The following is a 72,089-nucleotide window of genomic DNA, read 5'->3' on the forward strand; positions in this document are numbered from 1 at the left end:
GGTACAAGACTTAAACTTTCCAGCTTAGTACAGCTCTATAGCAATCTCTGTTATGCCTTTACCCTAGGACTGGATATGCAATTCTTGCCATTTGCTCTTGTTTTACTAGCTTTAGATTTTGTGGGTGTATGATCGTATTTTTCCTTTTCCTAGCACATACTTGATTTTTGCCATCCTTGTATATAGTTTTGTATCAAGTCTGAATCTTTTCTTTAGACTAAAAGGGGAATTGTAGGTAGAGATCTTACTAGGTACCTGTGGCACTGAACATGCCCTTTTGGGTGTGACTACAGGTGCAAAGAGGGCATGTGGGATATAGACCTGAGGAGAGGCAGGCACGGGCTCTCTCGGGATTGAGGTCGGGTCTTGGAGAACAGCAGAGATTGGATGCTTGGGACACTGATGTGGGTTATCATTTTCTCATGTAAGTGATTTCTCCCCAACAAAAATAATCAGCCACATCCCTATCCCATGTATGGTAATCTCCATCTTATATACCATTCATTGCTATTGCATCTCTTTTGGCACTCTCTATTTCCTTTCTCCCAGGTCAGGGATTTGAATAATTAGCTTGGTTCACTGTGGGTTGTATCTCTCAAAAGAAGAACCACCTCAGGTTTTGCAGCTAATGGTGTAAAGTTTCTGGGACTATTTTATTTACATTTGTAACACATTCTGTTTTGTAGAAACTAGTAGACCTAGTGCCCGTTTTACTGAGTAAAAGGCCACTATGGGGCTGGAGAGAAGGCTTAGAGGTTAAGAGTACTGGCTGCTCTTCCAGAGGTTCTGAGTTCAATTCCCAGCAACCACATGATGGCTCACAACCATCTGTAATAAGATCTAGTACCCTCTTCTGCTCTGCAGGGATACATGCAGACAGAACACTGCATACACAATAAAAAAATGACCACTATGAGCTTTCAGGTTTGCAGTTAGAGACTAACTGAATTAAATTTGTGATAACCTTTTTTTTCATGGAAATCATTGTTTTCCATCACTTATATGCTGTTGACTTTTAACTTTACCTATTAGCACTGACATTTATATTTTGAAAAACTCATCATGAGACTGAAACCTCTATGAGAGAATGCAATGGTCCCAGTCTGCTTCACTTTGCTTTCTCAAATTATCACACAGTTGCTGTCATATAAGGATTCGATGATAGTTGCTAGAATTGCATTCTCTCTATGTCTATCTGTCTGTCTTTCTCTGTCTCTCTCTCTCTCTCTGTCTCTCTCTCTCTCTCTCTCTCTCTCTCTCGTGTGTGTGTGTGTGTGTGTGTGTGTGTGTGTGTGTGTGTGTATGTGTGTACTCCTGTGTGTTGACTATCTTCCTCTATTGTATTTTACCTGATTTTTTTTGAGACAGGCTTTCTCATTTGCAGATTCAGCTATTTTGGCTAATCGTGATCCCTAGGACCTGCCTGTTTCCAGAACTGGTATAACACATATGCACTGCTGTACATACATAGCATTTTGGTGCTGGTGTTTTTAACTTGGGCCCCACGCTTGTGTAGCAACTACTTTACTCATTCATCTATGTCTTTATCCCCTCATACATTTGACTTGTAAAATGAAACCTTTTGAAGACATTCTCATCAGCTTTGAGAGTTCTTTTGGTCATCTCCATTCATTGGGTTATCATGATAATCAGGAATAGACAAGAACAAGAAAAATACAATATACTATGGAAGTTCAAGGTATAATATGAGCCTCATGTGGTAGTGCAAATGCATTGGATTTCCCCTTTCTCCTGATACTCTGATTATTACAGCCATGCAAGCTGAAATCCAGTGAAATATCCTCCCCCGCCCACAGCATTTCCCAGGGTTCTCCCCAACCCAGCATTTCCCGGGTTCTCACCCACCCCCGGCATTTACTGGTTCTCAGTTTCCTTACCTGTGTTTGACTTACATATTTCTGAACTATTTTAATATTTAAACCTCTGATTTAGAGACATGGTTTCTTGATTTCTATGAGAGACTGAAGTGCATATTGAGTTATATATTTAGATGTTATTAAATCTATTGTTATGCCTAAAACACAAGAAGATATATTCAAAGTAAAAAAACAAGAAGCAGAACATATCGTTTCATTTGTAGGCATCTTCTTTCTGCGTCTGTGAGTCTGTTGTTTTCCATACTTATGGCCCAGGCATTCTTTTCAAGGGACTAATATTCCACAAACAAGGTCAGGTACAGTAGTGTGATAGGGGAGATCCACTTGTCTGAAGCCACTTCTGGGGCAGATAGATTGAATCATTGTCAAGATGGGCAAGATTTGCTTATTTTTTTCTTCCCCATATCAAGTGATTCGTTCTACAAGCAGTCTATGATGGTAGAAGTGAACATAGCTTCCCTTTTGTGCATCCTCTTGACTCCTACAATAATATCTCTCATTCCTCATCCAGTGGTTAACTGCAGCAATTGGTCTTGATGTCTACTTCACTCCACTTTTTTTTTTTGGATCAATAGAAGATTCTGTCACACGGCAACACAAAATAATGTATAATGGTTCAATTAATGAAGGAAACAAAATGAATAACGTTGTTCTTTTGTTAGAATTTCAGGACGTGATCGTGATGGAACACTAACCATGAGATACATTAACCATGGAGTTTATTAAAGGGGGAGAGCAAGCTTGTGGGGGGCGAAGAACGAGAGAGCAAGAGAGCAAGAGCAGAGAGAGACGGTGTAAGTGGGCAACCAGTCTGTCTTTTAAAGCAGTCCTTTACACCTGAATGCAGCCTTAGTACTCATGGAACCCAGGGCTGACCAGAGTACTGCCTGAGTGCATTCTACAGGTAACAGGGGCAGGCCAGCATAATGCCTGAATCCTTACAAATAATCCAGAAGAAGGTACAGAGTACGTGAAAATGATCACATTAGCTTGCTGAAGATATACTTGTGAAGGCAAAACAAAACCCCAAGTGCAAGTGTGGGAGAAGCCAAATTGAAGACAAGGGATCAAAACAGTTAAAGTGGTGAAGTTAATCCAAAGAATGGATCAAAGTCAACCAGGAGTTTTGGTACAATATGATATATGTTAAAGTATACATCTGTCCTGGGGGACCACAACACATGTAACTTTAACATAAGCATCATGGGTGCAAATAGTGCAATTGAGGTAGCTTCCAAAGACCTTTGTCTTGTTGGTTCAACCCTAAGCATCATGGATGCGGCCTATAACAGATCATCTTCTGAGTGAAATACTAGTTAAACATGATGTGTTTAACTCCCTCCGATATTTTGACAATTTTACATTGTGGCTAAAGATAATGATGACTATCCTGAAATGTTGCAAAGATTTAAGACAACTATGGAAAGCAGTTAGTATCAATGGTACTGGTCCAGAGATCCTCATGTAGCTGATTTTCACGCATTGAGAAAATTGAAAACTTCAAGAATAGGAGCATAGTAGTCCTGCTGTAAGCCCTGTGGCATCTGCTTGTAGGGAAACATGAATCATGAAAAGTTGCCAGCCTTTCAGTCTCTATTCAAAGCATAGTCACTGTTCAAGTGGGACAGACATAAGGGTATGAGTATGAGACCCTGTGTCCAATTTGGGGTCTTATATTTTAGTGAAGAAAGATTTTATATATCAAGACACATATTTTACAAAAAAAATATATGTGATCAACTGAAATACAGAGGGGGGGAAAGGAACCATGGGAATGAACAGAGAAACAGATTGAAGCACTAGACTTTGGTTCATTTTCTAGCTGTGGACAGGTCATTTCAGGCCCTTGAATCCCCCTCAATTAAGTGATGAGGTTGGGTTGCAAGTTTTCAAGTGTTATGCTGGCCCAGGTTTTGTCTCCTACTGTTCTTTTTTGTTTTGTTTTGGTTTGGTTTTTGGCTTTTCAAGCCAGGGTTTCTCTGTGTAGTTTTGGATCCTATCCTGGCACTCTCTCTGTAGCCCAGGCTGGCCTTGAACTGACAGAGATCTACCTGCCTCTGCCTCCCAAGTGATGGGATTAAAGGTATGTGCCACCAACTCCACGCTTCTCCTACTGTTCTTATCATCAGAATGATGCTGGATGGCTGAGCAGCTGAGAAACAAATGTGGAAAGAGAGTCCATGTATACCTGATCTTGATGGACAGTCTCTTGGCAGTTTTGATAGGTTGGCAATGTGACAATGGAAGTGGTAACAATCAACTTACAACGGACCAAAGTAAGGAACTAGGTATGAAAGAGGACATTTATTGGGTGTTTGTGGAACCCAGGAGAAGCATTCATGAAAGAAGTTAAGGTCTGGTTGAGGCAGGATGGGTTTAGTCATACCTCCTGCTCCTTTATGAAGAAACAGACATGTACAGGAAGTAGCTAAGACAAGTGGGTGATTCTGGGAGAAGAATAAAGCACTGCAGAGGAACATACACTTATGCAGCTTAGCTCACCAACCGGCTATAGAGCCTTCCCAGTTGGTCTCCTTAACTACAGATCAATGCCACAGTTGACTCAGAGGTGCAGCTACCATTAAAATAGAGTGGGTTTCAAGTTTAAATACTGAGGGAAAAAATCTGTGAAACCAACCTAAGTGTGATGACCACTTGGTGGGAATAACTGTGAAGGAGAAACTATGTGACTTGTCTTGAGTCTCTCTGTTTGAAGGGTCTCTCTTTTGCAGTTGCTTGTCTGCCAATACGCTGGTTATACAGTTGCCCACATGACCACAAGTGGACCCTTGTTTCTTCAGAATTCCACAAATGATACCTCAAATGTGAAACTGAGAAAGCTGGATGGATAACAAGTGCCTAATGCTCAAGATGTGTTTACATGGGCAGTTTGAGGCATTCAAATGCTCAGGAAGGAAAACATGACACATATCAGTGAGTAATCTTTCATTTTTTAAAAAATCTATCCAATACAAAGATAAATGGAGAGGATCAAATAATTTCTAAACATGCCTGTTAACTTCAGATAGTGTCTGTGTGAACACAACGTCTGGCAAGTGTTGATAATATTGAAAAGATCAGTCTAGATTTAGCTCAATTTGATGACACAGTCGTTCAAATGTCAGTCTTGATAAAAGAAGAAGCCCTGAAAAGGGTGAAAAAGTGACTTGTGTTTTCTTGGTTATTAAGATTTTTACTTATAAGTGGCTTCTGTAAGACAGATTAGGATGGAGACAAGCAATCCTCAACATGCTAAAATATCTGTGATGTAAGAGTCCAGTATGTCTAGTTGGCCACCCTCTTTAAAAATAAACAGAGCTGGAGTCATGTTTCCTGTGACACAGATTCCTGTTGTTCCCTGTGTTTCTAGAAAGTCTAGAAGACTTCTAGAAACCCATAGTAACATGGACAATTACATTTAGCATTACTGAAGTTATGAAACAAACACATGACTTTTCTAAATATTGAGAAATTATATTAACCATAGTTTTTACTATATGATGATTCTCAAGTTGGGAGTTGTCGAGTGTTATTTTCTAATGTATTTCTTGAGGTGCTCCTCCCCCCTTCTTCCCTCCTTCACTTCCTATTCTGTTCCTTCCTGTCTAAGAAATACTGCATTTTTTTTTCTGTCTGTGAACCCTTTGACATAAGGACAGAGTGACTGTCTTAAGACAGAATTTTGGCAACCAGCAGGATTGTCATCACTGAAAAGACTGAAGCTGGTATGTGCATCTATCATTTTCCTTGCTTCATAGCTGGGAAGCAATGTGTTGATAGTAGATCAGGGTTGTGGACATGGGCTCCCCTCTGGCTGGGATGATAGACCCTCAGCTATCTAGGTGGGCTGACTCTGAAACTCCTCAACTTTTACCTGGTTAGAACTTGAGATAAAAACAAAAATTACAACATCAAATTTTTTGCCCAAGTTATGTCAAGTAAACTAGAAGATTAGCATGCTTATCTACTGACTTCTTCCCTTTAGAACATATCTTGCTTCCTTTCAAATGAACGCTGGAGAGTTGTCTAATCCTTGCACCAATTGTCTCATTTGTATTTGCTTTTTCTTTACAAGGAAAAAAACAAATATAGCCAGCCTCAAGTAATTTTTTTTTTTTTACTGGAGTAAGCAATACAAAAATATCCAATGTGATCACGGCAGCACGCTTGAGGAAATGGACTCCCACAGGATGAATTAGTCCTGTCTTATGTTTATCTTCTTCCCTGGAATTCTGCACCAGGTGCTTTCTTTCTTGTTTTCACCCATTGCTCCTGTTCACATTTTTCCATTCTGCAAAATAACCAGGGCTTGGCTGTGCTATTTTGTGTGGCTCGACCCCTCTGCTTGAGCAAGTGAGTCCCGAGGGTAGAAAAACAGCTTCTGAAAGTTTTGAAGAAGAAAAATTTAATCAACAGAGTAATCATTTCTGCTGTGATGGAGGAAAAAAGGAGGCCAGGGTGAATGACAAAACAGCTGTGGACCACCAAAAAAGTCAACTGGAAGGGAAAGAGGTAGATCTTTAAGGGGGGAAAAATCTCTCCCGAAGCTGAGCTTTAAAGGGAAAATGAATCAGAAAAGAGTTCTGAAGTGGTAGAATTCACTGCCTAATAACTTTAAATAGTCCATTGAGTCTTCCGGAATTTTTTTTGTTCTACTTCAAGAATAATCTGCTTACATCGTTAAGACCTCAGCTAAGCTCAGTAACACAAATTACCAGATGTTGTATCCCCTAGTTTTTCCATCAAAAGACCAACCACCAAGCTTGTTGAAAGAGAAAGGTCATTGTCCCTCCCTGACTATAAAACTATTTTTGCGACTCCTAACAAACGAAATGGGAATACCTTTCAGCTGTAGAAGGGACCTGTCTCCCTCCTTCCAAGTTCTCCTGTTTGGCTTTGTTATTTTCTAATAACGCACTCATGTGTAAGCTAATAATGTGAACAGAGGGAAAATGAAGAGACTTAAAAAAAATAAGAGGGAAAAAAGCAGAAGGAATTAGGGCAATTGAGGTCGCTCTGCTTCATTTTTGCTGTGAGGATTTTAGCCCTAGTTTTTACCTTATCGCTTATTACACAATTTATGATAAAATGAGATGTGATTCCATTCTTATTGTTGGGCTATATTCTATTGAGCATGCATATGTAGAATTCATTTCAGATTTAAACACTATCTTAATTATAAACTGAATAAAATTGACAACCTATCGGGTTCTCTAAATTGCATTCTAACAAATAGTTTCAATTTTATCACATTTCTACTGATGACATATTGAGTATAATAACATTTGTGGAATTTTTCCTTTTTATGCAGTGTCTTAATTGTGCTGAAGTATTTCCCAGGAGATAACTGACGGTTTGTTCTGACTTGCAAGTCTAAGAATTTTAACTACACTCTATAGCTCACAGTTACATCCTGTTGTACCTAAATAATATTTCAGGAAATCCCTGAGTCACCTACAAATGATAGGCACTCGGTATAACAAAAATAAAAGTATCATGTATAGAGCTTTTCTCTTTACAAACCCAACTGACTGAGTTTAGCGTTCTTGCAAACACACATTTTAAGAAAAGCCACATAACCGGTTCAAAATATTAAAAGAAATTCTGGAGTTGTGATAAGAATGAAATGAACACTTGAAAATATAAAGCATAATTACAAAGATAATGCATGTCTTTAGGAATTTAGAAGGTTATGTTTCCAGTTTATACCTGCTCTGTAAACTATGCAACTTGCTTTGAAGGAAAGTCATTCACTTAACTAGTTTTATAATAGTCCTAAATACATTATAATTTAATGTAATCTTGCAAAGTAAATGTGAGTTAATGACATAGGTATAAAAGCCCAGGATGTAACTTTGTGTATCCTTTTAAAACATAGCTGTATATTAATACTTTATTTTCGAATGTAAAAAGAATAATAACATTGAGAAAATATTTATATGAAATTATAGATACTCAACTGGTTTTGCATATTTTAATATGTTATCATTTGTTGAAGAATTCTAAATTAAAGTCACTTAAATGTCACCATATAAGTCAAATAAATAGCTTAAAGGGACAACAAGGAAAAAACTAAATAATTAGGACTGTAAGGTCAGCTGTTTGTTAATCTGTTAGATGAACAAACTGTTTACCTCCTTGACTAAGTGGGTCCTGCTGCAGTCTCCTGTGCTCTCTATTGCGAACAGCATTTTCCTATGTGAGTACACATATAATTCAGAAATATCTCCTTTGTCATTATTATGAAGTTCTCATTGCCACACCTACAATGTAAATGTGTCCATATAGTGTTAGAATAAAGCCTGCTGTTTTCCTATTTTTTGTTGTAACTAACCCACCCAATAAAGCATTTTCTTGTTGGACCAGGGGCCGCTGCTGTCCACCGTCGTCATCTCACAAATTCAGTGTGTTTCTCATTCTTTTACTTTAAGCAGAGGATTCTACAACACACATATTCACACACACACACACACGCACACACACACGAATGCATACACACATACACACAAATACAATTTTTAGTCATTTTTTTCAATTTAAATGATTTGCTATCACAGTTACTCCATCTTTTATCTCTAAAATAGTTTCAACCCTGTTAATGTGTGCATGTACTTTTTTCTTATCAGCCTCTCAGCAGCATTTGTGATTCATAGCAGCCATCAAAGTGATAATAAACTCATTCACAATACTAACAAACACGGGGCTCCCAGTTATTTACGAGGCAAATTCACTGCAAGGCTGGGCTGTGGAACAGGGGAGAATCAAGATGGTGTTGATTGATAAATTGACAGGTTAATTTACAAGTGGATAATAGGAGTTAGACCCAGAGGGAAAGAAGGACGGTCTGGATTCTAGCTTGGTTGCACTGCCATCTGTCTTATGCCCAGAAATCTGCAGGACACTGCCTGGCAAGATCAACTACATCCACAGTCTTCATAACTTAAAGACAAAGACCTCAATTTCCTGCTGTTTGATGGGTCTGTTGCCTTGGTTTTTCACACGGTTGACCTTCAGTATGTCACCAACAATTTCCCGTCTCAATACTTTTTAGAACTGCCACTTAGAACACTGTTTAGAGTAAGTTACGTTGTCAGTTCCACAAACTAGACAATGAATAAAATTCTCTTCGAGACTATTTCTCTCTCTCTCTCTCTCTCTCTCTCTCTCTCTCTCACACACACACACACACACACACACACAAATACCATTGCCATTTGATTGTTGACAGTTGAGATGTACTCTTTTAAGTTCCTGAGGTCTGTGGTACTTTTTAGTTTTAGGGTATTAGTTCACTTCACCCCTAAGACAGCCTCTTTCTTTTGAGATTTCTAGAATTCCTCTGCTAGCAGCCCCACTGTGCCCAAGGCAGCACAGAACAAATGATTCAGCTCTGTATTACAAGCTTGCATTAGTTGCCCTCTCGTATTTTATCTTTAAAAATGTGAATATATAACAAAATAGAGAAAATAAGTTGACAAAATACTTTTAAAAATAGAGAAGTCCATTGGCTTGTTCTTTTCTTCAGTGTCACATTTAAAATTTGCAGGTCAACTGTTTATGCTACTAGTGTAATAGGAAAGCTATCTTAATGTCATATATATATATACATATATATGCCATATATGCATATATTTTAAATCTTACCGGTCTGATGCAATATTGCAGGGTGGGTTGTTAGATAATGCCTCACCCTCACACTGATGACACCATGAGGTAGGAAAACCGTAGCTATTGCTGTTTCAGAAAGAGCTAGTCTTTGGTCTTGTAAAATTAGCTTCTTGGACACTGTTAAAAACACTGGTCCTGCTGGGTGTTTCCTGGTCACAGGCTGTGCTTCTCCCACGCCAGCCCCTCTAATAACAGGGACTGAAATCCTGGGGTCACAACAACCTTCTTGCCTTTAGGTACCAGATACATTGTAGGAGAATCTTCTCCTGTGATTCAAAAGTTCATTTAATACTCAGCTAGTGTTCAAACTTGGTAGATCTGAACAAACTAGGGAGTTTTGTGTATTTTCAAAAGAATTTGAAAAAGGCACAAAAGCGAGCATATCTGCTTGGCTTTCTGTAACTTGTTACTGAACACCAACACTAATACTATTTTCAAACAGATTGTCTCTCATGAATCAGGTATTAAACTGTTAAAACTACATGTAGTTGAATAACATGAAAAGTTCATGGGAAAAAAGTTGATTAAAAAATGAATGCCAGCAAAGTAAAAACAAATAACTTTGCATGCATGGAATTTTATGGTGTCACAAGGTTAAAAATGTCCCCTTAAAGGGTAAATATCCTTTGAAAAGAAAATTCATTTATGTGTGAATGGAAGGCTGAATGGCTTTTACTGCTTTGTTTAAACACAGACAATTACCTTTGTAAAATTTTTTGGCACGTTATATGTTTTTGAGAAAAAGTATAAAAGATCACAATATGTTTAAAATTGCTAATTTTTCTTGATGTGATGTTTTATTAAAAGGGTGCCTTTTATTAAGAAAAATGAACCAGTGGTTTTTCAACTTTATAATCTACAGAGTCAACTTGAATTCTTTCTTTAGTTTGTAAAAGAGCACATTTCCATGTCTGGGTGTGGGGGGGTTAAACTTTTATTTATATATTATCTTTCTAGTTAAAGGCTTAGTGGCTAGCAAAAGGTTATATAAAATAGAAAAATAATTGGCAGGTAGTTTATAGATATGTATGCTTTTATGGCATAATTCTATAGGGGATCTAATTGAGCAAGCATGTGTTGAAAATTCACTAGAATATTAATCTTTCCTCTACAAATTCCAATGGTAAAAATATTAGCATTACAGAAGCATAATTTATAATGCATTATACTTTCTTACCTTAAAATACGTAAGCTAAATTCTTAGAGATTAATCTCTCTCTGCCATTTTTCAAAGCCTTCGATTTCCCGGGAATACAGCAGGACTTATTTTAATCAGAAACACATTGATAAAAAAGGCAATAAAGGCCCAATACAATGATGGGCAGGGACAGACCATTTTACAGTTTATAATTTTAAATTCATTTTTTATTAAACCATTTTCATCTTCTATGCAAGCTAAGAGGAGGCTCTCTGTCTTTTCTTTGTGGTTACTAAGAGTAATTCTGAAGCAAAAAAAAAAAAAAAAGAAAGAAAGAAAGAAAAGAAAAAAAGAAAAAGCAACAAAAAAGGTATCAGATCTAATATCCCACCCAATTTCTGAGTTAGGCCAGTGGCAGGTATGTTTCGAAGCAGGACTATTTAGACACATTGATTTTTGTTGTCACTTTCTTCTTATTTCATATGTCACATCAAGGCTTGGAAATTAGATGAATGTGAGAAGGGGCTGCTGATGGCTGTTCCTCAGGAGGAATTTTCAAAGTCAGCCTAGCTTTGGTTGATAAAAGTGGCCCTGTTCACAGCTCTGCTCAGCCCACAGGGAAGTTAAGGCAAGCTTAACTTCACCACTTTCTTGGGATTTTGGGTTGTCAAGGAGGCAGCTGCAACCTGAAGTCTGGGGAATCTCAAAAGTAAAGAATTAAGAATTAAGGGGGAAAAAAATCCGAAACAAAAAAACACCCAAAACCCAAGCTCAAATCACTCCCCACCCCATCCCAACCCCATCCCACACACTTCAAAGTCCGTTTAAATGAACATCAAGTTTAATTTGGTAAACAGATTTTTACAGAGGAAGTGATGCAAGCATGTTCTCTTCAATCATATGCTTCCAGGATAATATGTCTGTGTCCAATCTTAGTGCCTCAAAGACTTGTAATAGTAAATAGAAATCAATACTCAGGACGGAGGAGAGTGTCAATTATATTTCTTTTGTCTCAATGATTCTTTCTGCGTTGTGTCTATCTGGCCTTGTGGATTTTTTTTCACAGTATAAAGTTGTCTATGATTTAATTGGTGACATGGATTTTGAATGATGGTGGAGTCTAAATTATATTTGACAGAAATAAAGCTGACTTTATCTCATGTCAAATAGAAAATATCACCATGCCCCTTAAGTTTGAATAGGGAGACATTGTGTCTGAGTCACCGTACAATGGAATTTTAGAACAGATATAGAGAACTTTAAAAAAAATAAAAGAAAGAAAAATTACTGTCTAGGTATTTTGTCTATAAAAGGTAAAAAAATAAGGATAAGAATAGGTAGAAATAATCCACATGGCAGATATGCAGTAAGGCGACTCAAACTGAAAATCCTCATGAAAAAAGAGTGGTTTAGTTTTGTAGATAGGAGGTTGTAGTGGAGTGAGAGGAGGAAACGGATTGGGACTCAGAGTTTGGGCACTCTTCCTGATTCTGAAGCAGCCTGGGGGTCAAGGCTCAACTGCAGTCCTGCGGCAGGCTTGGAGGTTACCCTCTTTTAAGAAACCTTGCAGGGACTCAGGATGAACAGGCAAGGCGTGGTGTCCATGCCCTTGTGACAGAGAGATTTCCTCTCTAGAGCAGATACAATTCCTTCCCTGCCTGGGGATCATCCCGAGCCTTCAGGAAATTTTATTTGAGCCCACGGGGAGAGAGCGCTTGCTAAGCTGTAATTTCCTATGATTTGAAATATGGCATCTGCAGGCCTCCCGGGTGGGATCACTCAGGAAAAACAACAACAAAGGGGTTTATCTTTTAAACTTGGCTGAATACCCAGTGATTTTTAACTCAAATTCCCCTCCACAGTCTATTTTTTTTCTATAAAAATATGTCTAGGTAATTGTGGGGACAGTTTTGGGTAGTGGTGTATTGCACTATGTTAATTGTTTATTCACATGCTTTTTAGCCTAAATTTAATACTTCTCTCTTAGTTATGTTATTTGAAATATGGATTTAAATGAATTAAAAGAGAAGACTGTTAAGCATTATTAAAAATGAACACTTAGGAGAACCAAGATTAAGGTTGAAAACCCTACATTGGAAAGTAAATTTTAGAAAAATGAAGCTGCAAAGAATAGTCTACCATTTCTGTACCGAGGTTCTCAGCCTGTGTAATCTCACAGCTCCCCCTCCCCCACTTGCCCCACAGGCCAAGGTCTGAGCTCTGTGGGCTTCAGACTGACTTAGGTGGCACACCCAAAACACTGAGGACAGTTCTTAGGGTTGGACAACTGCAAGGGGTTATTGAAAACACAGAAAGTCAAGTAGCCACCAAGCCTCAGTTTCTGTGTCACAAAAATGGGGTCAATTGCTCTATCCTCTCCATCTAGGCACTGACAGCATTTCGAATTTTAGCTGAACACCAATCTAAGGGGAAAAACAAAAGGGGGACACTAGCACTTCAGTGTTTATGACAACTGTCCATTCTGTGACTTGTCAATACAGAATACAACTGGGAATACCAGCTGGTCATGGCAGTGACTGCTTTGGGACATATCTGTGCAAAGGTAGTTTAAATTGGTAATTATGATACATGGTGTGTGGTGACTACACAACACACAAATGAACACAAATCATTTTCCCATAGGAAACTTTCAGATATACAATTATTTTCAATTTTGTCAGGTAGGAATGTAGTTTGGGAACAGAAGTTTTAATCTCTCAGAAGAAAATTTAAATCTGTATTATCCTTCTGACCTATTAATTCCAGTGACAATGGGTTGTGTGGCTCTTTGCATCTGCAGAGAGGGGAGGGAGGAAGGAAGGGAGGGGGAGGGAAAGAGAGCATGCTAGGGTGGTAATTGGGCAGAAAAGAGAAGAAAAACAGCAAGAGGAGATGTAAAACATAACTTTCTAAAAATCCTGATGAATTGACCTATTGACGTGGTGTTGTTCTTATACAGCATGGTCAAAATATCTGGGAAATTTTAGCTCAGTCACATCTGGAAGACAGAATCATCTGTGCCTGCCTAGGCTACGGTGTCAGGAACAGGGAGGCTAGTGGTATAAGAAAGAAAGGAATTTCACTACAGTCTCTGCAAATTTTAGTCATTGCTCATTGATCATATTTACGGTGTGTCTCTGTAGCTATACTTGGTGATGCTTAAGAAATTGATGATGATATTGATGGTGATGATTAAGGAGATAGCATTTGTGCAGCAGTTGTTGCTTGGTCCTAAAAAATTTTGGCACTTCACAGATAAGAAGAAAGAACTAGTGAATCAGATGAGATTCCCACAGTCAAAACACTGTTGTTGGATGCACCCCAGGGTGGCTGGGCTAGGGAAAGTTGAGTGATCAGAATACAGTTCATAGTTCATTCTCTCTTTCTGTCTCTCTGTCTCTCTGTCTCTCTGTCTCTCTCTCTCTCTCTCTCTCTCTCTCTCTCTCTCTCTCTCTGTCTCTCGGTGAGAAGCATTGCTTGAATAGTTATGGTGAAAGATCATTAAAGAAAATGATGTCTTTAGTAGACTGCCTGGAACTCCCTGTTCTGAATTGGCACATGCTCAGTTAAGATAGATGACTCACCTGACACCCTCTTCGCTTCCTGTGCCCACATCTGCTCAACCCCATTGATTTATAGTTTCTTACAGTGCTTCCCTCATCCCTGATTCACAAAAAAGTCAGAACAAGAAATGATGCCTTGTGTGCTTCTTGTACAGTAAGAGTTCAAAAATGCAGTGTATTACTTTAGAGTGTGATCAGAAATTCACTATGATGTTCTGTGCCCATTTGGTGTATATATTCTTTTCGTCAAAGAGCACTTGATAAGTTATACTGTTTGTTTGGGAGGACTATCATGTTTTCATGAGTGTTTTATTTTCTGTCTCTATCTGTGGAAATAAGTGATATGGAAAAAGAAATATTTAAATAGGTAAACCTCAAATTATTCATAAAAAATCAGTGAAGAAGCCAGTTACAAAACTGACTTATATTTTTGGCCATTTGTTTCTAAAGATATTTAGAGGGATAAATCTCTAAGATATAAATGCTAAATTATATCTTGTAGTTACAACAAAAATGCCCATGATAAAGTTTTCACCACATAAAGATAAGCGTCGTTCACATTCACATGGGTTTTCTTTTATTAATTGATATCAAAAAAGGATTTCCAACTACATATTTGTAAGTGAATATGTATGTGTACACACATGGATGTGTGTGTGTGTGTGTATAGTCTTCATTTAGGCAAAGTTAACTTAGACACTACTGTTTTACTATGCTTTTATCACATATCATAATTTCAATTGCTGCCCATGTCATCATATGTTCTCTTAAGTGTTTTCAAAGAACTTCACAGGGGTCTCACTTCCCTTCTGTATGCTGGTTTCCTATAAGTAAGAGTTCATACTGTGCATTTAAATGTTTATTTACATGTAGCACCATAATCCCTGAAATCCTCATATGTAATTAAGTTTATGGACCATTATTGTAGAGACTATTTTCTTTCTCAGCAAATCTGAGAGTATCTTGAATATGGAGCATGCATTATTTTAAGGAAATACTAGTAGCAATTTCAAACTTGATCTGCAAAATTCCTCCTCAGCTGGTTCCTGCCACTTTGGAGTCAAGAGCCATGGTTTTGATTTCCCCCCTCTCCAATTTCATGGAACTCAAGAAGACAAAGAATGGTAGAGATGGAAAATCATTTGCTTAGGTGACTTTGGCCTCTCCCCTGTTCCTTGCAGTCAGTTCAGAAGTCCTATTTCCGATGTCTTCAATTCTCAGTCTCAGCCGAAAGGTACCTGCTAACACAGTGGCAGTTGATTGGTTCCATCCCACTGAAGTTATGCAAGTCTATTAGGATCAATATCTTTCTTTGGGTCTTCAGTTTTTTTGTGCCACACTTTACAGTTAAGTGGTTTTGTTTTGAAGAACAGTACTGGGCTTTGATCCCTTGAACCATGTGTATGTGTCTATTGGGACATACACAACACTGGGTATACAAACATCCTGATGATACTTGCACAAAACCATTTAAGTCCTCCGATATCACTGAATTCAGAGGGACAAATGCATGGTTTTACACTAGGCTTTTTAAAAACAGGTTCTGAGCATTGAATGCAGGTCTATTTGATATTTGGGAGGGGGGCTGATGAAGAGAAACTTGTTTGTTCAATGCTCTTTCTATTTTTGAAAAGTCTTCTGAGTACCAAAGACTTCTGGAGTTGCCCTACTGAGCCATCTGTGTCTTTGCAGTGTGACAGTTAATAACGGCAAACAGTAGAAGGGGGGTGGCAGGCTGACTCCTGTCCCTGGCTGCTTGAGATGGCTGTGGGAGGTAGAAATTGGTGGACCATTTTTTGATCGTTCTATTCAAAGCTAGTTGTAATTTTCTCAGGTTTCATATGGGCAGGAAAAAACATGTCAGAGAGAGAGAAAGACATACACAATCGAAATATTGAATCAGGAAAATATTGCACGTGGGCTAGCTCTGGGGCAACAAATTTGAGATTGCAAGGGAAAATTGATGAGTGGAGGGAGAATGGAGGGCAACTGCCTGACTGTAGCGTGTGCTTTTTCTTGAGCTGGAGCACAAGGGGAGGGTTAGCAACTGTTTGCTGTGGCAGAAAATCATCTCTGATTATTTGCGGGCAGGGGATTGGAGTCAGGCAGATACAGCCAATCTCAGAGGAGAATCCTGACCCGAGTCCGGCAATGCTGTGTTTGCCTGATGAACCTATTATAAATCCATCCACCTCCACTGCCAGTTAAGAGTTTTCTAAATCAAGAAAAGAAAAGTAAAAAGAAGAACTAACTTCTGGCAAGTTTGAGGGCACTTGGGCTCTGTAGACTTTACAGGATCTGTCTTTTATTAAAAAGAAACTTTTACAGCTATTGCTCTAGGTACCTAATTTAATCCTTTCTCATTTTTTTGTGTCCCAGTACAATTTGTGAGACTGTAACTGGTTGTGCAAAGGTATCAAATTAAAGGGACTGTGGAACTTGGTAGGAAACTCTGTATGTGACCTTCAGTCCAATTGACCTCATGACCTATATCCTCTCTCCTGCTACCGGATGTGTGACCTCAAGCATATTCTCTGTGCTTTCAGAGTTCCTTTCTGAGTATAGATAGTTCATGGAACTTGTAGGACTCTAAGCAGGCATTAACTGGCATTATGTATGTGTGCATCTGAATCTTTCAGAAAGGGTGGCCATGGTTGTAATATTGTTTGTCCCCTAGTTTGTCTCCTTTGTCATGGTGTTCTGATGATAGCTGTTATTTCTAACTTACTCTATATTTTGACATTTGCAATCACTGTTTTTCTTTAGATATCATGTTTGTTTTCGCCAGAGGAGCTGAGAAAAGACAAGTGAGTGTATCTTGAATGAAACACACATTCTTGTCACACATCTCTTCTGTTGGTTCTTAAATTCTATGTAAAGACACATCCTGGAAAGCAACTGGTTAGAGCCTTCTGCAAGCTCACTTACTGCTGGCATTCCAAGGTGTTCTATAGACTACTGCAGACCTCATGGAACAGAAAACTGACAAACTTCTAAGGCCCTTAATCCTAGGCAAAGGATCACTTTACACCAAGAAAACACAACTGCTATCTATTTAACTCTAAGATCATCTATACAGAATCGACTTTTCTTCTAAAGCCATTTCTACCTCTATTTCTGACCTCAGGAAGTACACTTTTTTTCATTTTGTATACTAATACATCATGCTAACAAATTAGTTCTGCCTAAACTTCCTTCAAAATGCGTCTTGGTTCTAGCAGTATTCTTTCTCCAGTATTATCGGTGATGTCCCTGTGGACTAACAGAGTTACCTCCCTCCCTGGACTTTGCATCCTTGCACTTGCCTGTCTCCAGGCTTACCCTCCTCGGGGCTGAAGAGAGATGTGCACAGTGGAAGCCACATTTTGGTGCACGCAGACAGAAAGGCTTTGAACAATTCCTCATTGCTTTTAATGAGGTCTGAGTCGCCTACCGTGTCCGTAGTTTTGTTTCAGCATCCGTTCTGCTGATCATCATCTCTAACTTCTCCTGCGCAGATGCTCTTCTCTGGCTGTGCTGATGCTCAGATGTCTCAATAGACCAGCTGTTTGCCTTCAGAACCTTGCTTGGGGGTTTCCTCTGTCTGGAAGAGATCTCGTTAAAGGTCACATCTGGAGGGCTGTCTCTAAATTGCCTTGTCTGATTGAGCACTCCACAACAGGCTTTGCTTTATATCTCTGGTTTGTCCCATTTTCAATTGTATGTAAATATATAAAACGTTGAGGAAACCGTTCCCCATTGAAGAAACATGTTGGTAACCAAAGCTTCCAGTTTGAAGTTATTTTATAGATGCCACTCATGAAATGATCAAGCTGTGGAGAATCTTTTGCCTACATAAACTTCTGAGGAGATTGAAGTGGAGAAGATACAATAATTATTTTATGAGTCAGGATAAAATAAATCAGGCAGAATATAAAAAATTATAAGCAATTGCATGTTTGAGTATAAAGGTGAGCATTCTAAATGCATTCTAGTACGAGGATATTAGCTTTGTTGTATGCAAATACATGTGTCTAACAAATCACCAACTCATCTGTCTCCCTACTGACTGCTAGTTGCTTTGTCTTGCTAATTTTAGAAGTCAAACTTTATGTTAGAGTATATTAATATTTTATAAGATGGGAATACTTAAACAAAATGGAAGCAATAAATATAACCCTGTGTGACAAAATATAAAAACAATGACTTTTAAGCAATATTACACAACAGAGTTAAGAAGCCCAATCTGTGGTTCCAGAAAACACCCATATGATTATTAATACTAGGAGTTTGTTATTAGTACTCACAGTGGTCAGAAAACTCAGGCAGCCACATAAACACTTCGACAGACAATTTCAACACAGAATCCACATGACACGTTACATAAATAGCTATTAGATTTCAGATATGTTTAAGCTTACTAATCAGCAAAAACATACAAGAAAGAATCATTAAATAAATGTCTTACTCACTAGAGCTGGAAAAATTGATAAGAAGTAGAAGAAATGAGCTTATGGATTTCTGGTGAATCTGTAAATTGGCCTTGCCACTTTAAGAATAAATTGATCATAGCTATTAAATTTAGAAATTCGCATAAACCTTGGTTCAAGCTTCAATTATACCAAACACTTGTATTTTTGTCCAAAAACCTGTATTTAGGAATTCTGGACAGTAAATAAAATGTTCATCAAAGGCCAGTGGACAAATGTACTCTGTCTATAGAAGGAATGATAAGCAGCAACCATAGGTAATGCTTTTGAATATGCACATCACAATTACCTGTTGATAAGTACAGATGTATAAGACTCAACTTTGGACCATAAAATACACTCAAAGAAATATTTCCTGCATGCCACACTTGTTGAGCTTCTTAAACCCATGACAGTAAAAGAAGTATCATGAATACTCCTTTAAAATATTTAACAGCCTGGGCAGTATAAATAAGTGAAATCTAATGTAATCACCCTGTACAATTGCTCTCAATCTACATTAATTTACACTTCATACAATTTATTTATTTTAAGCTTATTTAGATACAATGATACCCTGTTATCTCCAGCTTCACTTTCTAGGGTTCCAGTAATCCTTTGATAAGCTACAATCTGAAGATATTTTAAAACACTCTAAACAATACAATTCATGTTTTAAATAGAATGTTTTCCTCACCAGAATAAAATTTTGTGCTGTTACCTTTGGTACCACCTAAGGGATCAGGGCATATACTACCCCCCCCATCTGTCAATTAGAGGTTGTCTCAAATGTCAGTGTTGTAATTTTTAAAATGCCGCAAAGAGAAGTCACACCATACAACAGGACTCATACAGGAGGTTTATTGGAAGAGGAGAGAGAAGCAGCAGAGACCAGTCCCTGGGGACAGGAGCAGTTGAAGAGAAATAGAAAGAGGGAGAGAGGAGACAGTGAGAAAGGATAAGGGGGATTGAGAAAGAGAAAGATGGGAGGTGGGCAAGTCTCTTTTAACAGGGAACATAGTGAATGTGTACAGGAGGTGCTCTTAGTGACTGCAGCTGAGGGCATATCCTGTCAGAACCCCAAGGGCAGGTCAGTACAGATGCTTGAATACTAATAGTCAGCTTGAGTTACCTCCTCCCCTGCGTGTGTGTGGGTGCGTATGCAAATGTGTGTGTGTGTTTAAACAAGCCATGATTTTCTTATCAGTTGGCCCAATGGACAAGAGGAATAATGCTGGGAACTCAGATATGACACAGAGGATATAAGTGTTTCTTTTTAGTGAATATTTTTATTTTAAATAAATAAAAGAATCATGTATTAAAGTAACTGAGTTATGCAATGAGAATGAATAGAAAGTAGCACAGTGCATATAGAATTCAGTAGAGAACTCAAAACCTATCTCGTGTAGATAAGAGGAGAACACATGCACACAATGACACACATGCACACTTAAAAATACATGTGCTCAGTTAAATTTGAATTTCAGATGCTCAATTAAATCTACAAAAATTCAAATATGGGACTTGGGGTAATGTTTCAATCAATAAAGCTCTTCACTCCCAAGCATGAAGATCACAGTCGGATCCCCAGGACCCATGCTAAACAAAACAACAAGCCAGGGACCTAACCAACAAACAAATACTAAGCATAGTGATATATACCAGTATATCTGGGAAAGCAGAGATTCTAGACTGTCAAAGTCAGCGGGCTCCAGCTTTAGTTAGAGAGAGTCTGCAAAGGTAATATGAAAAGTGGCAAATGAATGAGGTAGACACCTCTGGATCCCACACACATATACACACACATGTATGTACAGCCACCTACATACACACATGGACACACAAAAGTATCTGCAGTCTGCTTATAACAATTATTTGCTGAAAATTCACAATTTAGACATTAGGGTACATGCTATAGTATGTCTGTCGATCTTTTCAAGGTAAACCAGTGTTAAGTGACCTTGGATGTCTTGCCTGTATCAGAGACTTTATCCATGCTTATGAACTAGACCGTAGGGCAATGGGCCTTACATGGTTATAATTGAGGAATTAAAACTGACTCTTTAATATAAAGCCCAATTGTCCTTAAGTAGTGTCCTTATAGGAGTATAGAGGCAGTCATCCAGAAAGACTCAACAAGAAAACCTTCAGGCCATCTTCTATACTTATTCCTTTTCTCGTTCATCAGCTTGACCTTGTAAACATGTAACACAAGGTTCCATCTTTCTCTTTTAACAAACTCTAAAAACCCTCCCTAGACTCTCTCTTTAATGTGTCAAGTTTTGGGGTTCAGCTCACAGCATGATTCTCTCTCTCTCTCTCTCTCTCTCTCTCTCTGTGTGTGTGTGTGTGTGTAAAATTTGTTCTACCCAAAATAAGATGATTACTGGTGAAGGCAGAAAAAAATGAGGGAATCTCCTGAGTTATGCCCGAGTCTCCAATCACTTAGCACTGTTGTTTCATCAGTGGGAGATAATTTTCCTGAAAATCAGAGACAAAAGTTATAAGGTTCTTTAAAGGAAGACCCAACATCACATTACATCATACCACATATTATGACTTGACAACGCATCAGACCCAATTGATTAACAAACTTCTGATCTAGTTATCCAGGCCACCATCACACGGAATCTGCTGGCATTTCCATTACCCAACTCATAGTCAACAGGGTTACAAATGCCCCCTTCCTTTAGAAAATTTTGGGAGCAATAAGGAAAACTGTAGAGCAGTGTGACAGAGTGGGATTGTGTTGTCATTTTTCTTACCCTCATTGTGTTTTGGCTGTAGAGAATTGCACCTTGAGTAGGTAATAAAGATAGCTCAGTGGTATAATTGCACTATCCAGACAAAACATCTTCTATAAACATGCTGCCACATTTCATTCATGAGATTATTGGTGGGAAAGCAAATATGCATTGCTACAGGGACATATAATATCTTAGGAGCTGAGAATCCCTCAACTTTCATTCTGTTCCAGTATTGTATAGCTCTATGATCTGTCTCTAATATAAATTTTTCCCCAGGAAAATACTTTAGTACCTTAAACTGCCCCAAACCCATTTGATGTCTAGACATTCTTTTTCAATCATCAAGTAACGAGTCTCTGGGGGAAAGGCTTCCCCTACTGATGTGTGCTGCAGGATGCTCTTCCCCAGTGCTGCACCAGCAATGCTCTTGATCTCACCTGCACTTTAAAAGACTTCTCAAAGTCACATTTAATTAACTCTGCCTTTGTATATCAAAAGGCTTTGTTATGACTGCTTATGCTCCATGCAGGTAATTTTATAAAAAGATCTTTCAAATCTACTAAACTCATTGTAAAAACAACAAAGCCTAATATCTAAAATATGCATATTCCCTGTACCCCTGCCTTGTATCTTTGGGTATTTCTCACCACAACCTTGTAGTTTGTGCTCTTTGAAACCAGCTTTCCCTGTTCCAAAATCAAATATTTTTGCATTGTGAATTTTCATCATAGGGAAGCATATTTTAAGACTACCAATATCCAATTTTAAGGGACCAGATTATATCATTTGTTTAATAGCTCTCTCAGAGTTCCCATAGAAATGTTGTATTTATGTATGTGAAGATACCATCATGGTTTTTGACAAAACCTCAGTAGTCGCTTGACTTTGAATAAGTACCTGAGCAAAAGTAAAACTTTGGAAAATGAAATGACAAATATATTTTAGAATCTTCTCATGATGATTTCAACTCTATTCTATCACATGAATAAAAGTGGGTTCTGTAAGTATTTGCTATTGTCATATTAAGCAGATCATCACTGCTGCCATTAATGTGATTACCCTAGTTAGCTACCCGGAACCTATATGAGGTGATCTTTCTTTCCTCCCTCACATCTGCTTGTAGAATCACATTGAAAGGTTAAAAAAAATGACATTCAAAATGTTTGTGACCTACTTCCAGAGTTTTGGGTGCTTTAGTTATGTACTTATAATTTGCCTTCTCTGAATGATAAACATATTCATATCTGTGAGAGTTCTAAACTTCCACAAGAAAATGTTGCTGAGCATGGAACCTTCTAGATTCTGCAATCATAATAAACTCTTCATTCTGCTTCTGCTGCAGGGCGCTTGGCTTCCTTTGACACAGATTGTTCAAAAATTTTATTTTACTACTTTGTGGTTTCCTCATTGCAAAGTAAATGTTCTGAGGAAAAGTAATTTCAATAGCAACGTTGTATTCGCTGCCATGGCTGGAACAATGATTTTCATAGAACAAGCCCTCAATTCATGTCTGTTGAGTATAACTTAAAAAATAGGACTCTTTACTCACAGTAGATTTTAAGAATCAATATAGTTATTGATACTTTGTATTTTTCTTATTTATGTGGAAGAGTTACAGATTTTATGCAGAATTATAGAGATATTAGTTAAACTGTGTGACTATTTTGGCACCCAATAGAAAGTGGGATTACATTCATGAGTGTTTTGACCACCAGGAGAGAATAAATATTGGATAACTGTAGTAACTTCACAGCTTACTGTGACCCCGAGATATGAGAAGGTGTACTTGTCCTTTGAAACCAAAGGGCTGGCTGCTGAATCTTATCGTCACAATTCATAGTTATTACTTTTTGTTGTTGTTTTCATTACGATAAGTTGCAGTGTTACTTCCCAGGGTGAATGATGTGTTCACTGTATTACAGTCACATCCCACTGTAGAAGTCAGTGGTCCCATTACAGCCCAACAAAAAGAGAGTAGACCATGAGTGAGACTGAGGGTAAGAGTTCCCTTTTTTTGATGAGGAGTCACCTCTGTTTAGAAAAGGAACCGGATGCTGAATGGCACAGACCCTTGGGATCACTAAGTCTCCCCTGGCACTAGTGATGGTAGACAAACTCAGTGGTAACTGTGTACTGGTTAAGATACAGAACAACCATCACTGAGACTACATCTAATGATGCATCAGAGAATAGTTTCCTGGACTTGAGTGAAATTGTTTCCCTTCTATACAAATCAATGGCTTTTGTAATTAAAACTGAGATAGCAATGTGTTGGTTGTAAATTTTAAATTAACTTGTAACATGAGGGCTAGTGGCAAGTTCCAATCTCTGACTCCTAGACAGGCTTTATTTGTGCAAGATATCATCACATTAACTCATGTGATTAGTTTTGGCAAGTAGAATGCCTGGTACCAAAGAAACTCCAGGTGACTCCAAATAACACAGAATCCTTTTCTTTTTCCAATTTAATTATTTTTATAATCGATTCTTTGTAGATTTCATATCATGCATCTTGATCCCACTCATCTCCCAGTCCCTTTACGTGTACTTTCTTCCTTTGCAACCTCCTTGACAGGATAAAACAAAATAAAATTTCAAAGAAAATAAAAGAGAGAGAGGAAAAAGAAAAGAAAAAAAACCTCACCATGGAAGCTGTAGTGTGATACAGTGAGTCACACTGCATACCCTTTGGTACAAATATCATTACTCACAAGTGTTTGTTGCAATGACTTGTTGGTCTGCTTTAAAGGCCTCTGGTTTTTGCTACACCATAGATACTGAGTTCTCACTGAAGTTCCTCTTGGACATCCTGTTGTCCTGTGGCATGAAGATCCTTCAACTTTGGGTCCTAGGGGGCAGTCTTGCCCACACCTATCCCACCAGGGCCAGCTCTACTGTGCTGCTCAGGTGAGGTGTAGGAACCACTCTGCTGAGTGTTGCCGCTGGTAATAGGCAGGACTATCTCTCTCTCATGACTTCAGGGACAGGTATCCCACCTGCCACAGGTCATGAGGTTTTGCTGCGAGCCTTCTTTCCCTTGCTCCTGCCGCCATATGGGTGATGAGGAGAGGAGATAGCTAACCTGTGCCTTGTCAACAGGGTCAGCTTAATTGCATTGCCCAGGTGAGGTGCAGGTTCTGTGTGCTTCAGTTGGTGAGGAGTAGGGCCAGCTCTTCCACTCACATATCTTTGGTGGTAACAGGTGTCAAGGACATCAATAGAAACCATGGCAGGGCCATGGGTGCGGACATAGCTCTTGGCAGCAGCTCAGGCCCTAATAACACCATCGCTCCAGGTGGCAAGCAGACCACTGATCTCAACCCATTCCACATTGCCTTCAGCTGTTCAGATCTGCTTCTTTCCACAGGACATAAGCTATTCTGTCTCTCTCTTTCAAACCTCCATACATTTGCCTGTCATCTGGGCACCTTGTGGCACCAGGTGGGCCTATATTTTCTCCACTGGGCCCCAGGCTAAGCCATATTGGTGTGTAGATCTTTGTCACCCATTCAGTCTTTTGACTCTGGGGAAGAAATCTCCAAACAAACATGTAGAACTTTGTGGTAGTTTGAAAGTATTAGGCCCTCATAAAGTCATAGGGAGTGGCACTATTAAGAAGTGTGGTCTTGTTGGAGGAAGGTGGATGACAAATACCTTTAATCCAGACATTGAGGCTGGAAGGCTCACTTTTAATCTGGGCCACACCTTCTGTAAGAAGAGTGTGACTTGTGGGGGTGGGCTTTAAAGGTTTTTTTTCTCAAGCTTCACTCAGTGTGACAGTGGGCTTCCTGTTGCCTCTGGAACAAGATATAGGACACTCAGCTCCAGCACCATGCCCACCTGTGCATTGCCATGCTCTCCATCATGGGGGACTGAACCTCTGAAGTGTAAGTGAGCCCCCTCAATTACCTGTTTTCATAAGAGTTACTATGGTCATGGTATCTCCTCACAGCAATAGAAACCAAACTAAGAGAGTTACCTACTCAGTCTTATAGGCCAACACAGCATTAATTAATGCAAAAATTCCATCAATACTATATCCCCAAGAGACCACAAATGAACAACAGAATGTGCTTTAGGTTATTTATATCTTTCACACTTTACTGAAATTAACTAGTATTAATTATACTCTTCTGTTTTATAGCATTAAGAAAGCCACTATCATGAAAGAAGTCCACATGTCTAGGTTACATTGCAAGACCCACAAACAACATGAAAGGGCAAGACAGCATGTTCCCACCCTACCCTGCTAGGCAAGTAGAGATGCTCTCCAAGGACAATTCCCTACATGAACAACAGGATACTGAATTTAAAAGAACAATAATAAACCTTAACAAAAAAGTCAAGGAGCATAAAGAAAACACAAAATCTCAAGCAACTCAAGGAGGATAGCAATAAATCCCAAAGTGACAATCCAGAAAACACAAATACCTGACTGAATGAAATGAGGACGGCAGTTTGAGACTTGAAAACTGAATCCAGTAAAGAGATTGAAATGCTGAAGAAAACTAATTCTTAACTGAAGATGAACTTGAAAACCTCAATAACCTAATTAGAATTTTTGGGGGGGGCAGGTTATGAGTTGAATGGATCAAGTAAAATATAGAATATTAGGACTTGAAGACAAAGTAGAGGAATTGGACCACTTAAACAATGTGAAAACAAAAACAACATCCACTCCCCCCCCACAAAAATAAACCACAAGAAAGGAATATAAAGAGACTATGAGATACCAGGAAAAGATCAAATCTTCAAATCATAGATTAGAAGAAATCCAGGCCATTGTAGTTGTGTTTTAAAATGATATTGTCTTTCATTTATTAGCATAAACCATGGTATTTTTGATATGTGAACAATTTACATCATTGTGTTGGTTATCTTTTAAATTTCTGCTATTTTAAACTTTTATAGTTCTTTTAGAATGAAAACATTAAAAATTTAAAGTATAATGAATATTTTCCTTTGGTTACTTGTTCCTTAGGGGCCTTAAAAAAACCTGAATAACAAGTATTACCTAACCCAGTGGTTCTCAGTCTTCCTAATACTGTGACTCTTTTAGTTCATCATGTTATGGTAACTCCTGCCCTACTACCACAAAACTATCTCATTGCTATCTAACTGTTTTTGGCTACTGTTATGAGTCATAATATAAATATCTGATATTCAGGATATCTGATATGAAACCCCCACAGGTTTAGAAACACTAATCTAATCAAAGGTTAAGAAGAATATTCTTGTCTGTATTTAGTTCTAAGAATTTCCCAATGTTACTTTGGTTTTCAAATCATTTTGAGTTAATTTTTTCATATGGTATAAGTCAAGAGACCAATGTGTGTATATGTAGTATAAAAAATGTTTTCTTGAAAAAGTCTATTGTTTTCAGTAGAACAGACTTGTGACAATGGAAATACATGTTCACTCCTTCATTCATCCTATTCCACTGATCAGTGTGTTCATTCATAAGACAAATGCCATACTCTGGTCATCATGGTGTGGGATTGTTTTGAAAATAGGATATAAGGTACTGCCCAGTTCTCTTATTGGAGACTATTTCTCAATGATGACAATTGAACCCAGGGTGTCACATAGGTTAAACAGGTAGAGTATCACTGAGCTGTGCCACCCAGCCATAAGATTTCTTCAAAATTAGTTTGGGGTCTTTGGAAAGGCCACATGAAGTTTGGTTTACCGTGTCCATTCTTGAAAGTATGAAACTTGATAGACATTGTATTGAATCTAGAGATCACACTGGGGGGGGTGTTGTCAACTTATTAACAATGTGCCTCTCAGTAAATGAAAAATGCCATTTCTTTTATTTATGTCATAATTTCTTTTAGAAATGCCTGTGGTTCACCACCAGAGAAACTAGGAAACAAGGAGGACCCCAAGAGAAAAACACATGGCTGCCCGAAGGAGAAAGGGAAAAGAAAACCCTCCCCCAGCAAACTGGGAGCATAGAAGGGAGGAATAGTACTGAAAATCTGATGGGGGATGAACTTCTGTATGTTGTGAATATGTATTTCTCTTATTGGATGATGAATAAAGCTGTTGTGGCCAATGGACAGACAGGATGTAGCTAGGCAGAAAGTAAAGATGGGACTGCCAGACTAGGATAAGGCTGATAAGGAAACCCAGAAAATCTTGGAGAGATACCGGGACAATAGGTTGGCTGGGCATTCTCTGGTAGCCACCAGTGGAGATACACAGATTGATAGAAATAGGTTAAAATCAAGAGAGAGCTAGCCAATAAGAAGCCTGAACCATAGGCCAAACACTTTATAAGTAATATAAATCTCTGTGTGTTTATTTGGGACTGAACGGCTGTGGGACCAGGCAGGACACAAACCTCTGTGAATATCGTATTTAAGTCAATTTTTTGGTATTGAAAATCTAACAATTCTTTAGACTCAGAGATGTATTTATCTTTGGGTTATGTTTAAGCAATGCAATGCTTGTTGAAAATGGGTTTGGGGGAGCTAAACACAAATCAGGACACCTTTGTTAAAGATTCCTAGATCAGCTGATTGATGTTAATAAAAATAGATTTGTATGGTGTAAATTTAACAATTTAACTATAAAAAGGTGGTGAATAAATTAATAAGTGTTCCAGGTCACAAAAACAAAAGAAGGGGCTAGGAGATGGTTGAGTAGGCAAGAGTGCTTGGTCTGTAAACATGAAGATCTGAGTGTGAATTTCCAGCACCCATATAAGAAGTTCAGTGTGGTTGTCTGTGCCTACAAACACAGAAATGGAAGAGGGAGACATGTGCTCTCAAGAACTCACCGTGAGCTTCCATTGAGGGAGACCTTGTCTTAAAGTAATAGATAGTAATATATGAGGATATAAGATATCCTACTCAGAGCTCTGTATGCCATTAATACACACACACACACACACACACACACACACACACACACAGAGTTTTGTTACTAACAGTAGGCAAACAGAGGGCTATTTAGCAATGGAATCTGTGTTCTCCTTTGATTGACAATTCCACTATAATTATGACCGAACAAATATATTTAAAAAGCTCTTCTCTTAGACTCTAGAGATCCAACTTGTAGACTTTTTCTGTGTCTTTACTGGAACTGAGGAAAAACTGTGAAATTGGCTTGAGCTTTGCATTATATGGAGGTGTGGAAGGCAGAATTGCAAGTGTCCTTCAGGATTCATATTCATTGATTCTTCAATCAAACACACTCTGTCTTTACTATAGTGAAGGATTATAGAGAAAGCACTAAGGGTGCTAATCACCTGGACCTAAAGGATGGAAATCATTCTGCTCTATCTGAACAGGTTTGTGGTAATCACCCATGTCCTTAAAGCCAGACTGTAGAAGAGCCTCTCAAATATATGAGGTGGCAAAGGAGGGCAGTGAGACACGCAGAGAAGGGGGGTAAGCAATACAACTGTGAGAAGGAAACCGCTGATGATGAGAATGGGGGCATCTAACTGCTTTGAGATAAGGTTTGATATTTGGAGTCTGGTCACCCGTGAAGTGTACCATAAAGCCCTGGTGATTGTCTGTACTCACTTTGAGGGAAAGGCTTCTGCAGGCAATTTTGAATGGTGGTTTGGCACGAATAACAGAAGATACAGTTGAAGTGATTCCCGAAAGGGAATGACGAAATAACATTTTGAAAATGTCATTCAAACCATCAAGTGAAATCCAGACTCTTCCTTTACCGGAATCACTTTCTTCCATAGCAAGGAAACAGTCAAAGCCCAGATTAACACGAGAATCAAGTGGTGGCCTTTAATCCCAGCACTCAGAGGGCAGAGGCAGGTGGATCTCTGTCAGTCCAACAGCCTCCAAAACAATACAGAGAAACCCTGTCTCATAAAACCAAAAGAAAAACAGAACAAAAAAACAAACAAAATAAGAATCAAACTATAACAACTACTGATGACTCTGCACAATGTTTTGTGCAATCTAGACAAACAATGCCAAATATAAAGCTCACAGAATAAATGAAATCTTGATAGAGTTTCAGAAATCTTAACATTTTGGAGGTTGGAAGAGCCCAAGTCTTTATTTGATACTGTTCTAACAATGGAGATGGTTTCATTATTGTCTACATTTGGTATTTAATGTGTGGGACACGAAACAATAAAAGCAATTACGTCAAAGCTTTACCAGGTCTTAGATTAATAGGGCAATAAGGAAGAAAGTACTGAATTAAATGACACTGTGTGGGAGGCATTCAGAGGTCTTGTAATGCCCTTGCAAGCTGGACTGGCTCAGCTCCTCTTGTTGGTGAGATTCCTCAACATTTTTATAAAAGTTTATTTGATAATCTTCTGAAGAATTTGCCTTAAAACTGATATTTCTTCTTTTCATATACTGTGAGTTTTTCTAAAAGCACATTATCACCCCAAGGAATGTTACTAGCAGTATACTGCAGGATAGACCTGAAACAATTAAAGGAATGATTTCATAATTAAAAATATATGGAATTAGTGTGTGTTACTAATTATGTTCACCAAAGTCTGAGAAATTTCTGTCTGAATATATCTCAACTTGCTTGCAAAATGGGGTATGATCATCACTTCTGATTTGGCTGACTTAATTGATATGGTTTCCGTATGCTGGCTAGATTCCCTGGAAGTGCTTGTAATTGTTTGTTTGGATGGATGCCTAAAATATGAAACCTGGAACTCAAAGGTGGCCTGCACTTAAAAGGAAGAAAATTTTAGAATTGCCAGAAAATTCTCAGTGTAATATGATGGAGGAAGCCACAAAAACTTTGGGGTGAGGAGGTTGGGTGCACTTACCACGAGCTGCTTCAGATCACTTCCCAACTATCCCCTCCTGAGCAACACCAGCAGACACGCTCCACCAAGATTCATAAGAGCATGCGTGTTGCTAGTACCAGTATTTGTGAAGCATGCCTGCTGGGAATCTGCACAGTCTTCCAACAGCTCCGGAGGGAAGGCTGGAAATCAGTTCCTAGTTGTGATGGGTACTTGCAGAGAAAGAACACGAAACAGGTTCAGTATCCCCAAACAGAAACTGAAAAGGGCATTTAGACCTTCAAGTCCGTGGTACCTGCCTGAGTAAAGATTACAAAGCTCAAACTGTGTGGCTACTGGTTCCCTAAATGGTGTGTGTGGTTGCATGTATGTGTTAGGCATGCTGCTGGAAGGGCAGCAGTGTGTTTCGTGAACTTCAGCCAGATAGAAGATCCTGATGTCACTTACTATCCTGATTAAATCCCAATGCCTAAGTCAGTTCTTACATTCAGTGCTCTCCAGAGGAATCGGAAAGAAACGACACTGAGATGGATCTTGTGGCAAAAGTAAAAGTATGGATTAGGGTGTTATTCGAGTTTATTTTGAAAGGATATAGAGCAATTTGGTTCGGGTAAAAGGGAAATATATTGTTTATGGACTAAAGGATGCCAACTCAACGTTTTCCTATTGTCACAAAACCCAGGATATTACTGTGTTACCTTTGGTTTCGTGAAGACTTTGGGTTTCAGACAACCTAATATTTATGCCAACGTACCAAACACTCTGTTTTACTTTTTTAATTATATAGTGCTGAGTTTGATCTTAAAACTCTGTGTTTAATGGGGCTGTGGAGACAACTCACTGCTTAAAAGCACTCGTTCTTACCCAGGAGACCTGGGTTCAGATCCCAGTACCCACGTGGTAGCTTATCACCCTCCTTCCAAGGGATCTGACATACTCTTTTGACTTCAGTGGGCACCTGAAATACACACACTCCCCAAAAGAACTCAGACACTTAAAAATAGTATAATTTTTAATTATATATTAGAAATATACACACACATGAGAGAGACAGAAACAGAGAGAGACAGAGAGAGGGGAGAGATACACATAATACCACAGACACTGATGAAATTCCTACAAGCTCAGGGTTCGTGAAACATCTAAAATTTATCATAGTGCCAATATGCTCCCTGGTGCTTCTCTTCATGAGTGAAATGGTAAATTAAAAGCAATACCCTTTATACAGGGAACACCTTTCCTCTGGAGAGAGATTAGTGTTCCTATCAAAGACATGATGAGTGGCGATTCCTAATACAATTGCACTCTCCCTATGCCAGCACCAGTACAGAATAAAGAACCTCAAGGAATGACAGTGAATTGCCTTGGAAAGAATAGATTTGGTTCCAATTGTAACTGCTGCTCCCAGTGTGGTTTCCCTGATGGAGAAACTCTGCTTGCTCAGGGGCACCTGAGAGTCATCTGTAGACTTGGATTCCTCCCTTCTTTCTCTCTCTCAATAAAGAAGAACACTAACAAAAGCTTATAAGAACAAAAAAGAGCTGTAGTGTAACCTGTTTCATGTTACCTCATGATTTCAACTGTCATTAATTAGTTTCTCAGGTCCCTGACTCTCTAATAATGTCAAAGGATATTTTACTAGTCGGCTACATGGATAATATCACATAGATAGCTCCTGGAGAGAAATAACAGACATCTTAAATACCCTTGTAAAACACAAGCAGATTATAATTTTGTAGACAAATTACATAAAAATACGAAGACTTACATACTTAGGGTATGTTCTAGTGATTAATCTGGAAAATTTAAAGGTGTCATTTTAAAAGGATAATATTTTTTAAAAATGATTTTTTTGTTTACAAACACAGAAGAGAGACTTTTTAAAAGTTGAGGCAAAATATAAGAGAATATGCTACTCTTTCTTATTTACATACATTTTCAAATATGAGTGGATTTGCAAAGGAGTCCATCTTCTTTGATGATCTATGTTTCAGGACAAATATTTAAGGGTCTTACCCTTTATATTTTTGTAGATGCTGCAAAATATATTTTGCATCCAATGGTGCTGGGTGCATTTGTGCCTACTAAAGATGGAGTTTAGAGTTCAGGGAGCAACGCCATGTCCCTTAAAAAGACAAACTTGTTACTACTAAGAAATGACTTTTTGGTGAACTGTTGTTTTCCCATGGTGATTGATTTTCTGATCATGTGCCCATGTCACTTGAGTCAAACTACCCATCATGCAAGAGGTCTGTATGATTGCTTCTACACACTGGAATGAGCATGCTATCTATCACAAAGTAGAAGTGATTCAAGCACAACTGGAATCAAGCAGAACCTACAGGTATAACATGTATAAATAGAATTTATCATTTTTGCTGTGGCTTTGATCTTGGAAAATGTTTGTAAGCGCTCTCTGCATCAGTTTTCTGTGCCTCTACATAAAACTTTGGCTTCAGTCAAATAGTTCTTCAAAGAAGATGGAGAAGAAGCTAAGATCTATATCTCCTTCTCCTTGCTGGAAAAGTAAAACTATGCAAACAGTGACATACAATCAGGAATTGCAGTGTATGTACAATTTAGTTAGCAATGACTGGTGGTTTATGTATGTGGTCATGAGCTTGGAGGGACAAAATAGTAAACTATGTGCCTTTCTCAAAGCATAGTTAAGGTGATTTGGAATGCTTTGGTGAGATCATCCCACTCCATATCAGAGAAGGTTCTTGCCAGTTGGTAGTGGTTTTCTAGAAGTGTCTTATCATTGTAATAATGGTAAAAATGGCCTCAGGACAAAAAAACTTAAATTTAAATATTCAAGATAGGCTTGGAATCTAATCAGGCTACACATACTGATTAATATTCAGCTTTTCACCTATAAGTAACACTAAAATTAAGATATACCTTGCATCAGGGGTTACCGACAAGGTTTCCACTAGCAAATAATAACAACAAAAGTCTTCAAAGATAGAGGCTACAACTTCTTTCCAACTACACTATGTACGTAATAAGGATTTAACTTGGGGTCCTTGGCCTTTTGAACACCTGAAGAAAATTAGAGGAAATGTGTTATTGCAACATTATCATAGACTTCCACATAAAGCTGATACAAATGAAAGATGAACAAAAGCAAGCAGAGGATTAATGTGTTGTCATCTGTCATTATGAAATTTTGGGAATGACCTATGGAAGCCTCAGGTGTGTGTGTGTGTGTGTGTGTGTGTGTGTGTGTGTGTGATACACATGGGTGTTCATGTATTTTGTGTGAATGCAGAAGCCATAATCATCACAGGTATCTTACCCTATCATCTCCACTGGCTGAATGCAAATCTCACCATTTTCCAGTTAGATTATCTTCTCTTCAGGCTCCTAGGACATGCCCTTGACTGCTTTCCCTGGTACTGAAGTTATGTATGAGAGCTTACATTCTCAAATTTTGTGCAAGTCTTGAGGAACCGAGCTCAGGTCTTCATGCTTTCATAGCAAAATTTCTTAGCCACTGAGCCATTTCCCCAGTTCCCTCAACTACCCCTGAAAGTCTACTTTTGAATTCTTTTGCAACTTATTTCTACTAATAGGGGGGTCTGCTTGCTTACAAGTATAAGTACACATGAGGAACATTTACACCATGGCCCATGAGAATGTTTTCAGTGAATTGTAAGGTATTTTCGGGTTCTTGTGACTCTAGGAAAAAGTAACCTCTGAGGATTTCTGTATCAGCTAGAGTGATGAGTACTAATCATTACAGAGAAATGAGTGATTACAATAGAGAAACAATCTATGGATAGAGTCTCTTCAGTCCCTTGGGGCTCATTTTTAATTTTACCATTCAACAATAAAGTTGATGAATGAGAATTACAAAATGAAAAGACTACCAAAACCTTGAATCCAATAACAATAAAAGTTCTGTTAACTCATTAGCATAAATAACATCTACCTTATCTAGGGGTTTCTGGCTGAAGACAGTCTATGCAGAGAAGACAAGAAGGCAAGATTCTCATAAAAAGGTGATTTTCACTTTTATACAGAGCTTTGATGAGGGTAGTGATTTTCTACTATCTGTTGCTGTTTGATGAATATATTCATGTACATGACTTTGCAATGTATGCTAATATTTGCTTAGTAAAGTAGAATTTGGATCTAGGAAGGTGACTGCCCAGGAGCCATGAGAACATTTAGTCATTGTAGCTTAGAGCTATATAAAATCATTGATGAGTTACTGAATTGTCATCCACTGGAGAAAGAATAGCTATGTTTACTATATTATACTAAATGATATTTCTATGTCTAGAAATCCAACTTTTATAATGGATTAAATGGGAATATTGGGAAAAGAAGGGTTAAATTGAGATGGAAAGATGGAGGGAAGGGCAGAAGAGGCACTACAAGGAGAGATAACTAACAATAAATACCTTTAAAAAGTCATACATTGTCTTCTTTATGGTCAAAGATTCCATTTGTGTAATATATATATACATATATATTATGTACAAATGTCTATACATCATATATCTGTGTGTCAATATATTATTTAAATGAAGTTAACCAAGCCATACAGAAAGTTTTGCAGGGAAAACCCCAACCCAAGGGATTTAACTACAACCAGAGAAACATAGGAAATAGATAGTCCCACCTTACCAACAGCCAAAAGAAAAGAGGTGGAAATCCACATATAATTCCACCACCATCAACTATTCCAAAACAAACAAGAATGAGCAATCAATGGTCATTAATATCCCTCAATATTAATGGTCTTAACTCGCCCATAAAGAGACACAGGCTAACAGAATGGATTTGAAGACAGAACCCATCCTTCTGCTGCATACAAGAAACACACCTCAGCCTCAAAGACAGACATTACCTAAGAGTTAAGGGTTGGGAAAAGATTTTCCAATTAAATGGACTGAAGAAACCTGGGGTAGCAATCCTAATATCTAACAAATTAGATTTCAAAATAAAATCAATCAAAAGGGATGAAGGAGGGCACTTCATACTCATCACATACTCAAACCAAGATGAAGTTTCAATTTTGAACATCTATGCCCCAAATACAAAGGCACCCACATTCATAAAAGAAACTTTACTAAAACTCAAATCACATATAAAGCCCCACACACTTATAGTGGGAGACTTCAACACCCCACTCTCACCTCTAGACAGGACTACCAGACAGAAACTTATCAAAGAGGCAAAGGAATGAATAGCTGTTATGAGCCAATTGGGATTAACAGACATCTATAAAATATTCCACCCAAATAAAAAAGAATATACCTTCTTCTCAGCACCACATGGAACCTTGTCAAAAATCGACCACATACATGGCAACATATCAAATCTCAACAGGTACAAAAACATTGGAATAACTCCATGCACCTAATTAGACCACCATGTGTTAGAATTCGACAACAACGCAAATTGCAGAAACGCTACAAAATCATGGAAGTTGAATAATTCACAATTGCACCAATTCCTGGGTCAATGAAGAAATAAAAAAGAAATTAAAGACTTCCTAGAATTCAATGAGAATGACAACACAACATACCCAAACTTTTGGGACACTTTGAAAGCAGTGCTACCAGGGAAGTTGATAGCACTAAGTGCCCACATGAAGAAATTGGATGATAGTTATACTAGAGAATTAACAGCACAACTGAAAGCTCTGGAACACAAAGAAGCAAATTCACCCAGGAGGAGTAGATGCCAGGAGATAATCAAATTGAGGGCTGAAATCAATAAAGCAGAGACTAGGAAAACAATACAAAATATCAATGTAACATAGATTTGGTTCTTTGAGAAAATCAACAACATAGACAAACCTTTATCCAAATTTATCAAATGACAGAGTGTGAACCTGCAAATTAACAAAATCAGAAACAAAAAGGGGGACACAACAACTGACACTGAGGAAATCCAGAGAATCATCAGGTCATACTTTGAAAACCTGTACTCCACACAATTTGAAAATCTTAATAAAATGGACAAATTTCTGGATAGATATCACTTGCCAAAATTAAAGCAAGAAGAGATAAGCAATTTACATAGACCTCTAACCCCTATGGAAATAGAAGCAGTCATCAAAAGTCTCCCAACCAAAGAGAGCCCACGTCCAGATGTCCTCAGTACAGAATTCTACCAGACATTCAAAGAACAGCTTATACCAATTCTTCTCAAAGTATTCTACGCAATAGAAGCAGAAGGGTCTTTGCCAAACTCTTTCTACGAGGCTTCAATAACTTTGATCCCCAAGCCACACAAAGACACAACTAAGAAAGAGAACTTCAGACCAATAGCCCTCATGAACATTGATGCAAAAATACTCAATAAAATACTGGAAAATCAGATCCAAGAACACATCAAAACAATCATTCACCATGATCAAGTAGGTTTCATCCCAGGGTTGCAGGGATGGTTCAACATACAAAAATCCATCAGTTGATCCACCATATAAACAAGCTGAGAAACAAAAATCACATGATCATCTCACTGGATGCTGAAAAACTTTTGACAAAATCCAACACCTTCATGATAAAGGCCTTGGAGAGATCTGGGATAGCAAGAACTTACCTCAACATAATAAAAGCTATATACAGCAAATCACCAGCCAACATCAAACTAAATGGACAGAAACTCAACGCGATTCTGCTAAAATCAGGAACAAAACAAGGCTGTCCACTCTTTCCATACCTCTTCAATATTGTACTTGAAGTTCTAGCTAGAGCAATATGAAAACAAAAGGAGATCAAGCGAATACAAATTGGAAAGGAAGAGGTCAAACTTTTATTATTTGCAGATGATATGTTATTTTACATAAGTGACCCAAAAAACTCCACCAGGGAACACCTACAGCTGTAAAATATTTCAGCAAAGTGGCAGGATACAAGATCAGCTTAAGAAAATCAGTAGCCCTACTATATACAGACGATAAAAGAGCTGAGAAAGAAGTCAGAGAAACATTGCCCTTTACAATAGCCACAAAAAACATAAAATACCTTGGGGTAATGCTAACCAAACAAGGGAAAGACCTGTATAGCAAGAACTTTGAGTCTTTAAAGACAGAAATTAAAGAAGACACCAGAACCTGGAAAGATCTCCCATACTCTTGGATAGGTAGGATCAACATAGTAAAAATGTCAATCTTACCAAAAGCAATATACGGATTTAATGCAATCCCCATTAAAATCCTAGCACAATTCTTCACAGACCTTGAAAGAGCAATAATCAACTTTGTATGGAAACCAAAAGATCCAGGATAGCCGAAATAACTGTATTCAACAAAGCAACATCTGGAGGCATCGCCATCCCTGACTTCAATCTCTATTATAGAACTGTAGTACTGAAAACAGCTTGGTATTGGCACAAAAATAGACAGGTACACCAATGAAATCAAATTGAACACCCTGATATTAACCCATTTATGTATGAACAACTGATTTTCGACAACGAAGCTAAGAATATACAATGGAAAAAAGAAAGCATCTTCAACAAATGGTGCTGGCATAATTGGATGCTGGCATGTAGAAAAATGTGGATAGATCCATGTTTATCACCATGCATAAAACTTAAGTACAAATGGATCAAAGACCTCAGCATAAATCCAGCCACACTGAACCTGTTAGAAGAGAAAGTGGGAGGCACCCTTGAACAAATTGGTACAGGAGAGTGCTTCCTAAACAAAACTCCAGTAGCACAGACACTAAGATTGCTAATTAATAAATGGGATCTCCTGAAACTAAGAAGCTTCTGTAAGGCAAAGGACACAGTCAGCATGACAAAAAGGCAACCCACTGATTGGGAAAAGATATTCACTAACCCTACATCTGACAGAGGTCTGATCTCCAAAATTTACAATGAATTCAAGAAGCAAGTCTCGAAACAGCAAAGGATCCAATCAAAAATTGGGGTAGAAAACCAAATAGAGAATTCTCAATACAGGAGACTAAAATGGCTGAGAGACACTCGAGAAAGTGCTCAACATCCCAGGCCATCCGGGAAATGCAAATCAAAACAACTCTGAGATACCATCTCACTCCTGTCAGAATGGCTAGAATCAAAAACTCCAAAGACAGGTTATTCTGGAGAGGATGTGGAGAAAGGGGGAACACTCCTACATTACTGGTGGGAGTGTCAAATTGTACAGCCACTTTGGAAATCAGTATGGAGATTCCTCAGGAAAATGGGAATCAGTCTACCACAAGACCCAGCAATTCTACTCTTAGGCATATACCCAAAAGATGCACATTCTTTCAACAAGGAATTCTGTTCCACTATGTTCTTAGCAGCATTATTTGTAATAGCCAGAATCTGGAAGTAACCTAAATGCCCCTCAACTGAAGAGTGGATGGAGAAAATGTGTTACATTTACACAATGGAGTACTATTCTGTGGGAAAAAAATGGAATCTTGAAATTTGAAGGCAAATGGATGACACCAGAAGAAACCATCCTGAGTGAGGTAGCCCCGCCCCCAAAAGAGAAACATGGTATGTACTCACTCATTAATGAATTTTAGACATGAATCAGCGGAGTGCCAGCATAGAATTCCACTGCCAGAGAGTCTAGGAAACAGAACCTTCATCCAGCAACTGATGAAAGCAGAGTCAGATACCCACAGACGAACACTGAACTGAACTAGAATCCAGTGTCAGAAAGAGAGAACAATGGGCAAAGGAGTTTAGAGTGGGCTGGTTTAACCCAAAGAAACAGCTGACTTGAACAAGGGGGAGCTTTGGACTCCTGATTAATGGCTGTGTGGAAAGCATGAGACTGACCCAGACCCCCTGAATGTAGGTGTCAGTTAGGAGGCCTAGGTAGTCTATGGGGCCTTGGGTAGTGTTTATCCCTGGTGTACAAATAGACTTAGAGTGCCCAAGCCACATTATGGGAGGCTCTCTCAGCTGGGACTAATGGGGTGGGCCTAGGCCCTGCCCTGGATGAAATGACAGTTACTGGAGATCCACCATGGAGTGCCTTACCCTCCTTGGGGATCAGAGTGGAGATTGTGTGGGGAACTGGGGGACCTGGTGGTGAGGGCAGGGGAGGAGGTGAGGGAGAGGGAGCTGGGATTGACATGTGAAACAAGATTGTTTCTAACCTAAATAAAAAAATAATTAAAAAAAAGAAACAAAGTCATACATTGTCTTCTTTATGGTCAAAGATTCCGTTGTGTAATATTGTCTATACATTATATATCTGTGTCTATATATTATTTAAATGGAGTTATACTACAATTAGACAATAATTCACATATTAGATACCACAGGCTAATAAATAAAATCCCTGTTTCAGGAATGGATTATCTCTTTTGATCTGCTGGCCACTGAAATCCCACAGTCTTCTGAATATTAGAGGCCATCACCAATCTTCTTGGTTAGCCACCTGAGCTTGTAAATAAAGCCATATTGATGAAGATACAATGTATCATAGAACACTGAGAAATTAGATTGTACTACTGTGGAAGTGGGAACTTCATCTCTACGTAGCAAGCTTTCTTTGGGGCCACCAGCACATGAATAATGGCATAGAGACGTATTAATAATTATGAAAGCTTGACCTTGGCATAGGTTTTGTTCCCAACTAGCTCTTATAACTTCAATTAACCTGTTTTTATTAATCTATATTCTGTCATGTGGCTCAGTTACCTCTCCTTTATACCATATTACAACTTTTGCAGTGCCTCCCTGGTGTCCTCTGCCATGCTAGATTGTAACCCTGAGTTCTTCTCTGTCAATTACAGAGACATGTCTTCACTCAGTGTCAGTAAATATTCCACAACATGCCAACTCACTAGATTGCATAGTTTTATAAAGTGCTATGCATGTTACTACCAGAGAAAAGCTACCATCAATCTTAACAAATTGTGATCCAAAGAGATACAATAAAGCCTGGACCAAAAGACATGCCCACGGGTATAATAGTGCCAGGAATAACCATTGGAGTAAGCAAGCACTTTCTGGTTTGATTTAAGGTCGGCTCCACAGGATGAAACTCATACCTCACACTATTATCAGAGGTAAGAGCCTGTGGCCTGAAAGATCATAGACACTAGGAGAGAACCTGTTACTATTATTTTACTAAATGGACAAAGGATTAAAGTGATTAATATTGATATATTATTATATCTATAGATTAGTGAACCTATTATCCCTCATCAAAGAAGCATCTTTATGTAGTATATGCAAATAATATGAAGACCAGCAACTCATATAGAATGTTCAGTTCTAAATAGGACATCTATATTACATCCCCCACCTCAAGACTCAGGAGTCATTGGGAAGACAATGATAGGAAGATTGTAAGAGTAAGAAGTTGTAGATAACTACAAGGAAAGAGTTTTTATGTTCACAGAGGGCAGTTGCACATGCAAACTCACAGTAGTTGTGATGGCATTCATAAGACACAAGCAATTTCTAGCCAGACACCATTCCAGCACATTGGGGAGGGAGGCATGAAGTCCTAGTCTTAGATGAGAAGCTATTGACAAGTGATAGCTGCTAGGATACAGAGTCAGTTTTCTTTAAGGGTATTTCTTTAGTAGGGCAACCATACTACAGTGGAAGCCCACTCACCAAACGTTATATGGACAGTGTGGACTGTACTTGATGGGTTTCAAAAACTAAAGATGACACAAAGTTGGATGTGTAGCAAAGGGGCGTTGTATCTGGGAGCAGTTGAATAGAGGAGTGAATATTTTCAAAATACATTGTATGGAATTTTAAATAATAAAAAAGTCTGTAAAATGCCAGTATTAGAAGAAGTGTTTAAATAGTAGGCCCTGTCCTATTCTCTCAGTTTCTCAAAATCTGATTACCCCTTTGTCACTTGAACAATTTTATTATTAGGGTAGTTTTTTAAATATGCATTTCAACAATGGAGGGGATCATGTCTTTCTTCTTAGTTCATGGTCATTAGAATGGTGGCATGGTTCTAGGCTCCACTAACTGGCAGGTTGATCCTAATATACAGGGTCATTTTCTAAATGATTCTATGTGGTTTCAAAGATTTTTTTGGGGGGTGTCTCAGCTTTAGACACAGATCTAACAGAAGTGCTGGGAAAGTAGTGCTGAGTAATTTCCTGCTAAGTTATTACTGTCCTGAAGTCTTGTCTACTTCTTACTCAGCATCAGAGCCCAGTTGCTTGATCCCTTGCTGCTTACTTTAATAAGCCCTGTGCCTTTCCTGCAAAGAATGTGAGTTCAGTTTGAAATCTGTTAAAATGAAGGTGTTGTGTTTGTTTACTTTCTGATTGCGATTATGGAATATTTTTGTTATCAACTATTTAATCATGTTTTAAATATAATTTTATTAGTATTTCCATCATATGTCAGTTTCATAAAGTCATTTTAATTCAACCTATTACTTTTTTTGGTTTTGTTTTTTGAGACAGCATTTGTTTGCAGCTTTGACTGTCTCGGCGTTTGCACTGGAGACCAGGTTGGCCCAAAACTTGCAGTGATTTGCCTGCCTCTGCCTCCGGAGTACTGGGTTTACAGGCATGGGCCACTGATGCCAGGCCAGCCTATTACATTTTATGTTTTGCTGTTTTCATGTATCTCTATGTCGGTCTCTGTGTCTTAGTGTCCCTCTCTATGTGTGTGACTCTGTGTGTGTGTGTGTGTGTGTGTGTGTGTGTGTGTGTGTGTGTGTGCGTGTGTGTGTATGCTCACTTTGGTGTGGAGGTCAAAGTTGCTTTTGGATATTTTTCTCTATCACAATCTACCTTAGATTTTATATTTTCAGAAAGAATTTTTGAACTGTTGTTCTTTGTTCCAGCTAGCTTGAGTGGCCAATGAGTTCCTGGGACCCTCTCTGTTTCCACACTCCTAGTGATGGCTCCACAGGTTCACAGACTTCACTGCCTAGTATTTCATTCATTCTGTGGATCTGAGCTGAGAGTCTCATGCTTGCACAATGAATGAATATCTTACTCTCTGAACTTGCTCCTCAACTGTATATCATGGATTTTGGCTATATTTCAATTTTGTAGTTTTCAAACCCTGGCAAATACTCTGGATTAAAAAAAAACCCTAATATGCAATACTTACCACTTACATCACACACACACACACACACACACACAATCACACACAATGAAACATCACATCACTTCTATGTTATGGTAGTGTGATTTTCTTTTCTTTCTTATCTATAAACAAACATCTACTCATGGCATCCACAAGAAGGTAATCATCAGACAGTATTTTTTTCTGTAACAATGTTTCTCACTGATTGAGGAGTCACTTCTTATTTAACCCAGAGAAACTTGAGATTCATTTTGAATTTACCTTTCACAATTAGATTTCTGATACTGATCACAAAGTATCTTCCTGCATGTGACACCATGTTGAGTGTGGTGTAGACTAAATTTGAAGACACAGAGATCTCCCTCCTAAGACAGCTTTCCACCCAGGAGAACCAATGTAATTATAAATAAACATGAGCATTCATAGACTAGCACAGACATGGGGGAAATTAATATTTTTATCTGCATATTTGATATAGAGTACAATGGCTGGATGTCAAGAGGAAGATTTGGGAGAGAAATAATGTTTTTATATGAGAAAGGAACATGGAAAATTCAAGTGTCAGTGTAATTATTCAACTTGGTGCTAAACTTTACAGATTCAAAATGAGTTCTTCCTCTATTCATTAAGATAACATCTATAATGCTTGGCATTGACAGCATATGTCTGACTGGCCATGTGCTATGTCTGACTGTTAATGAGTCCCTCATGAAGCTGGGTCTTCTGTCTTTATGACATTGAGTTCTTGGCATACTAATTTTATCTGGCACAATATACTCAAATCCTTTGTCCTTTAATATTGATCAGTTTCATATGAATTGTTTCTGTTCCTTTGAAGGGAAAATCAGACAAATAGTTCTTGGGTGAGCAATTATGTACATACATGCACATGCTATACACATGCTTGAGTGTGTACACACATACACATGTGTATAAAGGCACACACATGCCCATGCGCTTACAGGCACACACACATTTGAACACGGGCACACACACAAATGGCATTTGTTTTTATGTTTTACTGTTCTTTAAAGGTTATTTTATCTATTATTATCTGTTCGTGTGTGATATGAAAAAAGACACTGTGGAGGGACCCACTATGGATAGGACAAGCCAGGTGTTCTCCCATAAGATAAGGCTTTGTAGAAATACATAGATTGAAAGAAATGGGTTAATAATTAAGAGAGCTGACCAGTAAGAAGTCCAAGCCATCAGCCAACAGTAGCAAGGTTAGTCCAAAGAAAGACATATTGCAAGGAAAAATGGATAGCAAATTTTGATGTCTTACTACAAAAAGATAATAAAAATAGGGTATTAAGTACATGGTTAATACATTTTACACTGATAAGTACAGGCGATACATTTTGATTTGTTAGGTTAAACAAAGAAATAATCAAAAATATTTCCCCCTTGGTAATTTTTTAAATGGATTTTTAGACATGGGTAGCTTGCAGAGTATTTCTCTTGGCTAGTATACAAAACTAAGGCAACATAAATTCATATCAGAAATTGGTTCACATGTACACTTCATGTGAGCTTAAATTGACCTGTCCAGCTGATACTCAAAAATGATCTCCACTCTGCCAAATTGCCAACCAGAGAAAAAGAAGTATTCCCCAAAAGGAGAGAACTGAAGCCAAAGCTTTGAGTTGGGTTTTTGAAACTCTTTTATTTAAATAATATTTTAGACTTATTAAATATAGAGCAAGAGCTAAGAAGAAGATAAAAACAACAACAGAGTAAAAGTAGACACATAAGGGGTTCATAGTCATGACATTACAAGACATAGAGCTAGGCATTGAAAAATAAGGATTGAAAAAAAAAGACAGTATCACACTAAACAAAAAAGCACGAGAATCATCACAAAAGACAATTCACTGTAAGAAAGCTATCTAAGGAACAGACAATGGGAAGGAAATAATTAGAGCAAAATTGCACATTTGTAATATGATGGAAAGCAGTTGGATTAATAAGGTTACAGAGAGGGTCTGAGGCAACTTAGGGAGGCACTGACTGAAAAGGAAAATAGGCTAATGATGGATACAATGAGTTATTACTTAGCACAGTTATGACTCTGGGTCTACTACCCGGTACTTAAAAATGAAAAACCAAATGCATGCAATTTGGGAATACCTTAAAGAAGGGGGAGAAAGAAGGATAAACAAGGACCATTTTAATTGATATTGTTTCAGGATGGAATGATAAACAATTCTGGAATCTTCCTGTCCCATTTTAATAAACAAAACAAAACTATGAAATATATATACTATTCACATTTTAATATGTCATATATGTGTAGAACACATATGTACACACTCACACACCCATATACATATATATATTGACAAAAACACAAGGAAAGTTTAGGAATTAAAAGAGCAAAGTTGTACTATGCAAAGGCTAAACAACAACAATGCCATTGTTATCATAGTAGAAAATGTAAACTTTGAGAACAAATATTTATAGTTTTGAAAGTTTCATTTTACATATATGAATATGTGAATAACATATACATATGTGTATAAAATAACAATTAATTTAGGAAAAGGCCTTGGATTTGAAGGAGAACAAGGAGGAATGTGGGAAGTTTTGGAGGTGAAAAAGACAAGGGAGAAATGTTGTAATTCTATTATAATGTCAAAAAGAAGAGAAATTAAAAGAAAATAAATTATTTTACCCTAAAGTAGTAACTTCAAAATATCAGATCGATAAAACCATAGAAACAGATAAGTTATATATAATATTTTGGCACATAGTTTTTTTCTTTCTCTTTTCCTTTCTCATTAGGTGCATGCGCATGCATGCGTGCATGAGTGTACCTGTGGGTGCGTCTGTGTATGTGTCCATGCCTGCATGCGTGTACGCCTGTGTATGTATTTGTGTGTGTGTGTGTGTGTGTGTGTGTGTGTGTGTGTGTGTGTGTGTCTTGCAGAGTAAACCTAGGGCTCTGCATAAATTAGGAAGGCATTTGACAACTGAGAAACACTGTCAATTCAAGACTATGATTTCAAGCCCTTGTTTAAAAGTCAAATTCCAAGGTAAATCACTTGAATGACATATCATTCTAGAACTCTCATCCAGTGGCTGATGGAGACAGAGGCAGACACCCACAGCTGTGAACTGAATTTAACTCCTGGAACCCACTTGAAAAGAGGAGTGATGACCAAGGGAATTGGGATCCGGCTGGCGAGGCCCACAGGGGTAGCTGACCTAAACAAGGGGCATCACATGGACCCCAGACTGATGATTGGGGGTCCAGCATGGGACTGATCCAGACATCCTCCAACTGAACCTGGCTGAGGAGGCCTTGTCAATCTGTGGAACCTTGGAGAGTGGAGCTGTATTTATTCCTGGCATACAGAGGGCTCTGGGAGCCCATGTCATGTGGAGGGATGCTCTCTCAGCCTGGACGCATGGGGAAGAACCTGGGCTATTCCTGGGATGACATGACAGACTCTGGAAATCCCTCATGATGGCCCTTGGCCTTCCCTGGGGAGTGAGGGGTTTGGAGGATTGGGGGGTGGGGGAAGAGGTGAAGGAGAGGGAACTGAACGCGCCACGCTTAAAAAGTTAAATAAAAATATGGAAAAAGAAGATATTTCCGTTGATCAATAATGAAAATCTGGTTTTAAAATTGTGGCAAATTTGCCTTCCACAGGGAATAAAGTAAAATGATAGACTTAGAAAAATATTACTAGACAAATTTATGAAATACATTGGTCTGTGTCTGATGAGGAAGCTGGAAAACATAGAACAAATTAATGTCTCAATGTAAATGGAAGGAGGAATTAGTTAAGGTAGAGTTGAATTTATGGTATGAAATAAATGTAAAGAAAAGTGGTTATGTTTATTTCTTATTTGTGAAACAAAAGGTAAGAACAGACAAATTATCTAAATGAAGAATTTAAGAAAAGTAATATAAAATTGCAATTGGATATTATGAAAAATTTATACCAACTATACAGGGAGTTTTTTATTTCTTAATAAAATGTACATACTTTTATAGTCTTACATAACATTGCTTATTTTTTGTATTTATTAAATAAATCAAATATGTAACAAAAAGAAAAGCACAAAGTAGAATCTAGGCTTAGACAGGTTTATTTTTAATATCTTTCAAAAATATGAAGAATAAATAACATTTTATTTAACTCCTTAGTAGAACAGCAAAACAAACAATAATGTGCCAGCTAGTTCCCAAGAACAGAATGTCATGTGTCTCTGGCTGGCCTTGAACTTGCTTTACTACATAATTCACCTGTGATTTTATGGTCCTGGGTATCAAGCCATGGTGTTTTTGTATCCTACCATCAAGTATTCTACCATCTGGAGCTACAGCTCCATACCTCTTTAGAAACTTTTATTTGATGAAAAGCTTTATGTGATTTGGGGGGTAGAGTTCAGTATGCATCATTTAAGATGCATTTACGTGTGCCTACAAAAGCATATCTCACATTGGCTGAGATGCTATTTTGAAAAAGCAAGAGAGAAGCCTTGAACTCACCTAAGAGTAGGGTCAAGGCGAGCAAACAATGTTATTGGGATACAGCTTTCTTTCCTTTCACTCCTTTGCTCAACAAATCTAGGTACCATAGGGGAGGACTGTGATGGCAGTTACCAGATTTTCATATGACTCTTTTTGTGCTCATCTAGATGGAGAGGGCTGAACTGGCCTTATTTAGCTCCCTGAGAACATCATAGAGCTCCCACAGTTAGGCACTCTTTCACCACATGGAAACAGACAAAAGGAAGTTTACAACATGACACCCATATTCGATGGCAGGACTTGTTGGATCCTAAGGATGGCTGTGTGAGAACAAAAAGGGTTTCTGAAAATGAAATCACTCCTGCTGATTGAGCATGAGTGGGAATGTTTGTAATCTCAGCACTCAGTAGGTGCTGTCAGGTAAATCATCTTCAGTTCCATAGAATTCCAGTCCAGTCTCGGACATAAGAGGCACTGTCACAAACAAACAAACAAACAAACAAAAAACAAGCAAAAGAGGAGAGAAATTGCCGATGATTGACACCAAATAGAAATATGATGTATGTATGTAAGTATTCAGTAATATCTGGTTTCAGTCTCATTCATAGACACTGTCTTCATATTTATGTCTTATTCAATAAGTTATTTTTGCATATATTCTGCCTGTCACAATCTGTCTAACAATTCTTTTACTATGCTTTTAAACCTCAATAGCTACACCTAAATTTTTGTGTTAGAATGTCACTAGGAGTGTTCTCATTTTGCTAATTTTATAATGATGTCAGTTATTATTTTTCAACATCATATTGGGTTTTTAATTATTTATTTTTCACACAGTATGTGCCAGTCTTGCCTTTTGTCTTTTGTGTTCTCAATGCTGTTCCACTGCATCGAACTCTTTGGCATAAGCTCTATTCTCACATAGTACACATTTTCTTGGTGATAGAGAAAGAAGTGCTTCAGGTCAGACATTGGGTGTGGATGCCTAGAAAACACAGCAACATCATGTTTGGTCAACATCATAAACAAGCATCAGTAATGTTTGGTCCTAGGATTAGCCATTCTTATGAAATCAGTGGTCTGATATTTTGCATCAGTGGGTGTTAATATATCAAAGATTTGTTTTAAATTTTTGTGAAAACTTCTTAACTATAAATGAAATATTAGTAGGTCAAGATCTCTTTAGCATCAGTGCTGTGGAAATCTAGCTCAAGGCTCTACCTGAAAGGAATGGGCATTTATGAACCAGCAACAGTATAAACCACAGCCAATTTATTTCTCATTTGCAATAGAAAATATCAAAATTCTGTGATCATCCTTTATTATGCCATGTTACTTGTCTATCACAGTACATATCCAATATTGTCATCCCATCCACTTTACAGAATCAAAGACACACTCATAAACACACATGCACATACATACATGTGGGAAATTGGAGATATTCAACTGAGGTTAAATTAGACATTTCTGTTGAAGAATGCCAATTTTTAAATAAAATATTCCATATTCTTTAAATTATGAATTTCCTTCAATATCCAACATCATACTTTATCCACATGTAATGTTAACTAATTAAATATATGTTCTGTACCTAGAAAAACACATGATCATGAGCTACAGGAAGGCTGATATATACATCTATTGAATGTTTCCTGAAAAGTATTAACAAGGAGAAAACAAAACAGTTTCACATTTGAGATATTGCTTTACCATGTCCTGTGTCTACAAAATGTCATAAATGAATATGTTTGTAGTCATTAACAAAACTCAGAATGATCGAGAGTACTAAGGTATGATCTCAAGCTCTGCTTACTTTAAGCTCAGCCTGACCATTGTGACAGCTTTGGATTGTCAGCTTGGTACCTCCCAGCACTATGGTGATACTACACAGGTGACAGGGATGGATAAACTTCAAGATCATAGCTCTACAACTTATCACAAGAAATTATTATGCAGTCTGTGGGTAAGTAGATGAGAAGGAGCTTGAAGCCTAAAAGACAAAATGAAAGGAAATGAAACATTAATTTGTTCCACACATATCACATATATATGTACTAAAATTTCACACTTCAATTCATAAGTACCCAAATTAACATTTTTCTCACCCCCTGTGTTTCAGTGTTCTCTACAAACGTTCAATCATGATACAAAGGCTCCATATAGGGGTTTAATGAACAAGAGACCTGAATAAGTATTTGTCATAATTCAATATTTTATATATGTTTTTTCTAACTACTGCAGAGTGTGTACCAATCCAGTTCTGGTCATCTATTGTAAACAAAATATCATTTCTGTAAAATGCTGTAATGCTCAACACAGCCTCATGAGGACATAATATTCTCACATGACTACTCAGTCAAAACCTGCACACAAGCACTACACAGAGGTATACACACTCACATGTGTGTGCACGCCTGCGGGCATGTGTGTGCACACACACACACACACACCGTCTTTAGTTCCCACACCCTCTTCAGCACTTTCATTCTGTTATTCCTCTCCACCCATGTATGAACTCTGTCTGATATAGTATCCTGGGTGCCACTCCATCCTCTTGCATGCTAAAGCCACAAAGAACATACTGACAAACATATGGATTGGGCACGGAATCTGCAAGGCAATAGCAGTATTGCTGGGAATTAGGAAAGGCAGGGCCTGCAAGGTGGTGATGGAGGTTAGAGGTAATCTGTACTAGCAGGTAGTGCTCACGACAACAGCAGGAACAACAGCAACAATCATAATGCCCTTTGTTGTTTGTGGCAAGATTGAGGAGCGTTAAGAATCTGAGGCAGGCAGCACTATGGACGTGCTGCCTAGCCAAGGCCAATGGCAGGTATAAAGATGCCGGAGAAGTGGCTGGGGAATAATAAAATAAGAGGGAAGGTAAACCAGTGACCCTTGTCGGCAGTGAAAAGCGGGAGATTAGAAAATGTTTCATGCTAATTTCCATGGAGATTTCTTTAATTTAGCGAAGATTGCTTGCCGGCTCTGCCTGGCCCGCGCCCGCTGCGTCCTCGGTGGTCCCGGGTGTCTGCTTCCCGGGTCATTCTTGTGGCTCTGACGATGTCTCTATCAGCTGCCACGCTCTCACTCTCCTCCCACTCATGCGTGGGATTCTTGTCACATGATGGCTTCATCGCGGCCGCTTTCCTCTTGATCCTTGCAAGCTCATTCTCCTGCCTGGCATATCAAAGGAGATTTGTGGGTCAGTGAGCCAGGACACAGTGTATGAAGTCATCAGCCAGTCGGGCACCACCTTGATCATTTCACATTATGCTCTTGTTAGGAGCCACGGATGTGTAGTTCCCCTAATAACCAGACTAGTCCTTTAAACAAAGCAAAAAGTTGCCATTTTAGAGATGTTAAAAACAAAAGAACGATGTGCTTGCTTGTTAGTGTCTCCATACTTCCCAAAGGAAATACTCGTAGTGTAAGAAAATTAAATGGATGAATGATTTTAAACATTGTATAGACTCCTTTAGCAGGTCAGTGTTCCAGGATATAGTTGACGATTTACCTATTAAACCCTGTGCAGATTAAGTCTTAATGTTATAAGCCACATTTAGACTCCACCCCCGTGTTTGTGGGTGCCTGTACACACGGCTTTTTTTAAAGAGTAATTGTTTCAAGCATGCCAAACAGTGTAGACTAAGCCACCCTCATTAAAAGGAGGGACACATTTTCAATGGGAGTGTTAATAAGGTTGTGTGCATGTGGGAAAACTAGGAGTCTTGGGATGCCCAGGTGGGTTAGGGAAGTTTGCAAAAATGAAACAGGAGCTCAGGCAAGTGGGGTACAGAGGGCTGGCCATTTGTAGAACACATAGGATCTTAAGACAACCTCTTCCTGCCTCCTCCCACAAATGTTTCCTGCTTCATCTGGTTCTCCAAAAGTCGGCCAAGGGGCACAACTCCTAGGGCAACTAGAGCTAAATCCAAAGGGAACAGCTCCAGTGTCAATTCTGATGGAAAAGAAAGCCAAGTTAATTTTGATGGAAGTCTCTTTTGTGGCTCTCCATGTTTGTGATATCCATCCTTTCTTCCCTTTCTTCTTAAGCAGAACTTCATTTTACATTGTCTTGACCATGTATCTGGAGCATCATTCACATGTTTTATCTTTTTTATTAAAGACACCGTTTTCATGAACATACTTCAGTTTGCCAGATCCTGAAAGACCAAGGCAAGTTTCAATGGCTTAATTATCTAGAACAAAGTTCCATCTGTGTCAAACTAATTTCCTTTTAAACTCTTGTCCTATGATTAGGTATATATTTCCAACATGATGCTGTGTTTTGGAGCACTATGAAAGAAACTCTAATAAAACTAAATGCATTTTAAGCTCTTACTGAAACAAAAAACAAAATGGAGTTTTACTGAAATCCTTACAATTCTTGGGACCCACTGCGTCTAGTATCAAAGCAACTTGCACACCTTCCAAAACATCAAGAAAATAGTCAAGGGTAGAAAACTATACCAATACAATCTCTTTCTCTAAGTGGTCTTATACTGTGACTTATACCAGTAGTATCAGCACTTGGAGATTGAGACAGGAATATTACTGTGAGTTCAGGGTCAGACTGGGTTACACACCAAGTTCTAGGGTGGCCTACAAAATAATATTGGTGATATCCACTACAGTATTTTCATATCTGGAGCAAAGGAAACAAAAACACATTGCACCGAGACTACACATGGTCCCCTTATACAGCCACAGCACCTCCATCAGATGAATTCTATGGTCATCACTGATAGAACAATAATTCAGAGAGACAGGGAGTATTGTGCAGTTGTAAAGTACTAAAATTATCTCAGTAATTCTTGAATATTTAGAACATATTATGCTTTTCTAATATTCTCCATGACAAGAGAGCTAGATTTCAACCCTCACCTGATGTTGCAGAGATGTTTGACTTTTATTTTGGTATTGCATTTTAAGAATATTTAGCATTTCATTTATTTATAATAACATTTATTTATAACAAAAGACTCTTTAGCTCACTACTGGAGTATGAAAACCTTGAACTGTCATTGTGGTTGGATTTTATAAATAAGAAAATCATGTCACGCTTAGAAAATGCCATCATAGTCACTTGCTGCCCATAACTGTTGCTGACACTATTACAAATACCAACAACAAAGAGTTGTGATCTATAATCCATCATAATGTTTTTTTAATAACCATATATTAAAATTCATCTCCCTCACTAAGGAAACAAGGGAAATCAGTTTCCTCTTTCTAACATCCATATATTTTGTAAGACAGCCATTTAGAAGAGACATGTCACCTTCAGTAGACATATTCATCTGGAGATGGATCACACATATGCGAAGACACAATTTTGGATTTTGTGACTTTTTTGGTCATGAGCCACTTAAAAATGTAGCATAAATTGATATGTAAGGGAAAGTACCTGGATCTCTTTTGCTTGTTTCAATTTATTCTCATTAAGTTCCTGCATTTACTGTAGAGTTTGGTCTCCTATATTCATTTCTCTTTGTCACTTCTGCAAAATTTGAGATTAGTTTTGCATTTAATTCTGGGCTTAATAACCATGCAGTCCCACAGGATCAAATACCATTATCCACAGTTAAAGTTAGGAGGAATAGTAAGTGTTATGTCATTAATTTCATAAATATGCACTAGTTAAATTAAATGGTATCCAAATGCTGTCAGCATTTAGCAAATGCCTGGGCATGCACTAGATTACATTAACCAAATATGCCTGGGATATTAGATATTCACTTTGTAAGAAGATTTTTCCAAAACTGATTTCTTCCCCTTTGTTTAAGAGTTGTATGGATTGTCAAGATAGCAAATATGAAACAGGGATTTTACCTGACTCTTAGTACCCAGACCTGACTTGTCACTAGTATTCAGTTTCAGCACTTCCCACACACTCTTCTTAATGGCAGTTAGAATCCTCAAAACACACTTTCATTTCTCTAGTAACAGAATGCAAGTGGAGGTATAAACCTGGATGTGTTTGTCAGTATCTGAATGCAGATAATATAGCCAATGTGATGTGAGCTTTCAAATAAAAACTTATATTCTTTATCTCAATTTACTTTCTTGGGGGTAATTATGCTTTTATCAATTATAATAATCTGAGAGGTTTCTTTTGATTATTTTTGATAGTATCTCCTTCTTACTTGTGTTTCTTAGAAGCAATGATGGGAAACAAATCAGCCGGAGATTTAGAAGCATTGTGAAGAAAGTTATCAACAATCAAAATACAGAAGACATTATCATACAGGGGTCTGATGAGCTATCAGTAATATGTGCTTTAACCCCTTTTTCTTTACTTATTTCTTCAGTTTCTGAAAGTATCTGTATTATGTGTGTTGATAGGGCAGAGGGAAGTCACATTGTAACTCTGCTGAGAACCTAAGAACAAACTGACGGTCTAATTTGTGATGGCTATGAATAGAGCCTTCCTGAAAAATTTTTTTCTAACCCAGGGCTTCTCAACCTTTGTGTCAGATTATTCTCTGTTGTGAGGAAGTCCTGTGTGTTGTGTGATTTCTAGAAACATCTAACTTATGAACTCACCTCTGTTGAGACAACAAAAGCTGTTTCCCTAACTTATAATATAAGGGAAGATTGCACAGTGACCTTGCGATGAGCAACACTGATTTGGATCACTCCCTTCTATTCTGGTTAGTAATTTCTCATCTCCTCCCCTGCCTTCCTTAAATCCTTGTCTCACAATGGCTTCTCAATCTTCAGCTCTAAGATAAGAAAGCTTTAACCAACCACCACTGGAAATCATGGTTAACATGGAGAATTTTAAGTGTCCACTTTGCTTACTTGGAACGAGTGTTCTATTACAACCCTTTGTCTCCCTGAAGTAGCTCATTTAAGGGAGAAATGGCCTATGAAACTTCAGCACCTAGGACAGTGTCCACCATTGGGGGTCTGGGTAGGTGTGGGGCCATCCTTAGAGAGGATGCTGAGGTAGAAAGGGTCTGAGATTAAATTACTGGCAGGTGTAACAAATACCATCCTCCTCTTTGGACCTGGCCTAATTCCAAAACAATCTTTGTTGTCTTAGTAAATTCAGTTTATCACTGCTTTCTGAAACCTACTCTACAGCTCATAATGAAGAAAGCAATTTTGAAGGTGACTGCCTGCTTTATTCTGTCTTTATCTTCCTAAAGAACTCATTTAGAAATTTGGGTTGATAAAAATGTCAGTCAGGCCCATTGCTTTTCATTTCAATATGGCGAAGTTCCCTGGTTCTCAGACCTTGGGGAAATGGTCACCTCAAGAGGAGGAGAAAGCAAATGGAGAACTGTCCTGGTGCCAGTAGCTCCACACCATTCTCTAGCCAATCTCCTCTTAGAGAAGCAGCTTGGCAGGCTACAGGCTTTTCTGTGGGGTGTGCACCACAGAGACTTGCCACAATAGCAGGCTTGCACCTCAGCGCTGGCTCCTCTCCTGCGTTATTAAGATTTTTTTCAATCTTGTTCTCTCTCATTCTTCTCAGGGTGGGACATTTCAAAAGAGAAGAAATGATTCTAATTTGGTGGTTTTGAGACAACACGGGCAAAAATTGGAAACATATGGATGTATGGACTCTTTTTGTCATTTGCAAAGGCCCACAGGCACTGAAGAGAATGATATGCAAACAAACTGAGCTTTCCCTCTCAAGCAGGGGCCTCTGATTCTCTTTGACTATGTAAATGTCTCCACAGATGTTGTAGCTTAAGACATGGCATATGAAAAGTCACACATTCATGGTAAATAAAGCATAAAACCATGATAATAACCATATTGCTAGTGTATACGTTTTTTTCCTTGCTTGTTTACCAATCAACAAATAAGCAAGCAAATAAGTCAAACCAAAGGGATCCATAAGGTAGAGAAGAGCTGGAGGTTTCAAGGGCATGTTCTTAGTATTGTCACTTATCCCATGTTTTCATATTGTATGCCTCTATCTCTCTTAATGTGTCAAACACTTGAAGGATTGAAAGTGAAAGCAAGGAGTAGGTTATAGATTGCAAGTTCTCCAGAGTAGTCTTATGCCCATCCAGTCATCTCATATGAGGCACTAAGACATCAAGACCACATCCACTTTTGAGAGGAAGCATAGGCAAGAGAAATTCTTTGCTTTCCCTAAAGATGGCTTACCCTCACTCAGTACCTACTGTGTGCCACCTGCTGAGCATTTTATTTAATGAACACAATGATTTGTCTCTATCAAGAATGAGAAGGCAGGCATAAAATAGGGTGCAAAATTATAAGAATCATTTCTTTTTACTTGTCTGACAATGTTGGGAGCAAAATGCAGGTGATTGGTGCTGTGTGTTGGCACATCTTGTTCTAGGGATCTCAGTTATGAGCTAGGTCAAGAGGCAGCCTGAAACATGGACCAGTAACTAGGATGTGATCAATGGAAACACAGGTGTCAGATGCAGGGGTGAGATGAGGCAAATGTCTGTGGTGGAAGGAAGCTCGGGGCACTTTCCCAGTCTGGAGGTCTGTCAAGAGGGCTACATAATGTCAGTGTCTTATTTGATCTTGCTGGAATTATGCGAGAGTCTGGAAACTACTTCTTACCCTCTCTTGTGTTAGCTGGATGAACCTCTTATGCTTTAAAAGAAGGGAATAACCCAGATAGAGCTGACTAGAGCAAATGCAGACACTCACCACCTGACTTATCTCTCTGATTTTTCACATCACACATCTCTTTCACTTTTAGTCAATGATGGACATCCACTTATAATAAGAACAAGGAATTGGTTCCCATTAGTTTACCCCTTAGTACCCAGAAGACTAACCATAGAAAGAATGAAAAAGCAAGTGAATGTTCAGCAAACATGTTGACTCTTGTGATCTCTGGAAATTTGCCCAAGTTTGGCACGTCTAGGTCCAACACATAACACACAGGCATACATTGTAAAATGTAGTCTGAATCATGACCAGAAATCTAAAGGCTTATAATCATTGTTATTAGCTAGCCGACAAGCCCAAATGCTGACTTTCCATTATTATATTAGCTCTAAGGTCCAGGGACCTGTATGTGTTAAGAGAGGACAGCAACAAAACCCAGTCACTCAAGGTGAGGGTGGGAATAAAGAAAAAGCCTCTTGGAAGCTCTGTAGAGTTGGTAAACAGTTGGGAGAAAGTGAAAGCAAGAGAGAGAGAATCTCTATTAATGAGAGAAGGATTTAGAAAGAACAACATATAAATGTGTTTATCAGATTTTTAGTAATTTATGCTAGTATTCAGGCATCTGTACTGGCCTGTCCTTGGGGGTCTGGCAGGATACATCCTCAGCTGCAGCCACTAAGAGCACCATCTGTGCACATTCACTGTGTTCCCTTTTAAAATGACTCTACCCACCTACCATATCTGTCTGTTTATTTCGTTCTCTCTCTGCTTCTCTACCTGTTTCTCTGTGTCCCCAACCACCCCTCTTTTTTCTTCTGCTGCTCCTGTCACAGAGTTAGGTCACTTCCCTCAACTCTCCCTATCCCCATTGCCTTTCTCCTAATTAAAAACCCTATGTGTGAGCTCTGTCACATGGCATTCTTCTTTTTTTGTGCCTCTTTTTAAATTGCAACAATATGTACATATATGTGTGCATAGGGTATGTGTTTGCATGTGTGTGTGTGTGTGTGTGTGTGTGTGTGTGTGTGTAAATTCATTTTTTCTTTTGGGGCTTTTAGCTTGCTAAAATACCTTCACAAATATTTCCCCTCTGCATGGAGATTCTTTATGTCAATGAATACAATCAGAAATGTTAAGTATAAAGTCACAGTTCAGCACTGAACCTTGGGGATGTTGTTAAGGAACCATTAGGAGATACAACCATGCTTTTGCATCTAAAGATTACAAGCTTTGTGTACCCTTCCTTGCATGGGGGCTTGATTTCTTTAAGACTCAAATAAAACTCTTTTCTTTGATGAATTAAAAATATTTGAACACAGAGTACTGGCTACTTGCCCTGTTCAAGCTGTTCATCTTGTGAGACACTACAAGATGTACAGTGATACTCCACATGGATAAAGACAGGATATGGTTTTCCCATACTTTTAGCAAATGCCACTTAAAGTTTCATAGATGGAGCTGGAGCCAGGGTGTCTAGAACACCAAGCTTTCTGATGGTCTAGCTTTTAAGTGCAGCAATTGGCTTTTCATAGCTGGTGACCCTTGGGACCTAAGCACTAACAGCATCATCTGAGGTCGGTGCTATCCATTCCGAATGTCACAGGAAGTCTAAATAGAATGCCAAGCGCCTTTTTTTTTGGCCTTGAGTCTGCTCTTGGATATTTGAACCTACAAAAATCTTTCATGAAAGGGGAACAGTGCTCCTTTCTGTGACCATCAGGCAACTGGTGACAGCATCTCTTCCAATTGTAGTGTGTATAGAAAGACGCTGGCTATATATGACATTAATTCACTTTTTTTAATAGATAGAGTTTGGAAGCTTAGGTTGGCATTAATTTTAATGACAGGCTTAATCAACTGAAAATTAGCCTGTAGTCATTTACTATTGATTGAAAAGTAGACACCCTTAATGAATTACCATACCTTAAAAGAAAGTCTACATTTTTTGCTTTTAGTAAAGCTAACTTCTCCCTTGGCAATTTTATTAACATGCTATTTTTTTTCCTCATAAAGTCAAGGGAATGAGAAAGTTGAGCCATTTGGAATAATAACAGCCACTGCACTGATGTCAACAAAATGCCACTGGTACAGCACAGACACACCACACTCTAGGACACATTCCCTAGACACTTGAGGGAAATGTGGTTTCTTCCCACCTTGAAGCTGTAACATCAGACTCTGTATCTAAGGTTTCTCCTAAAGTGTGCACCACCATTGCCCTAATGTCCATTGGACCCACATTCAAGTAGTACTTAGTGTTCTTTTAATATGGTCTTTGAGCAAAATGTGGCCACAGGAAGCTTTACAGAAGCACATGATCTAAAAGACCAGCACCATGCTCCACCCTGACACTTTCTATTTCTTTACCCACTTCTGTTTCCCAGCACTTGCTGCTCTCAGACACTGTGTTGTGTATTAATCTCTACATTTTTTCTGTTTACAGATACCTTTTCCTTGCTTCCCAGCTGTACTTCTACTTACTGAAATATAGTGTGTACCCAATAAATATGTTTTGAATGAGATAAAGTATACTTTGTTAAGAGTCTGTAGGTCCTGTGATATTGGCATACATTTGTAGATGCTCCAGTTTTTATCATGAGCACTTACCAAAGGTTCTTGTATTAAGACTTGATCCTGGGTCATGGTGTTATTGAAAGATGGTATGATCTTTATGATAAGAGGACTTATTGGAAGGAAGTTAAGTTGAGGCATGCCCTAGGTGGAATTATATGATTCCAGTCTTTTCCTTATTGTGTTATCTTCTTCATCATCATATGTGACCTTCTTTCTTCTATCATATGTTCCCATCATAAACTAATGCCTCATGACAGGTCCCAAAACCAATGGGCCAAGTGATCATGGAAGAAACCTCTGAAACTGGATGCAAATTAAGACTTTTTTCATTCCTGTTTGTCCTTAGTATAACAGAAAGACAACTTAACAGGACACACCTTCTTAACTGCAAGGAGAATGCTTTTCCAAGGCCTTTCAGATGGTAAATATTAAACAGTTGAGTAAGACATACTATAACTCGATTGCTGAAACTTATTTGCCCTTTGACCCTTGTGCATGGTTTCATTTCTTTGTGCTCTTCATATATTAGAATGAATCTTATTGATGATATTTCCAGAGTTCTTAAATGAGCAACTGAGAGTGACATATCTGTTATTATTTTTGATACTGTGGATTTATTTTATTATTACTGTTTAAGGCCATTTTACTCGTAGTCATTCTGTGCCAAAAATGCAAACTGAAGCAACTACTACAATAAAAATGAAGATTTGCCACTTTTCCTGAGAGATGTTGAATATCTATTGCTTAAGAACCATGTCTTCTCTGTGCCAGGAAAATGGCTTGGCAGGTAAAGGTACTTTGCCTGTCAGCATGATGACCTGAGTCCAATGCCTGATAGCAGAAAAGAACTAGCTATACTTACACACACACACACACACACACACAGAGACTTGCATGCATACTCATAAATACATAGAGTTAAATGTAAAATATCTAAAATAACTCTTTTATTCCCCTCACTTCATATGCTTCCTTCATGTATATGCTTACATATGCAAGATTTCCTTTGAAAAGTTCTCCAAGACTCAGTTGCCCCTTTTCCAAACCTCATGAACCACGTTTTGTGCCATTCACTCCAGGAGAGAGGCAAGGAATTCCAAGCATTTCCCAGCAGTCTCATATTCCAGTTTTATCAAGCAAACTTGTTGTTTACATGTCAGAACGAAATCTTAACAGATAACATCTGCTGTGCAGGACAGTTGTGAAAAGTGTTGTCAGGTCAAGTGTAAGTGATGAATATTTAATTCAAATATAGAGAATCGTTTTGAATAAGTTTTACTCCTTTAAACTTTCCTATAATGTATATTACTGTACCAGCAACTAGTTTGTTTTAATCTCTAGTATTTCCTAGTGCCTTTAAAAGGTACAATTTCTAATTACATCAGAGTACATCCAGAGTGTTTGTAACTTTGGATTGCCATATCCCAGTTGTTCACATGACTGATTCTGTCTTATTCATATTCCAGCTTAAATACCAGCTACTTGAGTTTTCTGTCATACAACACAAAGAAGCATGCCTCTAGCTAGTCACTTCCTCATGATTCCCCCTTCAAACTTTATTTCCTCACTGATCATAGTGATATTTGAAATTAACATAGCTAATAAATATCTATGGGAGTTATACATACAGTCAGTGTTCAGTGTATCATAGATGAACCTATGACTTTTGACTTTACAATAGTGGGAATGTTTAGGGAGAGATCTATGTACCTGTACTGCTGACCACGCCCATTTGTGTGTAGTCTCAGGAATGTAGAACGTATGGGGGATAAAGAGCTAGGAGGAAGAGATGCTCTCTTTTGGGGTTCCAGTTTCTACCAGGAGAGCAGGGTGCATACCTCATGTTCTTGGCTTTCTTGACTTCTCAAGTAAGTGATTTCTCCCTCAATAAAATATCATAGTACATCTCTATTTTGTGTAGCTTAATATTTCTGCATTAGGAAAGTAATAGTGTAGATTCAGAATAAGTTTACACATTGAAGTTTGTAGTGGGACTTTTCTCTGGTGACAAGGTGTTTTCCAAGCGTCCCTGAGCAATAACAGTAAGCCTTAGCTGCTACCTAGCTTCATATAACAAGGGAAACAAACACTTACCTTCAGATGTGTAACTGAGTGTAATATTCCATAACTTAAATAGATTCAATGCATTTCCAACTTGTGATGTTGCAATGTATGATTGGTCTATTGAAATTAGCTCCATCACTAACTAGGGCCATCTGTAATATGTAAGTATATACACATGTACGGGTATATATTTGTGTTTATATGTGCATCATCTATTTTAATTTTCTTCCTTAATTTAAGTGTTGCCCTGGCCATGTTGTAATAGCCACAGTACCAGAGTCTTCCCTCATCTGCCTCATTTGCTGATGTGCCACTTACTCTTAAAACCACATTATTTTTACAAAGAGAATAATTATGCGAATATCAAGTATGAGTCAGTCAAAAGAAATTTCAAAGTGTATCTTAGTTGCCTATAAACCTTACCGTATGAGAATTAGGCTCTTGGTATACAAGAAGATAATTTAGCTTACCCAGTATAATTAATGAGTTAAAACAATAAATAATAAAATATATGAATGTGGAAAAATCATTTTGTCCTGGTCCATGGTGGAACACGTGATTGGGGATAAAAGGTCATTTGGCAAAGTGTTTGCTGTGCAATTATGAGGAACTGAGTTCAGACCCCCAGGACCCATGCAATATTTTGATATGGTTTGTGAATGTCTGTAACCATGGCACTGGTGATGGGAAAGGGGGCAGTGACAGTAGCATCCCTGTAGTTACTTGGAGACCCAATGGAGTTCATCAGTAATCTCAGGGTTCACTGAGAGACCCTTTCTCAAAAGATAAGCTGGCAAAAAGTTAAGATGCACACTGATGGTGACCCCTGGCCACCATGTTCACGCTCACACACCTGAACTCGTGTCCATATACACAGACAATCAAACAAGCAAACACTGTACACACAAGTAGCCACACGTACTCACATTTAAAAACAAAGTTGTAAGAGTAGGATGATAAGGGAGGTAGCTTTTATGCTGGGCCATGAGATTGAGGAAGGTTTGTAGAGGGAGCATGGCCATACACACTTCTTTATTTCAGAAATTCAGCTATTTAAGCCATACAGCTTTGGTAGAGTCCAAGAGAAGAGAAGGCATGCTGTTTTCAGTTTCTGATGTTATCTGTGCAGATGCTTATGGAGTAGCAGCTTCTTCAGATAGGACACTATGAACCTGTCTAGTCCTTTCTTGGTCACTGGTCTCTTGTTCCACACACTCACATACTTCAGTTGGGGTTTAATTTGCCTCCCTCTCTTAATATCTTACTAAGTACCCTAACTCTTTCTGCTTGGCCCTCCGGCTTCTCACTGGGTCTCAGTTCTCCATCAGCTGTACCATTTTATTTAACTTTGTAATTTAGGTAATACACCTTGGAAGCCCCCTCCCTTTACACCAGCCCATGTTCCACCCACTTTGCCTTCAGCCTCCTGTATTTCTTTCACGTTGCTGTAAACAAGTCTTGTCATTACCTGAGGACTGACTTGTGTCCCCCCCCCGCCCCCATCTACATGAGGGTGGGGGTACTGACTGCATTCTGTTTGCAGAGCATAATGAGCATGGGGCCCTCCTCCCAGATGAGCTGAGTTTTTTCCAAATGGATGAATGACTGCCAGAAAGCAATGTTCCTTAAGTGGAATATTGGAATGATGAACTAAACTTGAAACCATTTCTTCAACCATAGACTTGCACTTAATGGAAACCAAAGTGCAAATGCCAACACTACCTTATTTACAAGGTGCTTTGTTCACTAAGGCCATTAATAAGCTCTGCTGTGGGCAGTGGTGTATAACTGTAAAGCGTGATGCCAGAGACCGCTTTCTGTTAGTGTGCCAGAGCAAAGAAGCAAGGTCGGTACTCTGGAGACCTTCACCCAAAAAGATTATTAAATGATTCAGCATGGGTTAACATGTGGGTGGTAGCTCATTAAATTCAACTCTAAATACTGTTATTTTGACCACGTGCTCAGGATGGACCATTCTGGGACACTGACAGAGTCTGAAGTGCATCTTTCAGGCTATGATGCCAGGTCTATAAGGATGGTCAGCACTATGAACTCCAGTTAGCAACAAAAACACCTAACACTAACTGAGCTCCTCTGTCAAGCACTGCGTGCCAGGCACTAATCAAGGTGCTTTACACATAAAATTGACTGTCTTTGTAGAACATTATATTAAATGAAGTGACATGTGCCCAGTCATGAGCACCATGTGACATGGAACCATGCTGGAGGCTTCAGGAGTGGTACTACAGGCATCAGCTATTCCCCGAGGCATGTTGGGTAAGGGGCATTACAGAGACCCGCTCATGCACTTGTTCATAGCCCTGATGCCATTCAGGAATCTAAATGCTGATGGTGGTCCACAGGGACTTTGAGTGACAGGCTGCCTTGCCATACTCGTTCCTGTGATCTTGAATTTATTAACAACATCATTAAGTTGGCAATGGACCATTTTGGCATATTGAAGAACACCAGGATTTCATGTGTATTTCCTATTACTTTAAGTAACCTTTTTCAATTTTCCCTCAACTTGTGTCCTTGGGAGTTTGCTGGGTTTATTTTAAGGATTCTTAGGCTCTGCTCACAGAAACAATGCTTCAGGGAACATAAAGCACTTTCACCAGTTTCTTTCTAATGACAAATGCTAGTGGTTCCTAGTGTATTGTCCTAGTTATGACAGGCAGTTTTCTGTAGACAGATTATTTCTTCCTTATTACATCCTAGTATAACATCTTCAAAGACTCATGAAACCTCTACTAGGTATTCCTATTTTAATTAAAATTTGACTTGGTTGGTTGTGACTGATCTAAACTATGAGGTGAAAAAAATCTTTCTCTTCCCAGGATGGAGGAAGAAAGTTACCTACTCTCCCCATTGTCCCATTATTAAAAGATGATTTGTCAAAGGAACTCTGGGAGTGAGGTCTCAACACAGTCATGCGGAGACCAATGGGAGTGACATGACTTCCTCAGAGCAGATGGGAATCAGCATCTCTGAGATAACAGATATGCTTCATTCTATATGTTGTAAAGAATATCAAAGAAGATACTTTATAGGGAAGTGAGGTGGGGATGGCAAGGAGTTTGAGGATGTATGCTGGCAGGAGAGACACCCAGGGAATATTACAATAAGAAAAAATGAAGTGTATTAAGCATCTCTCTTGTTGTGTGTGCTACTGGTTCATAGCTCTATATGTATGACAACATTTAGAGCTCTCTATTCATCAAACAGCCTTAAGTATCAGTCATTTATCCTGAGGTACAGAGGGACATGATGATTAAGCTTCTATTGGCATGTGAATGGAATTCTAAAGCAGTGAATCTCAACCTGTGGGTGGTGAACCCTTTGGGGGATTGAATGACCCTTTCACAGGGGTAACTTAAGACCATTGGATAACACAGATATTTACACTACAATTCGTAGCAGTAGAAAATTACAGTTATGACGTACCAAGAAAAATAATTTTATGGTTGGGGGTCACCACAACATTAGGAACTATATTAAAGGTTTGCAGCATTAAGGAGGTTGAGAACCACTGCTCTGAAGTACTAGACACCTCATGATGGAGTGGGGATAGACTGAGGATATGGAAACCATGACAAGAAATGTGATTACAGTGTAAAGAATGAATCTGGAGACCCTGTCTAAGAAATCAGAGTGAAAACCTGATCATTATCTCATCTTTGTCTTTGTATATATTCACTTCTGAATATGCTAAATGTCACTCATTTAGTGATGATTTATTTGCTTACTAATAAATGTGTTCCAAATAATATTCCAGAATAATGTGTTATGAGAAGCTATAGATACTTTAGAAAGGGAACACCTGAGTCCGGTGGAACTAGTTGTATTTTTAGTTCACATACTGTCTTAGTTAGGGTTTCTATGGCATCATCAAAATATTGTGACCAAAAAGCAAGTTGGGGAGGAAAGGCCTAATGTGGTTTTCACTTTTATATTGCTGTTCACCGTCAAAAGAAGTCAGTACAGGAACTCGAACAAGGCAGGAAACTGGAGGCAGGAGCTGATGTAGAGACCATGGAAGGACGCTACTTACTGGCCTACTCAGCTTGCTTGTTCTGGAGGGATAGAAATAAAGTTTTATTAGGTAATTCAAATGGCTTGGGCTGTCTTTTGGGGGTGAGGCACAGAAATGACAGACAAAACACAAGGAAAACCTCACCAGACTTAAGGATATAAGTTAAAGTGAAAGGGAGACTATGAGTGAGAATGCCTGGGAGTTAGAGTAGTAGTAGATGGCTTTTGGGCCAGGACAGTCTGGGGACTTTGATCTGTTGCAGTCAGTCTGCATTCTGATAGAATACAGGACCACCAGCCCAGGGATGGCACCACTCACAGGACTGGGCCTTTCCCCATCAATCACTAATTAAGAAAATACCTTGCAGTCAGCTCTTATGCAAGCATTTTCTCAATTGAAGTTCCCCTTTTTCAGGTCATTCTAGTCTGTGTGTCAAGTTGACGTAAGAATAGTCATTGCACATACCCTTGGCATCATGGGTTGCTCTTCATGGTAGATTTTTAAGTCATAGAAATCAATAGACTTAGTCCCTCCATTTTCTTTTGCCTGCATTTAAAAATATAGGCGAAATTCAGAGGCTTGCAGAGATTTGTTGGATTATTCAAGGAACTACTGGTCTACCAGAAACCACCTTTATCTTGTCATTTCCACATTGGATTTTGTGACCCAGATTTGTGTTGTCTATTGTCTCCTGCCCAAGTCCAGTTGGGAACAGAACAGCACAAGCAAACTGTCTTTCAGCCATGGGGAAAATGGGATAGATATGGGAATAGGGATCACGTTTGGAGATATTTTTCTGAACTGTTTAATTGCTGTTTTGTGTAGGAACTAGCAATGATGACCAGGGGTTTTATAAAACACTGTGGCCTCATTCACCAACAGGCTACTAATTAGATCATTTACTTGGGTACTAAACTCATCTAAGAAGACAAGCAGAGCCTAATTAGAAAAATCTCTAAGGATATTAAACCCTGATCCATTAAAACCACAACTTTTTAAACACAAATCTGGAAAAGTGTACATACATGCACACATGTATCTGCAGGCACACCCACACTAAAACCAAAAATTCCACATGGGTAATATACCTCATTGTTGGTGATCATTGCTAATTAGCAAGGATCTTTCATTACTACTGTTTTCTTCACTGTTTACAGACAAAATCAACAAAAATGAAGATTCATTTTCCCTTAGAACTGTACAAATTCAAGACATCCTTAAAGTTAGAGTTCTCTCAAAATAATTTTGATACGAAGTTCTTCTCTCAGGATAGGGTATGTTGTCATTTGATAGATTTTTTTCACTGAGTTGTGCTCTTGGTTAAACTGATATCTGTGTTCAGAAAGACTGACCTTTCATTTATTTGTTTTGCCCTTGGGTTTCCAAATAGTAATATTTCAGGTATTATGACAGTTACTATGGGGGCGGGATATCCATAACCAGACTAAAATCCTACCTCTCCCAGTAGCATCTATGCAGGTTCTTCTACAAAATTGTCGAGAGTTGTTTAAGAATTCAATTGTTTAAAAGTCGTGAGGGACTGTGAGATGGGTTAAGTTGCTTGCTGCCAAACCTGATGAACTTAAGTTCAATTCCTACAACCCACAGGAGGAAATGAGAACCCTGAGTCCTATAAGCTGACCTCTGACAACTAACATGGATGCATGATGTGTTCTAAGCCAGCCACAACAAGCAATTGTTATAAAAATAACAGTAAAGGCACGTTTCCTTCTCAGAATGGAGACAGAGAAAGAGCAAAGAAAATGCATAAGAGATATATGTATATGCATGTTTGCACTCATGGACACATATGCACACACACACATCAAAACCTATGATAGAAGAAACTCACATCAAAAAGATTTTTAGAGACTGCTAATGTTAAATGTTTCTAAAGCTTGTATAGTGCTAAGGGAAAATATATCCTTGATCTTGTTCATATGAAAATATGAACATCCTTTATGTTATATATAATTTCATATAATATACATATGTATATATATAAAATATTTATGTAATTTATAACCTCCATAAATGTAAACATAAACTTTTGCTATGCTACTCCTTTTGTTTGTGGTACTTTACATGGATGCTTTAGGAAATGAATACAGTTTAGAATTCTATCACATTATTAGTTCCTAAATATATGTTGGAATTAAAAACAAGTTGTTAACAAGTGGAGCAAAAGCAGGTTATGGAGATTGCTACTCCTTCCATAGATCACCTGAAAGGATAGTTTAAAAGGCTGCTGGAGCCATCTGCATGAAATGGACCATGTTAAATCAGTCAGCTGGTCTCACTGTTAATCAAAGAACGGGTCAGAGGCCATAACCATCAGTTACACAGGAAGGATCCATTTTCTCTTCCCACATCCTGAGAACAGACTTTCTGGCCTACAGCCAAGGCCAAAGTTAAAATGTGAATGGCGTATTTTTGCCCAAGAAGACAGAATAATTATAAAAGTAATTCCTGCTCTTTGCAATGAATTCATAAATAATAAAATGTGTACATAAAACCAAACAAAGTTATAACTGGTAGAATACTACTTCCTTAGCATGGTTTAGTCCCTAGCATCGCACCATATAAACTGGATGTGGTCCATTGCATGACTGTAATAATAGCATGTGAGAGGTGGCAAAAAGAAAATTGGAAGTTCAAAGTTACCCTCAACTGTATAGTGAGTTCAAGTACATCCTTGGCTACATAAGAACCTGTTTAAATGGAAAAAATATAAAATAAAATTTACTTATTATTTCACTAGTCAGAGACATAAATATCAGAATATATAGTGTGAAAAATACTTAAAATAAAATTTCACACACACATGTATGCGCAGAATAGATGTAATAAAGAATATTGTTTTTAAACATAAAATTAGAAAATGAAACCAATTAGATACAGTCTATGTTGAATTAACATGGGTGATACACCAGTGGATGAATATAGCACAGTTCATTTAATCATGGGCTTTGACATTGGTTTAGGAGCTTTTGTTGTTCTGATTCATATGTTAACACATTTCACATGCATACATTTGCGTATTTATTCAATCTCTATTTTCACAATGAGCAGCAGATGTTCTACAACTCAATCTAAAGTATAAGAAAACTCCATAGGAAGTGGGATGTGGGGGATGGAGAGATGGTAAAGAGCCCTAGCTGTATCCTGGAGGTCTACATGAAGTTTTGCTCTGGGGTCCACGCCTCTTCAGCTCTCTCTTTTCCATCATGATTTCCTTGATAATGTATTTTCTAATTCTAACTTCCATTTGGCTGATGCTCTAAACATTAAATAATATACTTTGATTCCCTCTACAAGTTTTCTTAAGAAATTGAAGTAGTATGTCCAATGCAATCAACCATATAATTTCCTAGGTCCATTTAGTTCTCAGGTCTTGGCATTTCTGGAGTTTGCCCATGTAGCTTTGATTTATTTTTTTAACGTTAATAGATAAAAGAAAATTGTTGGTCATGGTTTATATTGTGGATTTTTCTGCTCAAGGTTTGTATCTGGCACAGTCTAAGCCAAAAAAGGAAATGGTAAATTTCTGACATTAAAAAGAGTGGCTTGTTTCAAATAAAACTCCAAACTTCCAGAATGTAGAAGACATAGAAACACTGGCATGTATGTCCATTCTCCTAAACAATACGCATGCAGCTCAAACACATTGAGGTTAGTTTTATTAAGGATTTATATGCTGAATTAAGTTATCTATTTAATTTTTCACATGTTGTCTTGTGTAGTCAAAGCAAAATATTTTAGTATATTCTTTAATTCATCTGTTTGCTCACATATAAGTCCTATCTTCTTGTTGTTATGATATAAGAAACTCTATGATAATGGTTCTCTGTAGATATAGAAGATGACACATACTGTTTGTTTCTAGAGTGCTCACAGATTAGAAAAAGCAATAGAGATAATATACTCTTTGAATTTAGCATGTATTTCTATATGAATAATGAATGAGGTGTTGGTAGTGGTCATGCTTCCCAGAGGAGGCCATACCTTATCAGAGCCGTAAGTACAAAGAATTGCCAAGTAGGGTAGGCATGTACAATGGTAGAGGGAATATATGTAGGAAGGAATTGTGACAAATCTAAAACACAAGGTTTGAGGGTTGTAATTAATGTACAGGCCTAGGACTGCAGGAAAGGAGGGATTGAAGTTATAGACACAGCTGTAACAACAGAATTGCTTATGGTATGGGAAAATGATTGGCTTGAACCAGTAAGAGTGGAGCTATGCTCCAACCAGAAAGCAGATATCTGGGTACCTGTGAACTCTACCACACTTTTGTCTCTTCTGAGAACTCCCATTCTAATTTCTGTGTGCATGCAGGTGTTTGTCATGCATGTTAATTCACTCCATGTTTTTCACATTTATTCTTCCCTTTGGTAGAGATAACTTCATATGAACTTTCAATGTCATTAAAAATACTGTGTCCTTCGGAACGTACAAAAAGCGATGAGACCTTTGCCTTAGACATCCTATATGTCTGAACTTGGGAGAGTCCCAATTCCAGGGTGAGGCTCCAAGTCTGCAATTCCTTCAGTACTTCATACCTTCTTGCTATACTACTGGTGGAGCCATTTCCCACCCCCCCCACCTCCTCTCCATTTCAGCTCAAAATTTCTTGGCAGTATCCAGGTGAAATACAATACCCATTAACCCTCATTAACCCTGAAGCATCTTCTGTTGAGGGGAGGTGTTTCCCAGTAAGATGAAGACTTGAGTTGTGCTGAGAATACAGTATTTGTTAGAACATCTCTAAAATCAAACCTAGGATGGGGGGAGGGACTGTCAAAGGAAGAGGGAGATAGAATAAAAGTCAGGGAGAACACTAGCATTGTAACATGAATGCCTTGTTGTTTACCTCCCAGAAAGCAGGGAATTGGTTCATATCTTTCCTGCCTTAATTGCTTGGTTGACCTCAGGGGGGAAACGACTCCAAGTTAAATGCACAGCGTATCTTCTGACAATGCTTGTCCCTTGCCTCTAGTTTCCTCTCTGATGAGTACCCGTGTGGTTTCTGTGCTTCTGAGCAGAGAGAGTCAGAGTCGCCTTAATAGCCCTGGAGAAAGTGCTTCAGGAGGTATTTGCTGGGAGCAGGGTGCCAGGCCACAGCCTTGTCTCCTCGACATGCCCCAGATATTGAACCTTCCAGTAACTACAATTACAATCAAAACCACAAAATGTAGATTTACAGATTGTTTTCAGCAACACCCATTCAAATTTACTTATATTTACACTAGAAAAATTAGGGTAAGTGCTACTGTGACCAGAGACACAGACCAGGATCAATAACCAACCAGTTCTTGGCAAATGCACCACTTCTCTGAGGTCTACGGTTGCTCTCTCCTGACTTTGAGGTTGGCCTCTAATGTCTTATCCATTGACTTTTCCCGTAAATATGTCTAATCGAGGCCATGTAGGATTCTAAAGAGAAATGATACACTCGGTTTGGTAAGAATTGCTAATTAACTAAGTATGTAAAACCTGTAGCGGCCATAGCTCACAGATTAATCCTATGCTGAAAATGTATACCTGACAAGAAATTCAATTTTAGACATAAAGTTTGAGCTTTAATGTTTTCCCCCTTTCTAAGTCTAAACATTACTTCAAGAAAAGACTTACAAATTGTGTAGCAATATTTTTGGAACCTCTTTTTGGGACAATAATGTTACCCAGGAATTCTTTAATCATGTTTAGCCCCAGTTTGTAAAAAAATTTCCTTTTTTTTCATAGCCTCGAAAGATTACACTTCGTGTAGAAAGGTCAAGAGAGATTAATTTCATTCCTTGTACACTTGAATCATTAATTTTGTTCTGAGAATGGAGCAGGGTATTTAATCAAAGCTAAAGGAAATAAAATAATGAGCAACAATAAAAGGAAACTGATTTCGAAATCTCTTTCACTGAATGTATATTTTCTTTGGTTAGACCCATGCCACTATATGCATTCATGGGAAGGTATCTGAATTAGCTCACCTTGCCCTAGACGCCTCCCTTGTACTTGGCCATCCTCTTTCTTGCCATCTCTGCTACATGTATCAGCACCAGTAATTTTCTTCTCGGGACAATGATGCGGAGGTTACAACTCAATTTCCGCAGAGGCCAGTGAGTGACTTTGTTCAAGGTTCACAGAATGCTCCTGTTGCCACCACTAGGTTCCCATCTGAGGAACTATACCCAAGCACCAGATTAATTTAAGAGGGGAAACTAAGGAAAATGTCAATTCATGAGCATGACACAAGACATATGAGTGTGATTAATGCTCTGGGTAGAGCTTTTGCTAACACCAGGACAGAATGAGTGCAGTACTGTGTGCCTGCAGACAAGTGCACAGCTTTTTTTTTTTTCGTTAGTTTTTTTTTAATTTTAAATAGCTTGTTTTACATGTCAATCCCAGTTCCCTCTCCCTCCCCTCCTCCCGCACTCCCCTTCCACCCTCCCTCCCACCCTATTGCCACATACTTCCACATAGGGGATGTCTAGAGTCTATCATTTTACTCTTGGTAGGGTCAAGGCACTCCCCTAAGAGTCCAGGCTGAGAGAGCATCTCTCTTTGTGCTATAGGCACATGAAGACAGATTGTATACCAGGAATAGACACTGATCCACAGCTCAGAGCCCCATAGGTTGTCCAGGCCTTCTCACTGACACTCACATTTGGGGGTCCAGATCAGTCCCATTCTGGCCTCCCCACTGTCGGTCTGGGGTCCAAGAGCACTCCCCTGTTCAGATCAGCTGTCTCTGCTGGTTTTGCCAGCCCATTCTTTGCCAATTTGCTCATCATTCCTCTCTCTCTGTCACTGGGTTCCTTGGGTTCAGTTCAGTGCTTAGATGTGTGTTTGCCTCTGCTTCCATCAGTCCCAGGATGAAGGCTCCCGGATAGTTAAAGACATCAAGTTCATTATCAGGAATGGGCATTCGAGGTGGTCCTTCCACTATTGCTTAGCTTGCCAATTGATGTTATACCTTTAGATCACTCGAGGTCACTCTGGTGCCTGATCTGTCTTCGATCCTATGATTCCCTCTTCCCCCTATTCTACCCCCACCCCCTCAACTTCCTGTTCCCCCATGACCAACTCCCTTCCTCTTTACCCCCTCTATTCTTCCCAGGTCCCACTACCCCCCCCCTCGCCCTGTTCCCCATCCATTCAGAGGATCTTGTCTCCATCCTCTTCTCTTGGGTACTATGTATATATTCATATCTTTTAGGTTCTTTCCTGTTTCCCAGACTCTCTATCTGTGGAAGTGCAGACTGGCACTATCCTGATCCATATCTAAAATCCATATATGAGTGAGTACATACCATGTTTGTCTTTTTGCGACTGGGTTACCTCACTCAGGATGGTTTCTTCCAGTGCTATCCATTTCCCTGCGAATTTCAAGATTCCATTGTTTTTTTCTGCTGAGTAATACTCCATTGTGTAAATGTACCACATTTTCTCTATCCACTCTTCAGTTGAGGGGCATCTAGGTTGCTTCCAGGTTCTGGCTATTACAAACAATGCTGCTATGAACATAGTGGAGCAGATGCCCTTGTTGTATGAACCTGCCTCATTTGGATAAATGCCTAAGAGTGGAATTGCTGGGTCTAGTGGTAGATTAATTCCCATTTTCCTGAGGAATCTCCATACTGATTTCCAAAGAGGCTGTATGAGTTGGCATTCCCACCAGCAGTGGAGGAGTGTTCCTCTCTCTCCACATCCCCTCCAGCATAAATTGTCTTCGGTGTTTTTGATTCTAGCCATTCTGACAGGAGTAAGATGGTATCTCAGAGTTGTTTTGATTTGCATTTCCCTGATGGCTAAGGATGTTGAGCACTTTCTTAAGTGTCTCTTGGCCATTTTAGCCTCCTCTACTGAGAATTCTCTATTTAGCTCTGTACCCCACCTTTCAAGTGGATCCTTTGGTGTTTTGGAGACTTGTTTCTTGAGTTCTTTGTAAATTTTGGTTATTCTACATCCCAGGGCAGTTTTCTGTTCACTTATCACGGATTTTTTGTAAATGCATAACATATTAGCATTCCAAACTCGGATTAGTTAGGTAGAAACTTTACATAGGCTACACTTCCAGG

The sequence above is a fragment of the Mesocricetus auratus genome, unplaced genomic scaffold (assembly GCF_017639785.1).
Source record: "Mesocricetus auratus isolate SY011 unplaced genomic scaffold, BCM_Maur_2.0 Super-Scaffold_4256, whole genome shotgun sequence".
Lineage (NCBI taxonomy): Eukaryota > Metazoa > Chordata > Mammalia > Rodentia > Cricetidae > Mesocricetus > Mesocricetus auratus.